The sequence below is a fragment of the Oryzias melastigma genome, linkage group LG16 (genome assembly GCF_002922805.2).
Source record: "Oryzias melastigma strain HK-1 linkage group LG16, ASM292280v2, whole genome shotgun sequence".
NCBI classification, from domain to species: Eukaryota; Metazoa; Chordata; class Actinopteri; order Beloniformes; family Adrianichthyidae; genus Oryzias; species Oryzias melastigma.
The window spans coordinates 5,336,419-5,387,732 of NC_050527.1; the positions used below are offsets into that span (position 1 = coordinate 5,336,419).

The 51,314-nt window shown below is 40.1% G+C and overlaps 1 protein-coding gene across 1 annotated transcript; it reads right to left on the bottom strand.

Moving 5' to 3' along the window:
• Positions 1-890: 890 nt before the first annotated feature.
• erfl3 (Ets2 repressor factor like 3) lies at positions 891-43,781 on the bottom strand. Its single transcript, XM_024267781.2, has 5 exons — positions 43,039-43,781; positions 13,937-14,171; positions 3,942-4,057; positions 2,629-3,773; positions 891-2,154 (listed from the first exon to the last, which is right to left on the bottom strand). Exons 1-5 carry the CDS (start codon positions 43,058-43,060, stop codon positions 1,483-1,485), a joined length of 2,190 nt encoding a protein of 729 aa, XP_024123549.1. The 5' UTR covers positions 43,061-43,781; the 3' UTR covers positions 891-1,482.
• Between the last annotated feature and the right edge of the window lie 7,533 nt (positions 43,782-51,314).

A 51,314-nucleotide genomic window follows, 5' to 3' on the forward strand; every position in this document is an offset into this window, starting at 1 on the left:
AACCTGACCCCCCCCCTCCTCTCCAACAATACCATCTTCTGCAGAACTTAAAAAAAAACACCCTGAACCAATGAAACCTTTAAAATGCTTTAAAATCGTATTTAATCATTTCATTTATATATATAAAGATATAGTTTGCATGTGTGTTATTCCAGCTCAGTTTGCACTATTGTACATGCTTTAAAAACAAGGCGAAGAGCGGCAGTGTGAGTCTCTGCTGGTTAATACTATCTATGATTGTTAGAGGAGCTTCTGCTGGTACACTAAAGCCTCGTTTCCACGGAGCGCTCTGGTTTGGAACTGTCCAGGCAATTCAGGTCAGCGTTTCCACTCAAACTTGGACCGTCATGCGGGGTGAAGCTAACAACAACAATGGAGGCCATTTTTTTCCCACTTGGCTTTTGGTACTTCGTATATACAAAGTGTTTAATGTTTGACAGAAGGATACAGCTGCTTTCTTTTGTCGTAATAACGATGGGTTTCAAAGGTAGCTCCGCACTAACCGATTCATTTTTCTATGGACCTACAACCAATGAGAGGCCCAATGGGAACACTTAAAACACCGTACCGTACCGCTCAGTGGAAACGAGGCGTAAGGTTCTGTGCTGCTGGGATCGAGCGTTTTCAGTATACAAGCCATGTTAGGTTGAGGTAAGAAGGCCAGTAAACAGCTGCTGGAAATCCACGAACTCTTTGGGGGTAGCTAACAGCAACATCATCCCTCTTTTCAGACCCCCCCAGGATTAAAAAGGTTTTCTGAAAGTAGAGGGGCTGCATTTCCACAGGTGACCTGTGAGAGAGAGAGAGAGGCGGGGCGGCAGTGGGAAGGTCAAAGGTTATGAAGAAGTTCTGAGAGGACAGTTTTGTGGGCGTTTACAGGCTTGTTGTGTAGCGGTGGACGCCCCCCCCCCAGTCCCTGTTACTATTATTTTCATGTGTGCACATGGATCCAATAAACATACAGCGATTGGCTTCCCTGAGTGGAGTGGGCTGGATTTAGACCACACCCCGCAGCCCCCCCATCAGACCGCACAACTCCATCACATGCGTCATACGTTAATGTGCGCTCCAGGGCTCTCGAGGGGAGGGGGGTTTGGGCACAGGCACTTAAGGTCCCGTCGTCCCGTTGGAAAGAGGGTGGGGGGGTCTGCATGTGATCCTTGCAGATGTGTTGCTGGACTGACAGAGAACGTGTCCCCTGAGGAAAGTGTTCGTCCTGGTGATGCTACCGGGGCAGAGCATCAGTGGTTTGACCGGCTGGGTTGGGAGGTGGATTTTACAATCATTGACCCCCCTCAACGGACTGAAGGTGTGTCTGACCAGAGCAGAGTGGGCTGGTTTTTGAGGTGTTAGTTTTACTCACTGCGGCTTTCAGGAATCTGGTTCGTCAGTGTGGGAGGGGGGGTTACAGAGGAACCATTTACATACTCCCTGACCACCTCCTCTACTGCCAGAGCAGCGGAGTTCGGCGCCGAGCTCTCATCAGCAGTCTTTATTCTCTAGAGACAGCTGCGCCGTGGCACGGTGCAGCTCGGCGCTCACCCTCTGGTGTGACGCCAGCGGCGTTCCTAGAGACCCCTCGTAGGCTAACGGTGGAGGACTGTCCCCCTCCCCGCTGCCCGTCCCATCCTCCTCCATCTCCATGCAGCCGTTGCTCTGCTTCCCTCTTTCCCTCTCCTCTTCTGGTCGGACTTTTTTGTCGTCCGACTCCTCCTGAGAAGTCTCCATGCGCTGGTCTTCACTCCAGCGCCTCTTGAAGCGCAGCTTGAGGGGGATGCACTTAGTCTGTGCAGCTCCGGTCGCAGCCGTCTGAGACGGGGAGGTGTTGCTCTCCCCCGGCTCGGCGGGTTCGCTCTTGACGGCGGGCAGTCCTCGCTGAGCGCTGGAGTGAGGGTGCTGCGAGCTGAAGAAGGGCATCAGGCCCGGGGGCGGGGGAGCAGGGGCTTTGAAGACGTCCTCGTCCAGGTCCTCCTCGTGATGCTGGGAGGCTGAGGTGCCGTTAGCAAGGCGGTGGTTGGGCTGCTGATGGTCAGAAGCTCTGGAATGGCGAAGGGAGAAGTGCTCATACTCTTCATCTCTTTCATCGGGGTCTTCGTCGCTGATGTCGGTGACTTCCACCTCTTCCTCCGACTCTATATCGGAGATGGGCTCCACCTAAACAGAGAGACGCAGTTTACTCACAAGTTCTCGGTATAAATTTGAAGGTTGATGACTTATGATACGTTCACACCGGGCTTGGAAACGCATGTTTACGTGACCTATGACAGGAAGGTAAATGCAGGTTTTAGGCTCAAACTTTTAAGTCTGTTTTTGGGCTTTATGTTCAAAACGTACACTGAAAGTTAAACTAGATGAACTATGATCAATCAGGGACAGGGAAGTCCAAACCATTTGAAAATTGATCATGAATGAATGAGAAATTAATAAATGCAGTTTGTAACCAAGTGTTTTAGAGCCGTGAAGGAGAAAGCCTTTTCCCCCAAGCTTCTTCCAACTGTGAGTACATGCGCTAGTATCAAGTAGCGACAGACCTGTGTGAACACCATATGCAAAAAGCATTCTTGAACGCACCACACAAGCCCGGTGTGATACGTATCATCATCATAAAGGGACGTTTGGTCTCTGTACCTTTATCTTGGGGAGTCCTGCACTACTTAGCGATTGCGTTGAGGAGGAGGCAGAGATGACGCCGGAGCCGCTGGCAGAGCTCAGGTCACTGCCGAAGGACAGCGAGGAGCCCAGGCCGGAGGTAGAGGACATGGATCCGGATCCTGAGGACAGCGAGCTCTGCCGGGGTTTGCTCTGGCTCTGCCCTTCTCTCTGCTTCCTGCCTAGAGGCGGGGGCTGCAGCTTGAACTTGAAGGGGGACATGTGTGGCGGCTCCTCACCCAGGTGGAGTGGGTAATGCATTGGATGGGAATGGGGGTGAGGGTGGGCAGAGTGAGGGTGATGTGGGAGGTGGTGGGCGGAGTGAGCCAGGGATGGATGGTGGTGCCTCTCCCCTCCCCTCTCTCCTCCGGCCGTGGCGGCTCTCTCGGCTCTCTCCGCCGTTCCCCGCTCTGCGTTCAGGGCGGCCTTGTCTGCGGCGGGCCGGTGGGGCTGCGGGATGACGATGTTGGGGTACTGCAGGAACGCTCTGGGGCTGAGGCCGTAGTTGTACACGGACTGGGTGTGAGCTTGCAGGTAGCGCTTCATGTCCTCTGGGTTAAAGGAGAAGTGGGAGCCCAGCATGGGGGACAGGGTCGGTGAGGGGGTGTAAGGGAGGTGGGACGTTGGGGTCATCGAGAGTGCTGGGGACAGAGGAGGGGCTAGAAGGCTGGCTCCCCCAGGCCCTGGAAGGGGAGACACAGGGAACGGGGACAGAGGCTCCTGATGAATACGGTGACCCGTTGGGCCGCGAGATCCCGGGTGGCCCGCAGGGTTACCTGGCCCTCCGTACATGCGGAATAAAGTCTCGTGAGACAGACGGGGATGGATGATGCTCCGATAACCTCCTCCACCCCCGGGCCCTCCTCCTCCGCTCACACCCCTCTCCCCCCTCTCGTCCGGCGCCCCCGAGTTCCCCTCCTCGATCTCTGAATTGACGGAGGTGCCATCGCTGCAGTCACTAACAGAGCCGCGCGCCATTCGTCGCGTCACAGAGCTGAACATGCCCCCCGGGCTGCGGAGGTCCTCATTGGGCGAGAGGACCTCCGAGGGAGTGGAGGGAGGAAATCGGAAGTGGGTTCCTGCACCGGTTGGGACGGGAGGGGCGCTCTGAGGAACACTGCTTCCTGGAGGCATTAAGTGAGGAAAAGAGGGGAAAAAAAGGGGGAAATTCTGAGAAACCACATACAATGTTCCCTACTGTAATCCCGTGTAATCTTGCTATTGTTTAGTGGGATTATGAGACATTTAAGTATGCTGAGAAAAGTACACTGAGTGCTAGTGTCCAGGCTTACCAGTGGAGCCCATGTCGATGAAGGGGTAGTTGACCAAAACCAGTTTGTTGAAGTTGAACTTATAGGTGAACCTTTTTCCTTTGGTTTTATGCAGGATCCTCTTGTTATAATAGTATCTGGAAAACATTGAGACACAAAATGACTGATTGGATAATTTCCAAATATATACACACAAGCAAAATATCCAGCACATCACATCCTCTCCAGCAGCAGACGTGAAGACCACGTCCTGCGCATCAAGGGAGAAAGGGGGCTTCATGATAAATGAGGATATTTTAGAAAGTGCCGAGACTGTGACAGATGTGCACACAAACACACACACTTTAATAATCACAAGTCTTTCATGTGCCCCCCCACCACCACCACCACGACCTCGACAGATATTACAGAGTGTTGTATGACATTTGCACAAAGCAGACCCAGAAATGAGAGCGGCGGAGGGGAGAGCGGGGGAGAAAAAAAAACCCACACACAGGGAGATGAAAACGGCGGCTGGACTGAGCTGTGGAGCTGCACAGGGACGCTGAGTCAGGGTAAGCAAATAATTAAAGAGATCAGAGGCTAGTGTGTGCAGTATTACCACAGCGGCCAAAGGTTTGAGGGCTATTTTGGGCCGGTTTGGACTGTCGGGACAGCAGGGTGTGTGAGCAGCTCTGCCCGTGTGAAGCAGGTGTGTGTGGATGACGTCTGCGAGACATCTGTGTGACAGGGATTTCACACAAACACTCAAGTCCGGTTGCCATCATTTCGTCTTTCATTCTGCTAGATGGACCTCTCTCTTATGTAACCGCAAAGTAAAGCCACCAATAATTCAGCACATCTTTATCTGTTTATGTAATGGCCATTCTCACTTTTTTTCTCTGGCTTTCGCCCTCCTGTGGTTCCTGCCGACAATAAAAGGTTCCATTTTTATTAACCTTTGTCCAGCTTACAGCTCTTTATATAACATCTTTTTGCTTTCTTACCCAGATCCACATCCACTTTATGTAACCTCTGGATCCCTGACTGCCAACCATCACAAGCTGAGAGAGCGCCACAGACCAAATGAAGGAAGGAGAAGCTCCAGTGTAAGAAATAGTGTTAAAAAGCAAGTTAATGAAAAAGTGTTGTCTACACTTTTGAAATGTTCCCTCTAGGAAAATGTTATACCACTTTGTATACATTACATTTTTTAATAATAAATATGAATTATGTTTCTTTTTGGGATGAATAAAACAACGGAAATATATAAGATAAACTAGTATTTTCTCAAAATCTAACATTGTTTTTTTACTTTTGACAGAAGCTCATATGGCTTTCTTTCAAAATAAAAGACTTCCTGTACCTCCTAACAAAACAGGACAAAAGTGACATTTTCTCTCGTATCAGGTGTATTCTGGTGAGGCTTCATCCTTTCTCTTACTTACTACTGTGTTAACCTGAACATAAAAATGGCTTAATTGTTTTATGATCCAGAAGATAAAGTATGTAAAGAATAAGGCTGCTACAATTAGTCGACTAATCAACAACTAATCGACTATTAAAATAGTCGACGACTAATTTAATGGTCGATTAGTTATTAATTTATAATATATGAGTCGGAGTGTAGTAAAATTGAAAGTTATAATGGCATTATGTACGATTTTTGGACTATTTTGGCATTTACTATGGTTTTTAAGGCTATTTTGGAGTTTAGCTAATATTTCAGCTGCATGCTAGCTGTTTTGGTTAACGTAGGGTTTTTTTAAAGCGTGATATTGCATTTAACTAATATTTTAGCTGGCTATCAGCTTCAGCGTTTTTATCAATCAATTTCCGCGTTTTTAGCTATCAGCTTCAGCGGCCAAATTCCGCTTACAGCATTCACACTAGTATTATTGCAGGAAACCCTATATTTCTAGTTTTTAGTTAGTTTAAAGCTAATGATGGTTAAGATGTGTGCTTTACATCCATTTTGCACATGACCCGATTAGTCGACTAATCGAAGAAAATAATTGCTGATTAGTCGACTATTAAAATAATCGTTTGTGGCACAACTAATAAAGAATACACAACTCCCCTCTGATCAGCTACTAACCATTGTTTGCATTTAACTCATAAGATAAACTGAACAATCATAAAATATCAAACTTTATTTTAAAGTTTTGTTAATATTTTAAATCCCTGCAAACATAGCTTCTGGACGTAAGCAGGGATGTACATAGTTTATCTTACTTAGATGCATCTCAGCCATAAATGTATAAACTTAAATAACCTAAATAAATAAAAGCTAATTTTTTAACCTTTAGTATTAAAAATGTACAATATTTAAAGCAAGAGAGCCACTATGGTGGGCTAAAAGAGCCACATGTGGTCTCTGAGCCTCAGGTTGCAGAGCCCTGCTCTAGACTTTGCTTTCTCTTCCTTCAGCTGGGACGACTTAAGTAATGACTCCTGGCTGATAAGAGCTTCAAGGTATGCAGGTATTGTTTAGCTAATCAAAGCCCATTGACTATCATTACACAGAATGGTAGTTATCTAGACGGCGGCGTGCGTGCGCGACTCCCTGTTTGTCGGTGGGGAGGTGTCGGCCCTTTTACCCCCTCTTATTATGCTTATTACGCCGACTTGTTGAAGCGTTTTTACTCTGGGAACAGACTGTTGCTCTTTTTCACTTGTCCTCGTCCTCCTCCCACTTTTTCTGTTTATCCCCCACTGATCCCCCCCGTCTCACACTTTCTCATTAACCAACCTCCCCCCTTTTCATCCCCAACTCTCCCCCCTGTGCTCTTGACTTGTCCCCTGAGGCAATGGGTGAGGGAAGGAGAGACAGCGAGAGACAGGACAGGCCTGCACTGTTGAAAACATTGTTTACGCCAGGCACAAAGCAGCATGTAATTTCTGCTCTGGGGGAGACGCTCACGAGGGCCGGGAAGGAGGCGGCGCAGGCAGTTGGGAGAGCAGGCAGGGGAAGAGGCAGGCAGGAAGTCAAGCAGAATTAAAACCACAACATGAGTGTAATCGAATTAGCCGATGAGGGAAAAGTCAACATGATGTGCTACAGCCCGCATGAGGGTTCGATACCGGGACAGATTACAGGGGAAGTAAACAATGATACTAAACTAACTAACTTGTTACCTTTTTATTTGGCACAACACTTGAACAGAAAATTAAACTACTGGAATTTTCAGACATGATACGTACATTGAAAAAAAACTTTTATTTGGTCAAATCGTTGTGAATCGCAGCAGATGAAAAAAAAATTATTTCAAAAGGAACTTATTTGTTGCGTAGACAATACACTAGGCGGGCCACAAGCTCCCTCTCCATTCTGATCCACCCACTTATAGATGAATAAATCCATGTACAACTGGTTTCCTCGTCTGAGCTGGCATCTGGCTCAAAACTGTATGGCTAGATGGCTCAAATATTGCTCTGCATTTGTTATTTTTTGTCACAGGTAATGTTAGGTAGGGTCGTGAGGGGTTGTAAGCTGGCGGGTGTAAACAGATGGATGACGGGAAGAGGGGGTGGGCTTGCGCCATGCCAACTTTCCCACCCACAATTCAGAGGGGAATTTCTAATGAACTACTGTTGCTCCGCAGAAACTATGTTCTACAAAACAAAGAGTGCTTACAATAACACTTTCAAAAGATGATCGGTGTGGGACTTTAAGGAACGGAGGTGGTCAAAATGAGGTTATACATTTAAATCAGCGTTCGCCTGAAGAAAAACTAAATTAAACATAAAACAAAAAGGTAGCACAGATATCAGTTTTGCCTTCTATTTTGGGTATAACTCTTAACTCTTTAACACTTGACACTAGCTCAAGTGTTTACATTCTTAATATCTTTGGTCCACATTTTTTCAGACTTATTCTGCTGGAAGTGTCTGCTGCAGTTCCTCAAATGACCACTGGGGCCTAGATTCAGAAAAGGGCCATATCCTATTGACTCCACATTGAAAAGTCAAATTTTACACCTCAAATGAATACATGTGCAGCCTCAGATGATGAAAAAGAAATTGTATAGGTGGACACAGAACCCTTTAGACACGCCCCTGCAATTGACTTTTAATTTTTCCTGCTGGTTGCCAATAGTTTAAAACAGGGGTCTCAAACTGGGAGGTCATTTGCGACCCCCAAAGTTAATATGAAAGTTCAACATCTACTAAGCAATATCTTCTGTATGTCCATGCTTCTTTGATGATAGCTTTGTGTTTTCTTTGTGATGTTTCAGCTTGTTTTATGCTTAAAACTTTGCATTTGCTATTGTAGCTGGATCTGGTCGTCAGAAAATTCCTTAGCAACAGTTGCTAGCGTCGATAGCTCCTGTCGTTTCACAGGATATACAGAAGATATTGCTTAGTAATACATAGTGATGAACAAATGTTCATTAAAATTGTTCAGTAGACATAGACAATGCACGCAAAAACATAGTTTTGGCACAAATGGAACTCCATACACCAAGCCTCAGCCATCAGTGCCTTCAGTGGCCCCAAGGTAAAATGAGTTTGAGAACCCTGCTTTACAACATTTCCTATTCACCGTAAAAAAGAAAAAATGATTTCGCCATAATTTAATTATATATTTTCCAACATCTAAAAGAGCAAAACTTTTCCAAAAAAGTGTGAAATCTAGGTGGTATTTAACTACTTAAGAAAACTGAATTAAACACCAGAATTTTGAACTTGTACACCAGTTGATCTGTTCCCGATATAAGTGACCTTATTATCAACCTTAATGAATCCGAGAACAAATTGCAGCAAGCAAAGTTGTGTTTACAGCCCCCCCACCCCCACTGTCATATGGGCAGACAGTCTTTGAAGAGCATTTGAACTCACTTCAAAAGAGAAGAAAGAGATTCTTTGAGTGCCTGTGTTTAGCTGCCCAACACGCTCGCCTCCCTCGCATATGCGCACACTCCCTGTGCATTCTGCGACACCTCGTTTCAGATGCATGCACACGCACGGCTGCATATGCTAGGCAGAACAATTAGTGCAAGTATGGATTGAAACAAAAAAACTTCAGAGACAAAAAGGGAGGTTTTTGTCAATTCCGTTGTTCCTGTGAGTGATTCCAGGTCAGGGCTTAAGCCTGCAATTACACAGCCGTACTGTGGCTCTGAACGTTATGATCAAAGCACAGAGATGCACATCAGAGCCCAGCAGGCCAACTGAGATCAATAAACACATGTTTCAAACTTCTTGACTTTTATGGCCAAAACATTTATAAAATAGTCATGATTCTTTCTTTTTTATCTACATGTTTTTAATCTTCTTTTATTATTTATTCAGAAAAATAGCACGTATGAGGCATTTGCACGACAACAAAATGATTGTTTTTCTTATTTAAGCAAACTAAGTCAACTGTAATGAAAAAAAACTATAGATAAAAGCTATAATAGATTGATCTATTAAGGAAAATCAGAATTGATCTGAGAAACGGTGAACAACAACTTCTCAAAGAAATGGCTTTAAAAGTGTAAAAAGATTTATAGACTGTGGCAAACTTTTTGCATTAACCTTTAATGTGATATCCCTATAAGCACACTAATCTTTTTTAATATCACTCCACACCCACAAACACTCAAATGTCAGCACTAAAAATGAATTGTGCCAGCCTGCTTGCGTGCACCGGCTGCGCCTTGCCCATTGTTGAGCTGTAAATAGGGGCTGACTGTGACAGGAAGTTGGGATTACAATACTCCCCATGCGTCCCGTGTTTATTTTCTGCCTCTTTCGTCAGCATTGGCTGTTAGACACACATGAACCAGTCTCCTCTGCCACTGCACAAATGCGCACACACACACACACACCAGCTGCTCACACTCAGGTGTGTGTGCAAGTTGATCACGTAAAAGCTCTTTGTATAAAAAAAAGAAAGAAAGGAGGGCTTTAGTGAGTGTTTACCGAGTCAGAACGGAAATTAGATGTGTTTGTGTGGGCATGTGTGCTTGGGTACAGGGTGATTTAGTTCTACGCATGTTCTTTATATGAGTGCATGATGGGGGGGTGCATAAATAACAGGGTATATTTCTGTGTGACGGGTAAGTCACATGCTCTGTGGGTGCAAATACATAGTGGAACTCAGTGTGGGTGTCCAACTCGTGTCTCTTCCACTCCTATTGAAAATAAAGGCCTCATTCAGTCTGGAACAAAGACCCACACACAGCTCCATGTAAAGTTAAGCACATCCATACTGCCGTTAGTGACAATAGAAGTACAATCCTTTCTGTTTTGGAGTGACTGTCTCTGGGCGCTCTCTTTGGTCTCCGGAGTTTTTTTCTCTAGACAAACCTTTGACCCACAAACAGGCCCAGCCAGCTAGGTAACTAACGGTGAGCATATGTGGCGGTATGCTCTGCAGCGTTTGATGGATGTTTGGGTTGACTCAGTCTGCCGTGGCATCTTAAATGATAACAGGGCAGAAAATGGTGGCGTCAAACGGTGTGTTTGGCTCCCAGAAGTCAGACAGCAGAACATACCTTTTGTAGCGGTTGAGAGGCAATAAAATGATTGCTCGATTAAAGTGTTTATCTGTGGTGGCATTTCTCCAGCCACGGTGGCCTTTTACAATTACCTTAATGTTGAAAATGTCACAAACGCAAACACGTGTGTAGGAAACCCAGCTTGGGCAAAGAGTCAGCACAATGATGCTTTTGTGTGTGCGGATAAGTGCATGTGGTGTGTTGTTAATCTCTGCCAGCTGTGCATGGCAGTCACCCTGACCTCTGACCACCGTGTTGGATGGAGCCAGCGCTGGCTGATGACTGGCGGAGGCCTGGAGGCCCAGAGGTCTACAGGAGCTGGGACCTCTTAGCATGATTGCACTCATTAGGGCAGCACTTGTGAATGCATGATTGGCAACAGGCTCCATTTGCCCTAACCTCTTTTCCTCATCAGAGAACGTCTATTTTTTTAAAGCAAAGAAGGGGCGAAAAGAACCAGGACTGGGTTTAGGGACTTTGTCTTTGTGCTCCATTTCCTCTTTGACCAAATGAATTAGTAAAAGACTGAGTCACTCTTTCATGAGCCGTCATCAAATCATTATGAACATAAGTAGAGACGGGATAGATATGAGAATTTCCGTGATCGCATTTGAATGAAGCCGCATTGATGTGACGGACTGTAAAGTAAACAAATTCAACAAAAAAAAAAACTTAAATTTCAGCCTGGAGCTGTAACGAACACACACCCGTATGCATCAACACACACTCTCACAGTGTGAATGTAATCCTCTCAACAGGAGTGGGAATTTCACAGCAGACGTGGGAACGGAGGACCGGGATGACGCATGGGCCGAGGCTGTGTCCCCTCGACGGAAAGCCGGCGCGTATGCACGTGTCTGCACACAATGCAGCGGGCCTGATTGAGGGAATTTCCACCATGTGCACGGCAGACAGGACAGAATAAGAACAGTGCAGTAAAAATAATAATTACAAAGACTAGGGGGATAAAAAGAACACTTCAAAACATTCAAACTTTACGCTGAACTGCCACATGCTGACTGTGGCCTCCATGTGAGAGGCATAAGGTGGCGTCGGTCCAGCAGTTTACTACATATGGGGGCCATGCACATGTGCGCTTTAGTGCTTCCAGAACTTGTTGCAGCCTGTGGTGTCAGTATCCCTCCAGCCGCCTGACGTGTAACTCGAGGATTCGTGTCCAGTGTCTTTCGCAGTGATAACAGCTTTTGGTGTCAATTCAGGTGACAAAGTGGATGTGTGTGTGTGGCTTATCCTAAAGGTGACTCTTCTTGATTTATAGACACACAAAGAGACGACACGGCCGTGAAGAGGGACGATGAGGACACGAGTGGAGAGGAGGTGAAAGTCCTCGTCAGAAAACTCGCTGATAATCAGCCTCTAATGCCAGTCCATCAGAGCGCACTAAGACCTTCTATATATAAGCACTTCCTGCAGCCTAAGCTCCAGACTTGTCACAGCTCCAGAGGATGGACTTTCTACAAACACAAACATAACCTGACCATAAGTACTTCCACCTGTTTCCTTTTTCTTCACATTCAGGAATTCCAAATCCAAGTGACATGTCTGAATGATCGCATCACTACATGACATGATCTGCCACTCCCATGTGATCTGTAAGAGAAGCTCTCGTAGGTATGTTACGGCTCATAAACTCTGCAAGTCCAGACTTAAGCAATCTAGTGTGGTTCCCTTTACTGGGCTGTGCGGCTTTCTGTAAAGTGCTTAGCCTCTTTGTCAGTACACAACAACCCAGAAACAAAGGGAACACTAAATGAGATGTGGTGGTTACAAAACGCTCTGAGTAATGTTCAACCAGGATCAAGTGGGAGCTGTAAAAGTTTCCTCTAAAAGTTCCTAAGATATATCAATTCAAACAAAAAGGGGCAAAGATGGAATTTGTATTCTCTGTACAATCTTACGTTTAAGTTTGAGATTAAGGAAGCTAAGATATACTAAAGCAAATTCTAAGGTCAGTGGCACAGGATCATCTGCCTTCTTTTGGCATTGGCAATCAAGATCTCAGACACCTAATCCTGTTACCTGAAACATTCAATTAGTGACTTTTATAACTTTTAATTAAGCAATGCTCACTTTTAGTATAAGTTTTATAACCACTACTGATGCCTGAGTCGGAACAGTCACTTTGCAGCTGTTTCTATTTACCAAAATGCTATTTTGGAAACATATAATTTTTGAAAAAAGAAAAACAATACTTCAATCCAGGAACTTAAAGCCAGTGAAGGAAAACTAAAGATGGTTAAGAAACACAAATTATCAACAATTGGTCACTAATGATAGTACATCTGGGGGGTGGTCAAAATTATATATGACTTTTACATCAGAAAACTGCTTTTCACATGTATTTAGTATAAAATTGTAGCAGAAAATGGCAAGCTGAGGTTTACAGTGGCCGTAACTAAGGAACAAGCAGGAATAAATCATCTTTAAAGAGGATGCAGGTGTATGTTTTTCCCTTAAGATGGAGGGAAATGCTGACAATTCAAAACTAACAAGAATGGAATAAAGTACTTGCATATTTTGGTAGCAATTAACTGAACCTTAAACAATATCATAAAGAAAACCTCAGGTTTATCTTGAGATCTTAACTGTGGTTTCCAGTGGTAGAAAAAAATCATTTTAGTGTAGAGTTCAAGCACAGATGTGAAAAAGAAGATGACTGTATGTTTTAAGTTTCATTTTTGGAGAAAAAAAAAATCTGAAATTATTGGTCAAACTCAAAACGTTATCATTTTTATCAAATTGTGAGACAGTTAACAGCCATAGGAGGACTACTATTTCTAAAGATGGCTTTCAAAAACTACCAGAATGGGTACCATACACCATAATCAATGAACTCAATGTGTTACCCTGACAATGTTATGTGGGGACCTGAGGTAATCCTTAAACCGTGCTAGTAATACTTTAATTGGCTTGGCAGAAAAGGCGTCTAAGGATAAAACTTGAGCCAAAAGGTGTAAAGGTTTGACTGGTGTTGTAAGTCTACTTGGAGGGTTGCTTAACTTGTGCAGCTCATCGATGAGGCTACTTTGTGTCCACGCAATCCTTTCAACAGGATGAAGGACATTTAGTTTTTTGTCTAGGTTTGAAGGTATTTTAAGGTTTGGTGAGCCAAGTAGAACTTTTTTACTCTGTCGTAAAGAGAGCATCTTTAGGTTAACTTCTTTAAGACGCCCTGTTAAAAATCATTCCTGAATTCAAGCAGCCTATGGACATGACTTTCTTCTCTAGGATGGGGTTTAAGCAATCGAGTAATCAAATGAAGTCAAGCTTCTCACAGAAGAAGCAATATTGATCCCAAACCAGTTTTCTTAAAGACAGCCTTTTTTTGGTCAAATTTAAATATAAACTTTATTTTCTTGTGAAGAAACTCCAACTCCAACAGCATAAGCCACATGAGCAGTTTGGCTGCACACCACTGGTTAGTATCACTTTATAACAGTTCCTGAGTGAACAACACATAAGAAGAAGATACCCGTCTATTGGAGTTCTGAAAAAAGCATTTTGCTTCTAAATGCTCTGTTGTCTTACCTCAATGCCCTGCTGAGTTTATCGTAATTCATCTGTGGTTTACACTTCCTGGCTCCCCAGAGTCGGGCCACTTCATCCGGGTCCTTGATGACAAACTCGCCATAGTCCCCCTGCCATGCGATGACATCATGATATTCCTCCTTCCTGAGCAGCTCCAAGATGAAGTGCCACAGCTGGATCTGCCTGGATCCAGGACTAGACTCAGGCTTGTAGGCCCATTCTGGAAAAGCAAACCCTGCAACAGATAAATGTAGACACGGGAAAGTTAGTAGAGGTCATGTGGGTCTTGCTTGGAAATTGAGTAAAAACAAATGAAGAAATAAATAATGTGAGCTTGAAGTAGCATCTTCTTGAAGGACATGCTACTTCGTTAGCTTTAGAAAAACTTAGTTTAATAAGAGAAGAAAAACATTCATCTGTGTGAGGAGCTGTCACCATTTCTGCTAACTTTGGGTGAGAAAACATCATATATTCCAAACTAAAAATTGTCCTTAATCAAACTTTGATGTACATATACTCCATTCTTTAAGCAAAACAGGTCATCTTAAGTTAGCAGGACAGAGCTCAATGAAAGGGATTAAATAAGCCGATCAAGACTGAAAACCTTTAACCTTTTTACACTCTTCTGTGGTGACAGTAGGTCATCACATCACCACAGTAGCTCTTCACAGGAAACAGACACACACTCACTGAAACTACAACTGAAAGCTGCAGCATAGTGGGCTTTGTGGAACAATTAGATGCACCAAAAAAAAAAAAAAAAACCTTTCCACCTCTCCTCCACGTCTTTCCTCTCTCATAAAGTCACTCTTTCCCTTGACCAGGGGAAAACATCATCTCTTTCTGTGCCTCCATGCTCTGCTCAAAGGCAATGGCTGTGGGCATAAGCAGACAACTCTTTTCCTCAGTAACTGCGCATTAATAAAAGCCTATGAGGCGGTGCGTGCTTTCAAAGGTCTGTCAGTCTCCCACTAACAGTCTGTCACCTAGGTGCTTGATAAAACACAAAATGCATCCCACCTTATTCAATTTGCAGAATATATATATATATATATATTTTATATTTTCAAAATAATGATGGAAGTTTTCTGTTTTTGGAAAAAAAATAAAATGTAATTCCTGTTCAAACCTTCTAATAGTTCATCAAAAATTGTGTCCTTAACACACAAGAGAATTTTTGTTTAATATTTTTAAAACACGTTTTTGCAATCGCTAATTGCAAAACTGCAGAAAGTTACATTCCAAAAATTGGAGAAATGGCCATGAGTGCAAAAGCTGCAGAAAATGTCTAAATGTGTCATCTGTGTTTGCAGTTCCTCAGACTTTCCAGGCCTGCTCATGTAGGAGGCAGTTGCCATGCTATTGAAAATGTCACTTTGTTTCCATGTTCTCGGCCTCCTCCTCGTTCTCCTTCAAATATTCAGAAAATATTTTGCAGCCTGGTAGAATATTGTGCTGGATTGTTGTAACAGGACAGGTTGACAAGTTTGAGGTCCTGCTCAGCGTTTGGCTATAAAGACTCAGAAACGAAGAAAAAAAACAAATAGATAAATTAAAAAAAATGGTTTAAGTGACTCATCAAATCTCCATCTGGCCAAAATAAAACTTTAAAGCTACAACTTGTGAAAAAAAAGTTACAGAAGAAAAACAAAATTCATTTCTTGGATTTTTTTTTTTTAAATCAGTGTTAAAAAAAGAATAATAAATTCTAGTATCTGCTATCTTGCCTCAATGCAATATAAAGTGATGCATAAAAAAGTTGGTCAGTCACTAGTTTTATAAGTTTTCCCTCTTTAAAAAATGAGAAAAGGTCTGTAATATTCATAATTGATGCTCTTCAACTGTGAGAGGCAGAATGTAAACATGAATCCAGGAAATCACATTTTTAATTTAAAAAATATATTCATATACTGGTGCAGAAAATAAGTATTTGTTCAAAAACAAAAGTTAGCCTTATTAGATGGTGGACATGTTGCAGTTTGACTGTTTAAAGGTGTGAACAGATGGGTTTGATGATGAAAAATAGGTGACATTAATACAGGTAGCGAGTGGAGGATAAAAATCGCTTTTCAAAGAAGCAACAGGTCTGTGAGGGATTTGTTTGTTAGGTTAAATACTTATTTTCTGCAACATTATACAAATAAATTAGTAAAAAATTAGACAATAGGATTTCCTGGTTTCTTTTTTGTACACTGTCACAAACAGTTCAAGTTTATCTATGATAAACACTACAGACTTCTCATCTTTTTAAGTGGAACGTCTTGCAGAATCTGCAACTGTAAATATTTTTTTATGTCTGGCTGTAAATGGGTCTTACCTAAAGTAAACCAATTAACTTGATTCAACTTTGTAAATCCATCTTTGAAGCCAGAAATCTGATTTATTGAATTTTGGGATGTTTTCACACAGGAAAAGTCTGCTGGTCCGGACCGAGTTCACTTAATTTGGTCCTGAGCCTTGTGTTTGGTCTGTATTCAGACTGCCATCAAACGGACCTTTTCGCTTTGCAATCCTCGTTAGAATGATTCCCTTATTCAAACTTTACATTTTGGTGACTGTAAACATCACATGAAGCCTGGCTTTGGTTCAGTTGTTCTGCTCCGAGCACAGAGCCTATTCAGACTGAGGAATCTCAGAAAGAACCAGAGCTCAGTTCAACTGGAAACAAACCGAGACCACCTCAAAAGATGGGCCCAAGAGGGGTTCCTGGTGGTGCGCTTTGATGTATTTAGACTCAAAAGTTGTTCTGGTTCACTTTGAGCAAACCATATGTGTCCATTATGAATTCATCCTTAAAAGAGCTGAAATTTTTCAGTTAAAAGAAAAAAACAAGTTTCAAATTAAAGACCTCAACTTCAGAAATTTTTATTTTTGAACAGTATGCTTTTTAAAAGCTTCCCGCTTCCTTTTCCTCGCCATCTCTGTCACACACACACTTCGCTCAAACACCAACGGCACGTTGGTGTTTGAGCGAAGTGTGTGTGTGACAGAGATGGCGAGGATTATGTTTGGAGGAATGCAGAAAGAACAGGTGTCTTTGTCCTTCCTTCCACCCGGAGTCCAACTGAGGCTGAGCCGTTCTGACTCACGCTGGATCAGCTATCACACATAACCCACACGCTCTGATCTGTTTCGGCGGCCGCGTACACTCGATAGGAGAACTTCAGAGGGGAATTTTTGGAATCCGTGTGAGCGCTGTGCACTCATTGTGTGCGGAGCTGAGGAAGAGCATCAGTGGGGAAAAAGCCTGCGGAGCATGACATAACCCCCACCACCACACTTAACCTCTCCGACCTTCACTCTCCCTCTGCTTGGCTCCTTTACCCTACCTCCCCCTCTCGGAGCGGGGGGGACATAAGATAGCCATTACAGCATGAACACACAAGCTTCCCACTCTCACACACATGAGCATAGACTGCATCAATAATGGAGAAACTGGTGTGGAGGGATGGTGATAGGGCGCCCCTAATCTCTGCCCTGGGACACCAGTAAGAGTGCATGAGTGTGTGTGCGCGCACTGGGAATAGGAGGAGGCAGGTGGCAGGGCGCTGGGGCAAATAGGAGGATGGAGGGAGGGGTTGAAGTGAAGGCGAGATGAGAAGGGGGGATCTCTGTGACAAGTTTAAAAACTGAGAAAGAAAGTATAAGAGATGAAGGGGGGGGGGGTGTCTGGTAAACTAGAGCGGGAAGTGAGAGAGATGAGAGAAAAAAAGACAATGGCTGGTGTGGGAGAGGGGAGGGATGGAGAGAGCGGCAAGAAGGAGTTAGGAGGACATGGGGATTAAGGGAGCGATGAGATCATAGCTCATCTGGTAGTCTGTTGTCATCCAGGTCAGATTGCTTAGCACCCCCTCCCTCCCTCCCTCTTTTACTCCAAGCTTCTCTCATTCCAATCCCCCTCTCCCTGTGTGGAGTGTGGATGACTCTTTTCCTCTGTGTGATCCCAGTGGCAGGCCTCGAGCAGAGTTCAAACACTGCTGCTATTCCAGCTATGTGTGCAGCCGAGGTGCAACAGGAGAAGGGAGCAGAGGAGATAAGAGTGAAGGAGGGAGGAAAGATTAAAAAAAAAGAGAAAAAATGATTTAAAATGATCCAGAAAACAGTTCTGGGCTATGATTCATTTGATTCATTGCTTCCTGGTACTGTGTGTCACACTTAAGCTATGTACACAACAGGCATTTGAGGCGTAATCTTAAACAAGCGTTTAGCCCGTTGGTGTTCACACTGAACAAGCAGGAAGGGGCCTCTTCTTGTTTTCCTACTGTTAACTAGCACATGTCTACCACCTACAGTTTGGTGAAAAATGTCCAAGTCGTTCAAAAATTGGGCACAAAACGGGAGCAATTTGGTTCGTTGCTATCGTTCCTTCTATGGTGGATATGGATCATGTCAGGACAGTGGCAGTTTTTTTTTTTTTAAAATAAGGCTTGTCAACGTGTGTGGGTTGATCAGCAGATAAACCATTCAGTTTGGTGAGTTTCCAAATCCCTGATTGGTCAAGGTTTGAATTGGTTTAGCTAGAAACATACGTTTGATGGCCTCGAGATTTCAACGTAGAGTCCAAAAATGGTCTTAAGAACTTGCGTAGCTACACGTAAACGCAACAGTGTTAAATGCACTTTTACACATGTTTACATAGACCTCTCATTGCAAGTGGTTTCTTGAATGCTCGTTGCCAAGGCAATGTGCTTGCGTGGTTGTGGGTACGTAGCTTTAGACTGCGTACTGATTTGTGCAAGGTTTGAAAATAAATCACGTAATGTTTTAGTATTTTCCAACAGTTTATTGTTCCTAAGAACCATTTTATTTAAAACCAATTCAGAAAAAAAACCTTCCTGCAGTTTCGAACTTTCAAACAAACTAAGGCATTGATATGCTGATCAGCGTAACCCCTCAACACCGGGAACACCTAAATAACTCAAGCTCTTTGACCTACCGTAACCCTTTGACCGTTTGCTGGATCAATTAAACACTTTGCAATCATCAATGATATATGTTGGGTACATAAACATTTCTCTACTGTAGTATTGCATATCGATGTAAGGCAGCTTGTCACAGGAATTATGTTAACTACGTTAATGTTTAAAGAGTTGCAGTAGTCGAAAAAAATGTAAAAACTAGAGTTCAATCTGGTATTAAAGGATTAAAACGTGCAGCAACTAAAATTATACAAAATTTCACATACAGTATTTGAATATATTGTCACAGAATGACAGAGGCTTATTGATGAGCTAGCATTAAAACAGCATTGCTTGCAGTTAAATTCCAACATTTTTAACCAGGTATTCCCTGGTATTAAATACATAAAGCTTTTTGTTGTCATTTACTGAATGTAAAACAACATAACTCAAAAATGTAATTTGGGATTTAGTTAAGATTTGTGATTTAGTGGCGGTGTCCCCTCAGGCTTCATTTTTGGCATTCACAGCCCTAAACGGGACGATGTCAGCAATATTTTACAGCAAAAGTTTTTATTTTGGTCCTTGCTAATGATTCTTTTTTCCTCTGCAGTTATCTCCCGTGTTGGTAATTTGTGAACAAAATCAAATTATTTGTTAAACATTGTATTTGGTAAGTATGCTTGTTTAGAAAATAATCTTTAACTGCACATCTTTAACGGTTGCTCTGCTAAGAAAGGAATTACAAAAACAGCTTTTTATCTTTTGACACCTGATTGGCACCTGTATCAAAGAAAAAAAAAGGGACAAAGACTCAAAAACTGACTGCAGCATCAATCTACCTCCAGAGCCAAGAAGGTGGAGAGCTGATGGGAAAGCGGCTGAGACAGACGAGCGGTCCGAAAAAGAAAAAAAGTGTGAGAGGAGAAATGAAGGAGAGAATTCTAGAGCAGCAAAACCAACTCAGCAGCAAATAAACTGACAGACCGGTGCTAAACAAACAGCAGAGTTGCAGACTCAGGCTTTTTCTACAGGACTGGGGCCTTTGAACAGCCATTAGCGGCTGTCAGCTGGCACTCCACTACTTTAACTCTACTCAGCTTCAGCCTGCTTGTGGGAAATGATCACCACCAGCATGTGTGTGTGCATAAGCGAGGTGAGATCACCGTCTGCTTTAAAAGCATTAAAAGTTAAGAGTTACTTTTTGCCTGAAGCACGTTCATACACAAGTATACAAAGCTTTGACAGAGACCTTTTGATGAGTGAAACAGCCTAAAGCATTTAGCTGGCTGTACAGATAAAGCTGAAACACAAGACCAAGAGGTGGACAAGTGGGATTAAAAAAAAGCAGGATGAGACAAAAAAAATGAATGAAAGAAGAGACAGAAGAGCAGAGACTCTTTTAGAGGGTAATCAGAGCCAATATGCCTAAATCCCAGAGTGTCTGGATCATTCCCACTATGTTCATTAAAAATTCATCCAGCCAATACTCGATGAAAACTGGAGAATGTGAGACTTAGATGGAAAAACAGTAAACAAGCTGGTGATAAAAGAAAGTCCACAACTTGAATGAATGTGTTTGCGTGTTGAAGCTTCTCTTAGCATCTCTGCACATAATTAAAATACAGATTTGGTTATTTATTAAAAAAAGGATTAAAACAGAAGAAAATCATATTTATTACAGTACAAAAGCAAAAGAAAATGATTTTCCTTTTTACTGGATCATTTTAAAGCAGTTTTTTGCTACAGTTGCAACACGGATTTTGAACTATATCTGATTGAAGATTTATTTGTTTAAATCACTGACATTTTTTTTAAGTTTCTATTAAAGGGTTTATTTTTATGCTTAGTGCCATTTGTTTCTACTGGATGCTATTTCATAAATATTTTTTGCTTTTAGTGATCTGTTAAATTATGCTTATAAGAACTTAAGTATGCAAATATGCAGAAATTGTGAATTTCTTGTTTTTGCATTTAGATTTTTACCAGACCTCTTTTCAATAAACTGCACAAGCGTTGTTTGCAATCCCACAGCACTGTAATCGGCTTATTTTCATGCTATGTGCAGAAAAAGATTTTGTTCTTGATTCCAGATATTCCACATTTCCTTGCAGCACTTGTTCCTGCTGGATGTATCAAAGCACCAAAGCCTTCCAAGTTCTGAGCCTCACCTGAGCGCCGTGAAAGGGTTAAACACACATCACAGAAAAAACATGTAAAGCCTAAGAGGCTGCTCATGCACTCTTAAGAGGTTACCGCAGTCTATGTTTCTATAACGCTCATGTGCATCCGAAAACCTGCAGACGAGAAAAAAAGGAGGGAAATATAGGAGTGTACTTTGTGGCCTAGGAGAGGCCAAAAATAGCTCAACACACGCAAACGTGCACGCACACTAGAGTTATTGTTTAAGAGAGAGGGAGAACACAACATGGATGGTGGGAAGAGGGAAAGTACAGACTAGCAGAGGGAGAAGAAAAATGGGATAAAGAATGAAAAGGACATGATGTAAGACAAACAATTTTGGTTCCTCAGCTTCTCTCGGGACTTTACGGCATATTATTTAACAACAAAAGAAAAGAGACTTTTCTTTGTTTATGGGTGAAGGGCTTCTGTTTGGCATGATGTAGATGTCATTAGCTAAAAATTGAAAATCACACAAGCATATTTCGTGCACCCTAAAGCTGCGTTCACACCAAACGTGACATGCATGCTTGGACCCGTTAAAAGTGCGTTATCGAACAGGCGTTTAGCCCAGAGTGTTCACACTGGACTGTTGCTACCGACACTAGTGAATGTCTACCCCCCACATTTAATGTTCCTGTATAATGCTGAAGTGGTGCAAATCTCATGAATCTTGGTCCAGGTTTTTTTCCTTTCACAGCTCTACTCTAATATATAAAAGACTTGGAGTCATAAAATTCTGGCCAGGCACAAATCACAATCGCAAATTCTCTTTTCCAAATCAGAGTCCCTGAGAGGTCAAAGTTCAACCTGGTTACACGTTCAGTGTCTGTGCAATAAATAAAAAAAGGCGCATGAACACAAGAGTTTTGGACATGAAAGCCCAAAACACGCATTTATGCACATTTACATTAACTTTTCAATGAAGTGGTTGCCCGAATGTGTGCTAGTGTGTGAACGTAGCTTTAAAGAAAACACTAGAAAATAAAAAAATTTGTCTGGTAGTGCAACACAAAATACAGGTAAGAAATCTGCACTCCAAAAACCCAGTGAATATTTGGTCTGTTTGCAGCTTCTGCTTCCTGAAGAGGCAGTAGGTGAGTGCTTCTATTTAGGCAGTGGGGACCAAGAGGTGCAGCATTTTACCACATGGGACAACTAAACATACTGCTGAGGGTACATCACCAGCAACACATACACAAAATAAGAAGCAGTGACAAGGCAGTGAGAAGAAAAGGCACAAATACACACCTGTCTGAATCTCCCACATGACAACACATGAAGAATGCAGAATGAGCAGCATGTGAGCAAATCTAAAGCTCTGTCCATGCATGATCACACACAAATCCCAGAAGAACTTCACCTGATGTGCTCCTACACAGGCTGGACTTCTTTTTGTGTAATCACGCTCATAAACAAGCCTGGTGGGAGAATGTGTGCTTGTGTTTTTTGTGTGTCTGTAGATGTGTGTGCGCGTGTTCCCCTGGGAGTGTTAAGAACAGCAGAATAATATTGTGTCAGCGGGAGAACAGCCCTGCTGCTCTCGGGGCGCTGTTAGGTATATTTACTCACACCAAAGTGACACACTACTCCCAGGACATTAACTGGGAGCACACACACACACACACACACACCCACACACAATACTGTGCTATGATCTGGCTCAAGGGCTTCAGAGCAAAGGCCCAGGATCAAAACGTATACAATCATTTTAGAAGTCAATAGGCAAAATAAGATAAAGCTTTTGAAACACAGATTACTTGCATTGTTTTTTGGTTTGTATATTTTTTTTTCTTTTGGGAAAAATGTTATCCAAAGTTAAAGCTTGTTTTAACTGTTTCTAAGGTCTTAGTTTAGTAAAAAGGGATAAAAGAAATTAATTTGATTAAAGAGGATACACTAATTCTTGTGTTTATAGCAAATGGATATAAAAATTAACTCAACCTAAACCTTGAGTGAAACTTTTCTTTTGTACTGGTGCATCCAAAGCCCTACACATTCAATACCCAAATTTAAAGCTAAATGATACAGTTCTTCAAACGACTACAAGATGCCGGTTTTTAAAAAGATATTCATGTTTGAAAAGTCAGATTTGACGTAAAAAACACATAAAGCCTGGTTTCAAAAGCCTTTTAACTGCTACTTGTTTTATATGTGTTTATGTGAGGGTTGATTAGCTGATTGACTGTTTGTGATGGGCAGGTGGATGTAGTAGGACTGTAACGAGTATTCAAATACTCAGATATTCATGATTAGTTCCTGAAAATTTGAGTGCAAATAAATCACAATGTCTGAGATTGCTGATTTGCGATCTTTATAAATACAGTATATTAAATATACAATTAAGATAATGTCATAATCGCTCTAAAATGCAGAAAAATGTTGGATGTAAATTCATAAGCTAAACAAACCACGTACGTTACTGCCACAGGAAGTAAATACATTTTCAAAATAACATGATCGGTGAAATCCATATTTTCAAAGTAAAACTATAAAGGAATAGAAGCTAAGTTTACTGGGATAAGTTCAAAAAACAAATTTTCTTTAAAAACAGATGACAATTTGGATTGAAAAAGAATATAAATTTAAAGAAATATTACAAAAATCTGGAGATCAATAATGTAACATCATAAGACAGTCTTCTAGTACAGTGGAGAAGACGTACTGGAATTGGTCTGAAAATGTTTATCTAAAGTCTGGGAGTTCTATTTATTTCCTCTAAAGATAAAAAAAGTTAGTTTGTAAAACATGTTTGCTGGAAATACTCTTCAGTTTAGATTAGACTGTGAGTGTTTTTTTTAGTTGTTATAGACATTCTTATTTTCATGCTGCTGTGTTTTCATTTACAATCTTCTTGTCAAACATATATATTGTAACTGTGGTAAGTAAAACTTAAAGGATGGAAAAACCGTGGAGAACATTTTCAGGATTTCTTGTGAAATTATAGGAAGCAACAGTGATGTTTAACTTTTGTTCATAGTTAACCAGGAAGTCGACACAGAAACTTTTGAGTGTGACACGGTTTAAAATGACATACCATATTTGTGTTCTTAATCTATTATACTTTGTTGATTCTCATCTCTACTTATTGATGGATTTATTTAAAAATAAATTCAAAGTAAAACTACTGTACTGTTAGATTCAGCAAAAAAAAAATGCAACAAGGCAATTTCATAATCATTTACCTAAAATCTCTTTTTTACTACTTTTTTCTTGCCTACGCCCTCACACAGCCATGTTACTGGCCACAGGCGCCTCTCTCCTCTCCTGCACTCCGTCTGCCTACCTCACAGGCTGGTGTTAATGTACTTCTGCAGCCAGCAGCTTGGCAGAGAGATGCCAGTTGACACTTAACCTCTGGTTCAACAACATTCTGCCTACACTCTCCACTCACCACAGCCTGCAACAGTGTGCACACCTTTATGTCTCGCAGAGTTGGAGGTGAAAGGTTTTGTGCGGCAATTTATTCATTGATTATATGTGGTAATTCTCTTAAGTTCTACACAGAATGCTGTGTTTTAATGTTCTTAGTTTAAGTTAAAACAAAAAAAAACTTGATTTAAAATCTTGAGAATTTGTTTATTTTGAAAAAGTGCAGTAATTGGAAAATTGCTTAATATTTTTTGATAAATTGGAAAATAGGATAAACATAAAATTAGCTTCAAATATGCTCATCAGCATGACGTTCAAGTGTGAATATGGCAGTAAAGTCAGAGTAAATGAGATGTGGCACCTGAATACCATATATCTATCAGGTGAAGAAAGTTACTGGTGTCTAGAAAATAAGCGACAATTTTGGAGGGTGGTTTCCTGGAATGTACCACTGTAGTGGGACAGGATGTAAGCAACTGTTGTATGTGCACCACAACAGAGCAGCTTCCTGTGTGTGCGCATGTTATTTCTGATACACAACGAAATCTGACGAGAATCAAACCTGTACTGCACACTTGATCATTTATCAGTTTAAAATTGCCACAGTCATAGTTGATGGATTTTTCAATGACGAAAACTATTTTTGAATCTAAACTTTGCAAATAATTTGTCTACATTTAAAAAAAAGGAAAGGCAAAATATTAAGCATTAATTGAGGTAGGTAAGCTAAGAAAAAAAAAATTATGTCAAGCATCTTTACAAACATGCCTGTTTGAGTGTAAAATGTGTTGCATAGCTTTAGAAAGTCAATACCATTAGTCTCAGCATGGAACAATAAAAAGTTATGAATCAGGTGATTAATGAGATCGTTTACAAAAGTAGGATTAAAAAGTCATCAATCTACAAAGAACTGAAAACAACAAAAATGTTGTTTACTCAAACTTAATAGACAAAAAAATAAGCAGAAAATAAGCAGAACTTAGCTTTATCTGATGGTAATGCGAGGACATTGCCATACGCACAATGTAAAGATCCTTTAAACATTTAAAAGTCTGAAAAAGCAATTATCTTTGTGGTCAATCCCTTAGCTACAGGCTGGAATCTGGAGCAATGGAAAAATGCATGTGGTCTGATGACTAAGCAGAAAGGGAGATGAAGTAATGCAATCAATCATTTAGCGTCTACAGTAAAAGGGAGGAGATGTCATGATCTGGGAATACCCCAGCTGCTCTGCTCTATATTCCAAGAATATTAACCCAAATAAAAGCGGGTCTAGACCGCAACATACCAGAGAATCGGACTTTTTTTTTCTCATTCCTCCAGATGTAACAGACATATTCCAAGACGACAATGCTGGGATTCACCAGGCTTCTGAAACATTCTTCAGAATCCTCTGAGTTGGTCACCTAAGAGGATTTTAACCAGGAACAAAAGCCTGTGTGTGGTTTTTCAAGAGGGTGTTTTCAGGCGTGGCTTCCTCGTCCTTCACTGGGCTTTCATGTGATACTCGGTGGTAACTTTGAGGTGGCTGCTGAGACGGTCAGGGTCATCTTGGGTTGTACACCCACACTTCTATATAACTTCTCAAAGTTAATGCATGACGACATCAGTATAAACTGAATACATGAAGATCTACATTTGGAAGTTAAAAGTGAATCAAGACAATTGAAAGAAAGAATAATAGATGTATTTACAACAAGGCTGCTTTTGTGGAGAACATTTAAATATGCAGGAATTTATTTGTGCTTCTGCTGTAAGAGAGTTCAGAAACTGTGCAGGGTTTATGCACGCTCTTGCATGTGACAGCATGTACTGAGGAGGAGCCAGATTTCATACAAAAAATGACGGGGACAGACAGATAATAGGAACCAGAAAAACAAGTCCACAATAACAGCTACAGACTAAAACCCAGTGTGTATATTTATGCGTGCGAGTGTGCGTCAGTGCTGACTCAGTGCGTGAATGTGTTTGTAATTCAGCCTTCACAACGCAAAATCTCCTCCATTCTCTTGCCTCTCTCACTGTCACTTAGCAACCAGACACTTAAAGTCTAAAAATAACCTCTCAGAAACGAACAGAACAAAAAAATATAGCATAAACTGCAATTAATCCTTTCAAGCTTGGAACAACGACTCTAATAGACTGGGTATTAGAGAGGAAGGAGCATGGCAGCACTGAGGCAGAGGAGGATGCAGGGAAAAAAAAAACACTGAGTCAAATCTGCCAGCAACAGGTAGTCGTCAGGAGACAGAGTTCTGCTCTGCGTGATTGTGTGCGAGTGTGTGAGCTCCAGCTGCTCAAAGGCAAACTTCTCTATAACATAACCAGCCATTGCAAAAAGATCAGATCAATTGTAGAAAATGTAGAAAACCTAATCTGACTACAATTTATCTTTTAAAAATTGTTTCCAGATTTTTAAAAAAGTAATTCAAAGCTAAAAAGTGTCATTACTTTGTATTTTCTCATTTTCTGCCTCACAGAAAACATACAACAGAAAGCCTTGACAAAAAAACTCTCATCAAAATGTTAAATGTAGATTTCAGACCAAATGAAAGAACTTGAAGGAAAAGAAACTTGTGTCACAGAATTCTGCAAAACACAATTACTGCAATACGTTTTTTTCTCTCACAATTCCTAAATGTATTATAAATCTAAAAATCACAATCAATTGGCATAAAAATCCATAAAATGGATGTTCCATCAAGAAAAATTCAACGATATTTGATACAAATTTGAACAAATATCATTGCAGGATATAATTTTTACAGTAATTTCAAAGTCTGCCTGAACACCATCAAAAAGTACAGATTTCAGTAAATGTCCAAATAAAGCCTCTTAATTTTTTTTTAAATGTAACGAGAAGAGATTAAATTGATAGAAAAAAAGCATGTCATATAGTAAATTTGACATCTGTGGTCTGATTTTTAAATGAAACATTTAGCTGAATCCATGCAGCTTCGGGACTTTATTCATTTAGCTATAGCCCTGTGATTCTGCCACAGCAAAGCACAATAAGTGCCCCTCAAATCTAATGTATAGAAGCAAATGATACCAATATTGTGTTATTTCACAAATAATCTTTTAAAGCCTCAAAAACTATAAAAAATGCATTTAATGAAATTTACAACTTATACAGGTATGGTAATTATTGAAATATTTCAAAAATGAACAGCCAAACCCACTGTTTTTAAGATGTTTATCACTACAAACAGACCTCCCTAAAGCTATGTTTAGCCCAAACAATTTCTTGTGGCTTCTCAAAATAATGCATGCATGGAAAAACTGTTTTCCACTTATTTTCAAATGGCAGTAAAAAGCCTGGGACTTAAAAAAAGGAAAAAAAAACTGTGCATACTCTTCTTCAAAGAAATAAACGGAAAACCTCAGGATGTTCGTTCAGAGTGAGTGTGAGCTTGAAAGCGCATGTTGTTCAGACAAGAGGTGAGAGCAGAATATGTGACGGGCTCAGGGGAATTATGTTTTTCTCACTGCTCTGCTGTTGCTAACTGTGCTTATCATAGCTTGAATTTGCAAGGTATAATTCCCAGTGAGTAGAAAGGTTCAGACAGAAGGGTTAATAGGTTGCTATTTAGGTATCTTCAGGGTAAAAGCTGCACAAGTCCCAGGAAATCATGGGTATGACAGTTCTTGTATACAGTAAACACCATTAAAGAAAAGCTAAGAAAGGTCAACTTTTTATGGCCAACTTCTCTCATACATCGACATCAATTCAAAGAGAAACTTCCAGTTGGTATTCCAAACACGTCTTTGGATTTTGTTTTTTGTGAAGAAGGAATAGTAGCAGTTCACCAAGTCACACCATTGTTCCTCCAACTTTTCTGCTACTTAGAGAACAGCAGCTTTCCAACAGAGGACAACTTCCAGTTGCTAAGGTGCTAATAGATATATAATTACAATAATTGGAGATAGGGGATTTACAAAAGATTGGAGCCATTAAGTGTGTTTTTCATTCAACACCCGCAAACATATTTCAGATTAACTCGTCTCCATCGTAAACCTGAATTAACAGAAGAAAACCACCCATATGTTCCTTGTAAACATTTAGGCACCAACAGTCAAAGCTGTTGGCTAATGTAGGAACAAATATGTCTACAACATTTTTGAGATGTTGCTGCTCCTCAATGCTTGCACTCCTAGAAAAGAAAACTATGGTTGCCTTGGATACACAACGCTATGGTCTTGTGCTACTTCCGTCTTCAACGTTGTGTTTACACGAGCAAAAGTTAAACTGCAGATTATAATAAAGATGCTGGGAAGCATCAACTTTTTTTTAGGAGAAATCTATCCAAAATATCATTATTGAATACAAACAATTATTGAATATCAAACTGTTCTGTCTACGTGTCATTACAAGAATTGAATAGCTAAAGAAATCACAACAAGGCTCAGAGTAACCTGAGAAGCATTCCCTCTGTGCATGATAATGTATTGATCCGGTCTGTGAACATTAGGAGGGCAGGAGGTAATATAGCGTGGATGTGTGTGTTTCTGAGAGGCTAGACTAGAAATACCCATAAAAGCTCTAGACTCCAACATTTCGAGGAATAATAAAAAAATAATAATTACATCTGCAAAATATTTGATCCAGCCTCCTTGTTAGCCCACAGTGACATAGTGAGAAAATGAAGGCTTTAAATTTGGCCTCTCAACTTTTGTCAACTGCTGAATCAAACCTGACTGACCGCGAAGTTTAGATCTCTAAAATGTATACCGTGAATTCAGTATATATTAGACTAAACAGTTTTTTTTTTTTTGTATGATGGCCAAAACCTCAACTTGTACTTGCACTAAAAAAAGTGCATTACATCACTCGATTAAAAAAAATAAATTCTCCCTCTACTTTTTTAGCCCACCCCCCCTCATCATCCACAGCCACTGAATTCCTCCCTTTTGGTAATCCAGTCCTGCATGCTTTCCTGCCATTCTTCTGCTGCAGCTAAATATAGATGAAGGAAAAAGCCCGGTCCACATCTGCTAGTCATTCAGAGTGTGTACACACTTGGGAACAGGAGTGGAGAAAAGGAAAACTGGGAAAAGGTCAAAGAGAGATGAGGAGAAAAAGTAAGTTGTGGAACGAGTTTTAAAAAAAATCAAAAAAAGGCAAACTGAAAAAATGATCATGACAAAATCATGAACTAATGTCCATCATCACTGAGCTGCTGCTATGTCACTTTGGATCATCGTTTTTTATAGTTACAAAGAAGTGGTGAGCCACAAGGATAAGAAGCTGTTTTCATAAGTAATAAAGTGAAACACAAAACACAGATAGCAATCTCTTTTCACCACAAAAAAACGTACAAAAATGAAACCACAAAGTGTTTGAGAGCTGTCGCTAAAGAGCTTAAATCATCTGAATTGTAATTAGAGGTCCAAAACAAACATGCAAACTTTGTTTCTGACCTGCGTGCCAAAAACGTCAAACCTCAAGCAAAGAAAAATCAAAGCACAACTTGGATTCTTTACACGGCTAAGCCACAAACTTTTTTTGCTTAGTTTGACTACACCTGCTCAAAGTTAAAAGTTTCACTTTATTTAAGTTTAATATGAGACCAATCAAAGTGTGTTTTTGTTTCATTGAGCTGTGATGGAGCTGTGACACTGTGATGGCTTGTAAGACTGGACACACACCTTCCAAAAAGTTCTTTTTTTTGTCACATCAGTTTTTAAAGATTTTAATTTTATTTTATTTTTGAGCGTTTGTAGATATCAGGTCAAACAATTCCCCATATTAAAAAAAACTTTTAAAACCAGCACTTTCCTGTGAGTACGTGCTTTCAAATGTGTTAATTTCTAAAGTTTACCTAATTATCAATTTTGAAAAAATGAGGAATGGAGAAGTACAATATGCTGGAATATGGCTAAATTATTTAAGAATAAATTGTTTCAACACAAAATATATATACACACATCTGTATCTAAAGCACACAGAAGGTGCAGTTTTTAGGACTCTATTGGGGTTATGGGGAATGGAGAGCGGTCTGAAAGTCCACATACTTACTGTATTTTTATTACACTTTTACTTGGTCTAGGGACTGAATTACAACACCAGTCACAGCTGTATCTTCTGGTATGTATCCAACTGATCAGGGGTACATTCTCCTGCAAGATTTTCCACCCAAACACAAGCTTAAAGTTACCTTACAAGATAAACTACGGCAGGAAGATTGAAACGTGAAAGAAATATCCTATAAACCTACTTTGGCTTAAACTGGACAGAAGAGTAAAAAACAAGCAATCCTACTAGGTCAGTTTATATGTTAATTACACCATAAAGCCTTTTTGACCCACCACCAAACGACTATGCCAAATCCCTCTTCTTATAATGCAAAGGCAGTTCCAACTTTAGATAAGAGTTCAAAGAAAAACTATTAAACCAGTTTTATGATATAACCTACATTATTTCCTGCTGCACTAGGACAAAAAGTAAAAAGAAACTTCCCTTAGAATTTCCATGAACCGGAAACATTTTTCTGCGTTTCAACATTCCAAGCATGCTCATTAAAAAGGTCTAATTAAAACTTAAAGTGCGGTAGTTTACAGATGTTTTCCAGATCATTAATCCCATCACTTGTGATCATTATTATTAGTTTTAAACATATCATGCAGGGTAGTTAATTTAAAATTCAAAACACTGCATAATGTTCAGCGTAAATATGTGCAAAAAACAAAGATTTGTACAGTTTTTACCCATTTGTTGCGATATAGTTGCAACACCTGAAGTGTACTGAGCAAGTGATCAATACAGGGAAAGACGCTGGCGTATGAACATGCACGCATGCTGAACTCATAAACAGGATTCTGGCAATCGGCGCCATGCGTCACAGAGGGTATGAGGGGGACACAGAGGGCAGAGCACAGCGTGTTTACGCGTGCGCGTGTTTATCCCATCGTAAACAGGGACAAGACACACATGCTGTGTCACCGCCTGTCACCGCCTTTTCTTCTGCCCTCACTGTTTTCACCTCTTACTTTTCCCCACCTCCATCCTTCAAGCCTGTGTCCTGCGCCCGTCTGCTCCCTTCCTCTCCTTCTCTAACCCCCACCCCAACTTGGCCAGCTTGTTAAACATGTCTCCTAAAGCTGATTAAGTAGTGCTGATCAGGGTTGCATAACCCTCACCTCACATAGACGTCGCTGCCGGCTACACACGTTCTATGTGTTGCCTGTCTGCGGACGTGTGTGTGAGGGAGATTTAGAGAAACCAAAGGATGAAGCTCCACTTAAATGAATATTGCTTTCTATGAAATATTTGCAGTTCCAACACACGGAAAGCCTGTGTGCATGGATTACTGTAACAGTCTTTTTGAGTTAAGGCCAAGTCTGCGCATGGTCTCGTTGGCCTGCACATCTTTGGCTGCACTGCTGGAATGTGCACATCTCTACTCTGCAAAGGTTTTTTTTGCATGTTTGCTCATCCACTCTTGCTGTAGGATGTGTATATAATCATTACTTATCCCCCGTTTGCGTCAGTCTGCCAAGTAAGACGGCCCACCCACTATAAGGAAACTGGGGACACATATGCAGACGCTCTTAATTCAACAGACTGAGGGCATTTAAAATAAAAACCCATATTTAAAACATTAAGTAAACACACACATGCACGACATATTAAAACATTGTGTTGGCGTTGCCTATAAAGAAATCCCTACATCAGATTAATTGGTCGACTGATTGAGTTAACGAGGCTGTGCACAGAGGCAGGTTAGAAAGGTCGACTCGCCCAACTCCTCTTCTCGCCTCTCCGGGTTTGCTCTCGCGCTCGGCCTCGTGGGAAAGATTAGAATCCTCAGCTGGAGCAAATAAAGCTGAACGTTATGCAAGAGTCAGGGAGAGAACGAGGAACAGAGAAAGGCAGATGATGATGTAACTGGAGAAAAAAAAAATGCAAAAGACAGATAAAGAGAAGCAATAAAACTTCGTCGTGCTGCTGGAGGACACGAGGACAACCTCCACTGTGGTATCTAAACAAAGACACCTGATATGAACGAACGGGCAATTAGCTCAAACTCAGAGCTGCAGGCACAAGCAGACCCCAGTGCTCCTCAGTCTTTCATATCTTTGCCCCACATGCACACAAAAAGTTAAATTATATAATGTAAAGTCAATCTTAGCCTGCTTCATTGTGGCTTATGTTGTCTTAAGTGATGTAGATATATGTTAGTAACAACTGTTTCTAAGGTTCATCAATTTTGACTGTTTAGCTTGGGAAATGCACTGATATTGTTGGTTTGGATTATTTTTATTTTATTTATGAAATGGTTGTCATTTATATTGTATTTAAATTAAGTTAAACTGAGATTTCAATACAAATTCAGGGTAACCTTGGACTTAGGTAAGACCTTATTGTGGATTGGATGGTGTTCTTGTGGTTAGCACCCTCACCTCTCAGCATCAAGGCAACGATTCAAATCCCAGCTGAATTTTTTTCTGAGTGCATGTTCTCCTTGTGCATGTGTGGCTTTTCTCTGGGCACTCTGGCTTCCTCCCACAGTCCAAAAATAATGCTTCACGGGTTAATTGGTGTCTCTAATTGTGCTGTGTATCTCACCTTTACACAACAGTAGGTGGATAGGCTCCAGCATCCACCATCACTAACAGAAATTAGCAGCGAAATAGATGATCAAATGGAAGAAGTGTCACTCCCACACACAGAAAGAGGGAAGTTTACAGACATGGTGTTTTCTGATGTGTCATCTCCTGTCCACTATGAATTTTCTCCAGGTATTTTAAACAGAGTAAAATGAGGTTAAAATGATTTTATTTGTGAAACCACTAAATGCAAATAAGAACAGGAAATACTCAAATAGAGCCACAATTAATCATGGGCTGGACTACATTCCAGGACTAACAAAGCGAAAGACTCACCAAAAACCAGTGAACCATATCAGGGCAAACCTCTACAAAGAGAAATATAAACATTTACATAATTCAATAGCATGTGGTTTACGCTTTCAAACTGTTGGCCTCCAGTTACTTGTTGTTACTCAATAGCAACTGAGAGAAAACATAAGATTCAGGTTGACCACATCTCAAAAATGCCAAACTGATTTTTCAAGTTGGTGTTTTAAGTGTCAAGGCAAAAACAAAACTAACAGGTGTCAGGGGGAAAAACCAAGAATGAGGAAGGAAGTTAAAAAAGAGGAATAAACGAGTGATGGTAAAGGAAGCGACAAGATCATTGAGATAAAAGGCTGACTGGCAGGGGCCGCTAACTTTCTCCCCTCAGACAGTGCTGTGCGTAGACAGTGTTATCTAAGACCTAAGTGTAAACACACTGAAAACCTCGGCTCGATGGAACTTTGCAACATGAGGTGCAATATCACAGTTTGTGTTTGTGCGCATAATGTGTAGGTAGAGACAAAGCTGCATTTATATGAGGATCCAATGTATCTAACTGTTGGTGATGCCAAAAATCTGAATATACTTATTGTACAGATTTCATACATAAGAACAATTGTTCTGCCATGTTTCAAAGTGCCCTGATCATTTAACTCAGTTATATTAAGGCAGGAGGCTTTCCTGTGAAGGTCCAGCAGTACCAGGTCACAAATACAAACTCACCAATACTTCTCCGTTCAGCAACTATATATATGAAATGCACATTTTTGCATTTATCAAAATAAACAAAAAAACACACCATCTGTGCAGCATTTCAGTAACATTTTTGCAGTTTGAAACCTTTGCATTCAACATAAAGGTTTGCAAAATGATCCCCTTAGGTAAACAAGTAATACTTCTGAGAAGAATAAATAAATTAAACATCACAAAGGTTCTGATGGATCATGTTAACTTTGAATTGAAATGTTACATTTAATTTTAAATACTCAACAGTTAGAAAAATGTGTGGGAAATATATTCATAGCAATTTATGTTGCTAAATGTGAAGTGACCTGAATCAAAAACCTCAAAGGAAATCTAAAAGTACATATAATGTAAATACAAAATGATCAATACATACATTTCAGACTTAAAGCCACATTCTGAATAGCATAAAAATATATAAAGTATGTCTTTTCCACATTGAGGTTTCTGAATCCGTAAAATAAAATGAGCTGACATTCTTGCACAGACTTCTTACATTCTCAGACTTTTGCACTTGTCTTCCTTTCATAGCTGACCTGGAAGAAGACCTTTTCAAAGAACGTAGTTAATTTATAGACAAGACGAATGTAATGATCCTAATAACAAGACACCCACACTATCACACTGAGGTCACTAGCTGGAAGGAAGCTTGAGTGTGCATCTGAAAGACGGTAAAGATGCTGCATCCATCCGTCTTTGTAATGCTCCAAAGCAATTCACTGAATAAAGCTGCAACACTTTCAACTTTTTCTTCCAGCATGACTTCTGTGTCAATATGTCACTGAGAGCTAGCTGGTAAAAGCTGCTTCAACGCACTCACAATACAAAATGCCTTTGCAACTCAATAACAAACTGCCAAATCCTGAATAGATGTCTGAGAGTCATTATTTAAGTCATGTGAACATGCACATTTCATCTGTTCAACCCAACTGCTCTCTTAATGCTGTAGTGTCAGCGGATGCCTTTTCCTTTTTCTTTGAAAGCTTCGAAAATTCCCCTGCTACTCTTGATTCGCATTTCCTCACTTTCATTTTTCCCCTCACTGTGTGATGGGTCAGGCAGATGCAACTCACTGTTCTCAAAGCGTAAATCTCATCCAGCAACAACTACTGTGTGCATTTGTACAGTAGGACGTGTGTATGCGTGTGTGCTCCCACCCGGACTCAGCTGCCTGGTCGTTACATAATTTCACCGGGCCACATCTGATGCTAAAAATGGACATGGATAAAACCATTGTGATTGAGGCCAGACCTACTGTACAGGAGCACACAGCAAACACATAAAAATAGATGCTAGGAGACAGTCAAGCAGCTTAACCCTAAACTTCAAATGGGAATTTTGAGCGATATCCTTGTTTGAACCCAGGCAAGGTCTGCCATTATTCATTTATAGGAAATTGAACAACACACATTGTCCAGTTTTTGCGTGATGGTGTGTTTATATCCCATCATGGATATATGTAAGCTAAAGATATAAAATATAGTACACTCACTTTAAATGATACAAAGAAATGCAGTGTGCTGCTCTAGTTTAATGTAGACTAACATGCTTAAAAAATATACTGTTTCTTGCAAGCATAAAATTAAAAATTAAAATTTCAAAAACTTGGTGGAAAAAAATAAAGAAACTTTATTTTATAAAAAGTTATAATCATCTTATTGGTCAATTATTATATTAGTAAAACATGTATACAATGTAAAGATAAATTATTCAACTAATTTTGTTATAAAAATGCAATACATAACTTTAATTGAGAGTGGCAACCACGGACAGAACAACCTCTAGGAGCAGTTTCTGTGTAAGAACTGCAGACTGCATGTACCAAAAAAAAAAAAAAAATCACTATCCTTAAGTAACTGTAAGACATTTTCCAACATTAATTATTTACTTCAGCGTCAGCAAATAACAAACACAACGATGTAAAACGGTGCATGTCTGAGGTACAACACAGAGTGGAAAGTGGTCCAACATATAAAACTGGCAAACCCACTGACTCCCCTATGGATGAATTCTGAGAAACACAAGATAACATGAAGCAGTTTCCGTCAGAGTGCATGAGAAAGTGAGTGAGTGTTTGGGAAGAGAATATATGGCGAATGAAGTGAAGCACTGATGGCCATATTTCTCATTAAAGTTTAAACACTGGGCTTTCCTATACATACCTGTCCAATGATCCAATGTATTATTCAGTTTCTCTTAGGATATTTCATGCACATATATAGTTAAAGATAAATGTATAAATGTGCACATCTGAACAGTCTTGAAAAAGATGCTGAATCTACAAAAATTAGGTCTTTAAACACGATTCATGACCAAAGTTTGTTCTGTTGACACTGAGAGGGGAATTCATGAAGTAGAATATGTGTACGGAGACTTTGACTCAAGTTTTAGATTGATACTATAAAGTCATTCCCAGATTGTGACTGACAAATGTTTTTATATTGGAACTACACATAAATACAGGGTGGTTTATGCGGGCAGGTAAATCGGGATGTTCACCCAAAAAGATTGATTGCAGCAAGAAGGGGATAGCTAATGAAAGAGGAGCTGCCACTGGAGTATTAGTCCATAGATTGGTGACAGAGATGATGGTGAGAGAGGGGGGGGTAAGATGGGATAGGGGAGTCAATTGATCCTTAAAAAGGTTTCACTCCCCCTACAGGGACATGTGCATCTGTGTGCAGACAAACAGATGAGAGTCTGTTTGAAATTAAAACACGCGCGCACACAAACTTAGTTTACAAAATGGCCCCATCTGGCTGGCGAGTCAGAAGTCTTGGTAAAGAGCAGCATTCAGCATCGGCTTTGATTCTACCATGAGGTAGATTGGCAATTATTGGCTCAATTTTGTCTGAGACAGTGGGTTTGGGCTTGAATCATGCAGACAGTGCTCGGGTGTGGGGTTGTCCACAAAGCTTAAATTAGATCAAGCAGTCATGGCTGATAAAGGACAGAGGATGTCCTTTTTCACTTATCTTTTTTTCCCCTGACACACACACACACAAACAAAGTTTGGTTTACTGAACGGAGTGTGATCCTGTTAGCACTTCATTAACATTTGTCTGTTAACACTTGCAGAAAGTTTAGCTGTTAATTAAGGCAATTTCTAACTGCTGAAATGAAGAATGGCTAGGATGGAAAAAATTGTGTTATAAGATACTATAAAAATGCACGACATGTGACTTATAAAGCTTTTAAGGCTAAGCTCTGTTAGCTAAGCTTCAATAAAAGTTTTTACCTGTGACACATTTTTCAATTACATACAAAAAACAACCTTGGTTTACTTAAAGTTTGAAATAAACTCTTATGCCAAAAGAGAACGGAATGGAAGGGGAGAACATTCAGAGACAAGAGAATTGTTACAGAGAAAGCATGAGTGCTAGTTGGCCAAAAACTCAAAATATGATGTAGCATTCCTTGCATGGGGTGAAGGAAAGAAGAGAGAAATGAGGAAAAAGGGAGAAAAGGAAGGGGGAAGGGAAGGATGAGAGAAGGGGGGAGGAGGGTGACGGGAGAAATTTTAACTTGGCGCCAGACAGCATTTCAAGACCGAGCAGCCAACCACAGAGAGACGCTACCAAATATCAATGCGCCAAGTGTCGTACAAGTCCTTTCAGTGACTTCCCATCATCCAAAATTAGATTACATATTTGCCCTCTACCCGCTTTTCCCTGGATCCAACGCAGAGGCAGATTCCCAGATAAAAATAGCCAGAGGAAATATTCAAACACTGCTGTCTTTCTGTGGGGAGTGTCCGCTGAATGCACTGGACTTTAGAGGTTAGAGAGGGGTTAGCAGCTCCACTCAACACCTTTGTAAAGCCAGAGACAGGGAAGGGGAGCTGACCTTTGCTAGATAATTTACAATGAACTGGTCAATGACTTGGTGCTTCACTTAAACTTAGACTAAAATTTTTATCCAGCTCCTTAAAAGTCAATTCAGAATTTCCAAATCAGAATAAAATTTGAGACTGAACCGTTATCTCCAGACATAAGACATTAATAAGATGAAAAATCAAGATGGCACACTAGATTTAGGCAGAGTTTTGAGGAGCAAGTGGGAAAAATCTTTACAGGACAATATAGTGACTTCTTGGATGCTAATCTGGCTAGAATATAAAGAAGTAACTAAAGAGTTAAAAGGTACAACTTAGTAACAACTCATTGAGGTCAAGGGTATTTACAGTTCTATTACACAATGAATTGCAAAAGATTTACAATCCTGTAGTGTGAACTAAAAGAGATTTCACTATACATGGAATAGTCTTGATAAAGCATACCAAATAAATATGGGGTTTTGCCATACGTAGTACTGCAGGAAACAAGGTCAGAATTTTCAGATAACTCATTCATTTTTTTATTTGAAAAGAAAAAAAAAATCACTGTGACTACCATTTTTACAACACAGAAAGAAAAAAAGTGAACACTACACAAAATAGAATTCATGGCGTCATTGCATGCCTTTAAAATGTTGTCAGTTTTTTTTGTTAGCTCCAGATTTGTACGTGCTTTAACAGTTAGTTGATCCAATACTGTAAGGATGCCCTCAGCATGACCAGTATTATTGAGGTTAATCTAAGAAGATTAAGAGTATAGGTTACAGCACCACTCAGGCCAAGCCCTACCATTAACAAACATAAAAACCAGTGCAGTGACATCCACGGAGCCTTACGAGTAACTACTCTATGGGCATTTGTGTGATTGGAGCAGTTGTGGTTTGGGCAGATGTGGTGGCAACTCAATAACACAAAACTCATAAAAAGGACAAGGTGACTTTATTAGCGATCAACTAACCTTAAATGACTAAGTGGTGTCATGATAGTTTACACCCTGATTATATTCTAAAAAGGTAGCAAGGTGACAGTCTTACCTAAAGAACAAGACACTGTGTCAGACTGATCCAAAATAAAACCTCTCAACTGGGCAGACCAGAGGAATAGAGTTACCTGATCTTTATGTGCGCGTGTGCACGTGTGTGTGCACACACACATGTGTCGTCAGACTCTGATCAGTTTCACTGGCGCCACCATCGTCAAGAAGCTGTTAGGTACACCCACAAGCACAGACTCAAAAGCTTTGTTCGCAGGTAATACCTTTACAGAGTTGCTCACCCAGAGAAATCTGCCTCCTGCTCATACACAATTTATATTGTTTTACAACAACATGCCATTCCACGCCTTTCACTGAGTCACCCGTCGTGAAGAATCAACAGTGAAGTTCTGTAAACTCCCCATATTGTATTACAATACACATGCATGCACAAGCAGCTGCTGAACAATGACGGTTACTTCATATACACCCCCTTGCATTCTCAACGGGAATTTTGATACTCATTTTAAAAAATGGTGTGGCGTGTGGGTTGGGGGTGCCTATGAGGGCTGTGCATAGAGCTGCATAATTTTATTCAGAAACTTTACAAACAAAAAAACCCTGCTCTTTTCATTGTATAGTTAAAAGTTTGGCCCTTTATTCTTGTGAGAAACTAAAAATACTCTATCTTAAATACATGTACTTTTACAAAAGAAAGTACAAAATGCTTTTAGGGGCGCTTGAAGAGATAGTAACTGTTTTGTTTTCCCCTCGCATTTAATCCAACACAGCCGGCAACTATTAACCTTCTAAGCAGGAATGTGGGAGGTCCAAGAATTCCAATAAAAAGCAACAGCAGCAGAAGTGCGTGCAAGAGTGCATTCATACACATATTCTTCAAGTGTTAAAGTTATCTGTCAACAATGCATCGAGCTCAGTCAAGCTGACTCACTATCAACATGCCTGTACTAAAAGTGAATAAAACTGATGCCGGTTGTGTTTTATTGACTTAGACCAAGATTTACTCACATCAAAGAAATGTTCCTGTACCCCGAATACACATTTACTTGTCATGCTGGGTAATTAATCTAAAAATCATTGTCATTGGTTTCAATAATAACTGTAAATGAATGATACATTTTAAGACTCAGTTTGGATTCCTGAGGTCAGCATGTCTCTGATGAGGGTGGGCAAGAGTGTGCATGGGAAGAACAGTGCAGGGGAGCAGTCAAAAAGCATCTGGGCTGTCAAGGGTAATATTGCCTTACTGGCTGTGGTCCCTCTGGTCAAGGACGATGCAGGACTAATGATGGGGAGGCCCATTAGTGTCGGCTGGATGAGCACACACTTCCCTTTGGTCACATTCTTGTATAAATGCATTTCTACAACCATATCCTCGTCCAAACAAAAGTAATTTCGCCAATAGGAGCAACTGAGGACTTGTGATGAAGAATGGTTGTGACTAGATACAATCGCCTGTACCACCACACTGTTGAAAAGTAATAGTTGTATCCAGGCTTAAAACATTCAAGTAAATGACACTTTCTTTTCTAAATATTTTCTGTCAATAAAGCAGAATTACTTTCTAAAAATGTAATCATAACAATACGACTTGATAGATGGTTTGTATATGCCCAAACCACCACAGTCTTGGCATCAAGCTAAAATTGGGAGTGTTGTCAGATGGTAGATAACCCATTTCTGGAAACGTTATCTGTTACAGGCTTTCAGTAAGTTGGCGAATTCTGATCACAGCAGGACATTGTCCCATAAACCTTGTTGTTAAAGTATACTGGTACAAGGTAGTGGTTCTACAAAGGGCAGCAGTAGAGCTTTCACAGATAAGACTAATCACTGGACTTATCACTTGTACTTGTTGAAACTGAAAACCACATGCAAGTAATGAAAGGCATTAAGCCACACGGGGAAAAAGTAGAATATGTTGTCCTCAATTAGTCAGTCTACCTCTGCAAATCTGGAGAATTTTAAAACAACAATTATTAAAATTTTGGTGAAGAAAGAACACCCAGAAAGTCCAAATTAACTTCACTTTTTCTTTCACCACACTCTCTCTTACACCTAATCTCTTTCTTTTCAGACACATACAGAAGTGAGGTCTCTTCATGTGTCAAAAACACCATCAAACTATGAGCTACTCCGCACCATTATTTCCACAATGAGAGGTCCCTGGCCCCACAAGTATACACACAATTAGTCCCTGGCCCTGCCCCACTCCCACCATTGTCCCACACTCTACACACACACATACGTACGCACAATGGCCACTCTACAGCCATGAGTCCCACTATGCAATTCCATCACACAAAGACACGCACCAGTCTTTATCCCTCCAGAAAAAAAAATGTTGGTAGCAGGAAAAAGAAGTGTTACCCCTAAAGACTGATGAGGGGTGAATAAAAGCTCTTAAATACAGCACCAAGGAGTCCTGATTGGTTATTGTTGTGTCTCTGTAAGTTTTAATCAACACAGCATAATCAGTGTATAGTTCACGTGTGTGGCCATGTAGGTGTAGATGAGATAACATCCTCCAAGTGCGTCCTAAATAATATTTTAAGTATGGCACACTGCTCTACAGAACTAGGAAGTCCAGCTAAACAGTTGGAAATTAATTTATACTGCAAAGTAGATAGATGACCTGCAATATTGTCTGGTAAGCAGATGTTAACATTTTTATGACTTTCTGGTACTTGCATGGGGAGATTTTAACACAGATTGTTTTTCTTGAGTAAAAATAAAGAGATGCTACGGAAATCAACTGCTAAAAAAAAAAAAGTGATGCAAAATCCAGCAGCTTATCACCAGATATAATCCTATGTTATAAATTCCAGGAAGGAATAAGTACATTTTTTTCATCCAACCGCAGATCCACAAACGTCTGCAAATGTGTTTAGTCTGAACTATGAAAATACAGATTGGTTAAAGCTTCTTTTATGTGCAAAAGCGGATACCAGCTGAAGATCTAAAAGATCAAGGCAACACCACTGAGCAACCAGTTCAATATTTACACTTGTTAAGAAGTGTTAAGAAGAATGTTTTTATAAATGTTGCTTCAGGGTTGGATTTATTCTAACAGGGATAATTTATTTTTAAAAAATTAAAACGATTTATACCACCAAACAGTGGAAAAACAAAATTTATCAGCTCAAAAATGCTATTTTGCATCGCTTTAAGCTGTATTGTTACCACATGCATCAAACTCTACTACTGATCTGTTTTAAGGGTTTTCCTAGAAAAGTCCTGGGCTGTCTGCAGCCACACAAACACAGAGTTACTTGTAAAAGAGCGAGCGGTGTTGGGATGTGGTGTGGTGTCACAGCAGCCTCCTCCAGGCTGCTGCAGGGTGCGAGTGTGTGTGCAGGAATGTGGAGGGCCAACGGGCCCGGGCTGGGTGCAGCAGGAGTCAGGAGGGAATGGTTGGGGGAGGGGATCGTCCCAAGTGGAAAAGGTCCTGCCCGGTTTGTCAGTCACGCTTACACATGGCCCTGTGCCAGATGCTTACCAGTAACTGCCTTAAAAAGTTATCACATTGTGTTCCAGGAGGAAAACGAACATGTGTGCACGTTTGCTGCACGGCATGGGATCTAGATGCATTAAATTTAAACAAGGTACTGTAGAAAATCATGACAGGCGAGCATTAAAAACTGCACATATAGCATACAGGATGGCACTTCCACTTCCTCTTCTGTGGAGAAAATTTGCACTAGCTTCAAAAGAAGGGAGAAAGAACAAACTTATGCAAGCATTTCAGGAATTAAACAAAGAGACACACAGACCTCAGCTGACTGCTGGGAATCCCCCCCACCTTACCCAAATATGCTGACAGGCCAAGTACCACACAAACATATATAGTTAGTGGGTTAATAACAACTTCCTCAATGTTTACTTCTCTAGATCCAGTCACATCAAGACTTTTAATTTGAAGGATCTATGAAAAGTTAGCTGGTGCTGAAAAAAAGTTGTCACTGACAAACTGTATGGCAGTGAAACCACTTCCTCTTGAACCGGTGTACTGTACTAAACCTGCACCAGATTTCCATTACTTTTTCAAGCGAAACCAAGCGCGCCTGCGTACTCGGGAGAGCAAACTCCTAATCAACAGGTTTGATTGGTGTTGGAAGTTCAGGCGATGTGGGTTCTTTTACCCACCCCGACACCAAGTAAACAACGAGGACAATGGTGGAAAATGGTCATGGTAGAAGTCATAGTGTAAATAACGTACCAGTGTCTCCAGGTGTTTTCATTCTTTCTGCTTGAGTTGTTCAGCAGGACAGAACTGGAAAACTGAGCTGGAAGAATTCCACGAAGTCGCTTTTGGAAAGAAGTCAGTCGCTCGGCCTCTTCCTCCCGCTCTGGAAAACTAGGTGAAGACACACGGCTGAACTTTTTTTCTTCTCTTTCTAAGCTACCGCTCCGGCGGCTCTCCTGTCGAGCTGCCGCGCGCGCTCTAGACTCTGGAGCAAACCACTCAAATAAAGGGGGGAGAAAAAGACTCGTTTTGCCTCCAAGAACCAGTTTGTCCTCCCGTAACTCGTGGAGTTTTGAATCTGCTCAACTTGCGGGGGGAAAACGGTCCGCCGTCCCGATTGGAGGCAGCCGTAATGCTCTCTCTGTCCTCTTTCCCAAGTTCTCTCGCTAACTGCCCGGTAGCAGTTTACTCCGTCTCCGCTGCATCTTCGTCGCTGTTTGGCATCTCTCTGCCGCAAAGCTCCGTGACTTCTTTGACAGAAATGAAGGTTGGAGAGCCGCCTCTGTTTCTTCACGGACTTTTTAGTCCCTCCACTCACTCTCACACCACTCAACGCGACTCCTCACCCCCACCCCCCTGCCTCCGTCCTCTGGTGTCGTGTTTCGTTCGCTCTCTCTTGACTGGAGCCCCGCCCCCCGCTGACGCCACAGACGAGGGAGGGTGGGGGCCAACGTTGGTGAGTCACGCCCATTTACCACGAGCCGGGCTCCGAAGCTGGCGTCAATGCCGCACGCCGCGTTGCCGAGGGAACCGTTAAGAGCGCGCTGCCGTGCTGACATCACATCCGAATCCCACGAACCGAGAGTGGCGCGAGCGCGGCTCGGTTCGCAGTGGGCATTTACGTCAGTCAGAGATAATTAGAGCTGTTCAGATTAAGATAATTACACATGTTAAGATTTCAGAATCACGGAAAGTCGTCAGGTAAAGATGAATATTGAAAACAGGAAACGTGAACTCATTCCTGCTACTTCTTAACTCTGACATGTTCAAATGCAGATCGATTATTCCCTGAATTTTGTTTTAGCTTTCAAACCTGTTTTTACCTGCAAACAGGAAATAAAGTGAACTTTGATTATGTTTTTCAATGTTTTACTATTTTACTTTTTCTTAGATACCTAAGCAAACTTGACATTTTTAATATGTAAAATGTCAACACATTTAATACTTTTATTTGCCTACTTTTAATATTTTTGATCTCTCTGAGCTGATTTTTTCCAAAGGAGAGTTTATTTCAAGTTTATTTCTGAAGTAAGGAGAAAGATTAGGGCCAAAAAGAAAAAAAAAATAGAGCAATAAGAAATTCTAATCTAAAAAATCTGACTTTATCAATTTTTGGTCAAATAATATTGATTGTTTATATGTTTTGCAAAAAGCAAAGTCAAAATGTTTTGTTAACTTTTTAACGGTATATTTACAAAAATATATTTGAAATAAAATAATTTCTAAAATGTTATCAATTATAGTTTAATTACAGAAATTGACAGCAAGGGAATCAAAAATGCTTGAAAAGCCACACTTAATATTTTTTCCTCAAACAATAAATTAATGACAAACTTTATTTAGGTTTTTGTGTTTTCTAATAACTGAAAATGAGCTACTCCCCAAAAAATCGAAATAAAAAAAATCACTAAGGAACTCTTTCAACACACGTTCTTTTCCCCATCTACTTCTAAATGTCATGGTTAAATCCAACTAACCACAGTTTAACAACTAGCAACATGGTTTATTTCATAGTTTATGTTAGGGATGTACTGATTAATTGAATAATTGATTTATATTCCTACGATCCAGCCAGATTGATCTGTGGCAAATTGTTTATTGAATCGACCTATACCATTATAAAATTGTTTCGAATTGAAATAAATTGATTATTTTTTTTATTTTGGAAAATACAGTTTGGAAACTAAAATGTGAATAGATCAATAATTAATTCCTGTATACTTGTTTTTTATACACCTATTAAATGTACAATTGATTATCTTGCAAGAAATACAAGGAATCCGGAAAACATCACCTGTACTGTTCAGTACCAGGTATTTATCTCTGAGTCACACTGCTTGAATTTTTTACTAAAAATGTCGGATGGGAATGAATCAGATAGTCCAAAGTGAACCAATATCAACTATGAATCGTATTTCAAGTCACAAATTATATGAATGGAGTCACCCTTAGTTCATAGGAATAAAAAACATTCCTGAAACACATAAATATGTGTGTAATTTAAAAACCTTCTCTTGATCAGAGATTTGGCGTGGCCTGTTCGATTAGTGCAGGTGTGGCGCTGTTTCCTGCCACCCCAGACACTCTGACCTTCTGCTTCCCCCCTGAGCTGATAGCAAGAGGGTGAGGCATCAAACAAGAGAGGTGAAGTGCATCTCCTTTTTTTCTTTTTCTTTTTTTTTTGCTTACTTGTAAACTGGCACCAGGTGCACAGGATGGAGGCTGAATGTGTGTTTTTGACCGCACTGTTACATCAGCGATACACACCAGCGCCTTGCCGTGTCAACAGGATAAGACAGTGGTGGTAAAACAAAGTAAACAGAGTCCCCTGACAGCGACAGCGTCTCTGCGGTGTGATTTACAAACAGGATTTCTCCTCTCTTCCCTGCCCATTCTTTGACAGGCACAGGAAGCCGACTCTGCTCTGCCTGATAAGAAACTGAACCCAAAGAGAAGCTTTTAATTGGATGACAAACCTTTTGTCGAACTGCTATCTTGTTCTGTCTTCTTCGGAGGCAGGAAGACCACATATACAGAGCGGCGAGGCATTTTCCCACGCTGCCACTCTCAGAAGAGCAATCAGCTGTGAAAAAAAAAAAAAAGTCAGAATCCTCCCTTTTAAGTTTAATGTTTCCAAATGTTCTGGCATTCATCTAATACACAGATGTGTTTCTGTTGTCTGAATCTCTGATTTAGGTGAAGAGCACTTCAGTGTCCCCTCACAATCTTCACACGGAAGAAGAGATGAGGATGAAGAGAGGGAAAGATGAGAGAATAACAGGCTCAAGCTGGGCGGACTAACGCTTCTCTAATGTCTGTGATTTTCCTGTGCATTATTATAGACGTGCGTGTGACTTGGGTGAACGCGCTGTATGTAACTCAAGCACAGTCGATGACATTTACAGACAAATCTAAAGCACAGCACATTCTGAACTCTGATGAACACCCTCCCTCTCCTCCTCTTCAGCCTCCTCCTCGCTCACTGTTCCTGTTTTCTCACCCCCATTCCCTCTTTACCTCACTCTGTTATCTTCTGCATCCATACCTACTGTTTGTCCGTCTACCCCCCTCCCTCACTTTCACACCTCTTCCTTTCCTCCTCGTGCTCCAACCTCTGCCACCTCTCCATGCCTGCATCACTTTCCCTCCCTCACAGCATCTCCCACCTTCTTTCTTTTCATTGTTTCAGCCACACACTTGATGGACTTGTGAAATTAGGAGCATTTTGTGTAATTTGGTTAAGCAGGCGCCGAGATTTTTTAACTCTTAAGTCCCAGCAAATGTTCCAGTTTTGTAATGAAAGTTTTACACTTAATTTGGCAACAATCGAGTCTTGTTATCCACAGTTTTATCAGGGACACACAAAAACAGTATGTCTTATTTTCAATGAAAACTGTTGTTTTTTAATTGTTTTTCTCAGGCTTACTTTATTTTTTTTTCTTCTTCTGAACATCTCTGCAGAGCATTTGTCTTCCCAGCCATCACATGATTTTACATTACAGATAACAGTGAATATATGACATGAATAATAATAACATCACATGTAAGTAACATTATGTTTAGATTTATCTGACCTTTTTTCATCTTTTCCCTTTAAATTTAATTTCACAAAATCTAAAAAAACGATTATTTAGCTTTATTTTCTATTTTATTTTAGTTTTAAGTCTGAACTTGACTCTTAAGAAAAGTTATAAAAAGATGCTTTCATTGAAGCAGGATGCTTTTCAGAGAAGGTTTGTCTTATTTTAGTGAGACAGTATACCAGAGAAAGTCCAGCCAAACTCTAAAAAAATGCCAATTGAGTTTTGTTTAAGCAATATAAAATGATCAACGACAAAATTAAAAAAGGAATATTACCGAGTATGGTTTGAATAAATGTCAAAATTGTTATTAATGCCAATTTTATTCAAGAGACAATTTTATTTCTCTTGATTTTAAAGTAATGGTTGGACTTAATCTGATGACTTTCTAGTTGAAGAGATGAGTGCAAACTCCAATTCTCCCTATTGTTTCAATTGAAGATATTTCTTTTTCTACATATTGCATCCAAATAGTTGTTTTTGCTATCAAGGTTCTTCAATAATGTCAGAAAAAAACTTTAAATAGCTTGAATTTTTGTGTAAAACATAAAACAAAGTATGAATTAATGAAAAAAGAGCAGTGAAAAGATGTTTTTCATCTACCGTACATGTTCCCCATGTTCGAAATAAATTTGGGAACTATACTGTATTATACTGTATTTATACTGAATTTATGAGACGTGTGATGCTGACCTCTTGGCCAGGTCGCCCTTGAAAATGAGATCCAGATCTCAATGGGTTTCACCTGGTTAAATAAAGTTTAAATACAAATAATTTTAAAAAGAGTTGTTTTGGTCTCCTTTACCTATTTTCCAAAAGTATGCTTGGGTGTGACTCTACGGAAAACAACAGGGCGACAAGTAAAAATCCTAAAAATAATAAGTACAAGATTTGTACAGTTTTTATTCTAAAAAGTCAAGATTGTAGGTTAGATTTCTAAAAAAAAAAAACACCAAATTTTAAATTCAGTGAAATATTGAATGACAGAAAGACAGATTTCTGAAACAGAAGTTCAGGAAAAAATAGTTTGAATTATCAACATGTACTGGAACAATTCCAAAATGCTATCAATACAAGTCTTAACATTAAAAAAAAATTGAGAGAGAGCAAAACTTAAAATCGGATTAGAATTTGAGAAAAGGTTCGATTTCTGGAAATGAAATTGAAATAAAAAAAAAGACAATATTTGAACAAAAAGTTAGAAATGTGAAACTAATCATAAATAACAAAACCTATTTTTTCTTTTTTAAGTTGGAAAATAAAACAAAATTTCTGGTGGCTTATTTATTAGCCCTTTTCTCCAGTGGCCCAAATATCTTCTGTTTTAATCATATTAAGCTCAAATTATTTGTCTCCCCTTTTTTTAAAAAAAACTGTGTTTTAAAAATGTTGAAAGCAAACCTATGGTAAAACAAATAAAAAAAATAAAAGAACATTTGCAGGTTTATTAAGTAATACTGTGTAAAAAATGATTTCAAATAACTAAATTATTTTATTCGTCTGTAAGTAATTCTTAATGCCTCACTTTCCCCAAAACACCCTTCCGTTATGATCCAAATACGAAAGCAGAGCTGTGAAGTAGCATTTTACAGTGAACATTTCTTCAGATTAATTTAAAATTTCCACCCATCAAAAAGATCCCAGGAAGTGAACTTAATAACGTGCTTGACAAACAGAGCATCACAGTGGAGCCTTGTCTTATTTGTTCCACATCATAAGTCCTTCTATCTCCCATCCCGCCCTTTTTTTATTCCTTCCCAGCTTTATGTGATTCTGTCCGTTCCTAATCAGAGTGACAGACAGACGCTCTGCAGAGAAAGAAAGACGAATAATAAAAAAGAGAGCTGAGATCTTGTCAGTGCTTGTATGTGAACGCACACTGTTGGGTGGGGGCTTAGGGTGGGCAGTATCCACAGACATATTTTGAGCCCCCCCTTTCTGCCACTTTGCTGCCACCTTCACCAGTTCGTTGGTTGGGTGATGTAATGCATCATTCCATCAAAAGATGAACCCAAACTCAATTTTTTTACTTTTTCCTCCAGCAGTTATTGTGGGTCATCCAGACAGCAGTCCCTGTTTCCTCTGGATTGTGGGTCAGCAACACAGATGGCTTGAGTCTGTGTAATTATCATGGACAATGGGTGTGGTAGCCCGCTAACCAGAGCCACCACAGGCAGTGCAGACACGCAGAACCCTCACAAACTCACAAAGCATGTGCATGCAAAACCTGCTCGGAGTGGAAGTCGGGCAGGATTATAATTCCTGGACAGGGCGTCGAACAGTCAACAGAGGTGTAAGACTTTATGTACACAGTGTATCTAATGATTCATACCACTGGAGTGTAAGTGCATGAATGAACTGACACACATAAGTCGTGCATAAGCACACGTTATCACCCTGGCTTGTCTCTCCTCGTTCAAGCTGTGAACATCTCTCACTTTCTTCCCAGGGAACATGAATCAACTTTCAACTGGATTTATTTAAAACATCTGCTTTGTCATGGCTTAGAGACGGAATATTAAAGAAAGTAAAGCTGAACTTTTTGTGTTGGAAGCAGATGACGTGTTGGTAGAGAAAACAACAACAACAACAACAAAAGGGAGAACAGTTTGGATGAAAGAAGACGAGAAGAAGCCAGCAGCTGAGGGGACAACAAGTGCAGCAGGGTGGCGGTTATTTCCCCGCCCACTCCCTCTCCACCCTCATCGCATCTAAAACGGCAATAGCAAGAAAAGACGGAGAGAGGGAGAGACAGGAAAGGAGAGCAAAGCTGTGGAGAACAAGAAGTGGGAGAGAGAGAGGGAGATGCAAAGAGGGAGTCAATGGCTTCTTTGTCTTTGGAGAACTTGTTTATTTTCAAGCTTTCAAGTCTAACTGTCAGGAGCCACATCTTGTTCCCTGCAAGGCTTTGTCTTTCTTTCACACAGCATGACTGAAAGGAATACAAGAGAGGTCCTAAAGAGTGCACAAAAAACTCCAAAGACTTTTTAAAACCAGGTTACAAAAAAATATCATAATTGAAAATAAATCATTTTACTTAATGTAAGTTTTTTTTAAAAAGACCCACTACAAAAAATCTTGTTTTTGGTGATTAATTCATGTTCTTGTGGCATTTTTCCATTATATTAAGAAAATGAAACTTAAAACTGCATTTCTGAGGGTTTCTTTCTACAAATCATTCTGAATCAGAAACAGCCGTTTGAAAAAGCTTGTAGATGTGACATAAATGCTAGAGTTGGCGTGACACTAGCTCCCTGCTCTGCTCCATTCTGATGCATCCACTTGCAGATAAATAGATCTTTTGTTTTCCTCGTCTGAGTTAGCATTTGGTTCAAAACTGAAGAGAGAGTGTAAACAAAGGGATGATGGGAAATAAGGGCAGGCTTACTCTGCATCAATAATGGAGAGATGAATTTCTATAAGAACTCCTGCTGAATAGAAAGCAAAAGTTTGGGGGTTTTTTTGCCTAAAAATGGCATAATCATGATTAAAAGAACATTTTTCAAAAAGATGATATAAAATGATCGCAGTAGGTCTTTAAATCCATTAGTACATCTGTAAAACATGGTATGTGGTTTAAGATGTTTTGTTTTTGTGGCCATGAACAAAGCTTTAAAAATATTTTTCCTGAAGATTTGATTTCCAGTCTCACAAAAAGTCACATCTCAAGGTAGAGCTACAATCAGTTCTGTGTGCTCTAGGGCTCCACTTTATTATAATTTGTGTATTACAAAAGAAAAAAAATCAGAAAAATAATATTTTTCAAAATTTGAAACTAAGCCAGTAGCAATTAAGAAAAACCTTTGAGTTGGTGTGATGCAGTAAAGCAATCCTTAATGATCTTTCTGATTGATCTTTATGATCAATCAAATGGCATTTCACCTTGTGGTCAGTTGTTTCATTGAGGTTTAAATGGGATGAAGAAAGGAGGTAGGACCCATTGTTTCATGCTTTTTTATGCTAATTTTAATTTTACTGTCACGGCAGAACAGTACTTTCAATCAATTTTCTCCTTCATCTGTACACTGGGCTTCGTGAGAACTGGAAAAAGCAGGAAATTATGTTTAAAGCACCAACAATAAAAGTTTATAAAAGGAAAACGAATGCCCCCATTGCAGAATTAGCACAAACAAAATGAATTTATTTTTCTCAAATGATACTTAAAAAAACAACCTTGTTCTTAAAGGCCAGCACAAATACTTATTTGATTTTTTTTGTCTCTAAAGAAATTAGGCAGAATGACAAAATTATGTTTCAAAAGCAAAAAATTATATATTAAAAATAGTTGAAGACAAGTTAGGATTAAAAAGACAGGTTCAGTGCTTTAATGTGATCTACTTGGACAGGTGTCTATGCCTAAATGTGGAACGAGAACGGGATAAGTAATAAACATAAGGAGAGAACGTAGTAGAAACAGATTTTTGCTGAATTTCTGCATTCAAATTTCTG

Bases quoted from the DNA above. Each gene is read 5' to 3' on its own strand.
- erfl3 (XM_024267781.2), bottom strand. From the start codon at position 43,060: ATGAAAACACCTGGAGACACTG. The intron at 3,774-3,941 runs GTAAGCCTGGAC...TAATGCCTCCAG, and splicing joins CATCGACATGGGCTCCACTG to GAAGCAGTGTTCCTCAGAGC. The intron at 2,155-2,628 runs GTACAGAGACCA...CTCTCTGTTTAG, and splicing joins CAGGACTCCCCAAGATAAAG to GTGGAGCCCATCTCCGATAT.